Genomic DNA, 72,089 nt, shown 5'->3' with positions numbered 1-72,089 from the left:
AAATACTTTTGATACGTTGAATACATCCAGAAGTATTCTAGTGTTGTTTCCATCCATCATCAATGTCAAAATCATTATGCATCCTCTTTATCATTTCTCTCCTTTGAACATCTAGGTGGCACTTTGTACTGCTATTGAAGAAGAGGTACTTAGTGCACAAAAGAATTCAAATTAACTATAAAAAAAGAGCTACAAGTTAACTTGAATCTCTGCAATCTGGCATTTACTTTGGCCATACCTGTTTCACGAATGATCACCATAACAACCAATCTATTTATTGCAATGGAGTGTGGTGGAAGGTTCAGGAGGTATAGCACGGTGAGTGTATACTATTATAGACCTGCACCTGAAGCCCATGAACACACGTTAATTAAGGGTCCCAATTAAAAGTGACTGGAAATTAATTTGACTATTTTAAATTTCAAGCTGAATGCAATTTATATTACTGGTAAATTTGCATGCAAGACAGAATTATTTGGTTTCATTGACCATCTCTATTTGAGAGTTGACTTCTTTTTAGTTTTCTGCCTGAAAGAGTTAAAAACAGGTATGCAAGTGACCGTTTCAGACCTGGTAGAATTATAGTAAGCTTTACTGATAAGGAATTACAGTTATAAAACACTTCCCTGGCAGGAAATGGCTTCTAAGAGCAGGAAAGAGATAAAAAAAATACTCACAGATTTTAGCTCTGGCATAATTCAATGAAGATAAAACAGTAAACACTTAAAAAGTAAATTTAGATATAAAATAAAACCGTGGAATATCTGAAAAAGTTATTTGTATGAGAAGGAGGATAAATACAATTGTTTATCTAATCAGTTTATTTCCACATCGGACATCCTCTAAGGCAGAGACTGTAATCTACTTTTTATTAATGCTAATGGAGGAGGGAGGACTACAACAAGAACTGTCTTCAAGTCAGTACTGGACCAATAATAAATGCCCTTTTATACCAGGTAATGGCCATTAAGAGGTACATAAAGCTTTTGATTTTCCATTTGCAATGTATACAGTCATGTTGATTAGTCAAAACGGCTGGCAATTGGGCCAAGATTCGAATGGCCAGTACTTAACTGGCTGATCAACACTTAAAGAGAAACTCCGACCAAAAATTGAACTTTATCCCAATCAGTAGCTGATACCCCCTTTTACATGAGAAATCTATTACTTTTCACAAACAGAACATCAGGGGGCACTGTATGACTGATATTGGGGTGAAACCACTCCCACAAGAAACCCCTCCCACAAGAAAAGTTTAAACTTTTGGCAGTTTCCTGTCTGTGAACCTTGTTACATTGTGGAAAATACTGTAGCTGTTTACTGCTGTTTCCAACTGCCAAAAACCATGTAGCAGCTACATCACCTGCCAACAGTAAAATGTTCACTGGAGTTCCTCTTTAAAGAGAACCTTTACTAAAAATAAAATTATTTAAAATAATTAAATAATATATTTAAAATAAACACACGACGTAACTTCAAATGAACATTAAATAGTTACCTTGCCATCAGTTCCTCTCAGAAGCTCACCATTTTCTTCTGACAATGATCCCTTCCAATTCTGACAACATTTTGTCAGAACTGAACCATATCAGTTGCTGTCAGTTATATATCAGTTGCTGTCAGTTATAGCTGAGTGGATAACTGAAGTGCCTGGTTATGTCCATGTTTCCCTATGGCTCAACTGGGCTATGTTACAGTTTAACAGCGTGCTGACCAGAAATCTGTTATGGGGTAATGGCCATTTTCAAAATGGAGGACGGAGAATTCCCTTGATCACAGTGGACAAACAGGACGCGGAAGAGGAGAAAGAGATTGAGGAGTAGATTACACGGGAGGTAAGTGTGACTTTTGTATGTTTATTTTGACTTTTAATTTTCAGTTCAGGTTTTCTTTAAAGGGATTTTGAACGGAGTACAATTATTTAAAACAAACACATGATGTAGCTGCAAATGAATATTATATACTTGCCTCATCATCAGTTCCTCTCAGAAGCTCACCATTTTCTTCTTACAGTGATCCCTTCCAGTTCTGACAAGATTTTGTCAGAACTGAAATATACCAGTTGCTGTCAGTTATATATCAGCAGCGGAAGGTTACAACTGATTGTGCAAGGTAATGTCTATGTTTTCCTAAGGCTCAAGTGGGTGATATAACAGTTTAACAATGTGCTGACCAGGAAGCTGTTATGGGGTAATGGCCATTTTCAAAATGGAGGACAGAGAATTCCATTGATCACAGTGGACAAACAGGACGCAGGAGAGGAGAAAGAGATTGATGAGCAGTCTACATGGAAGGTAAGTATGACCTGTGTATGTTTATTTTGACTTTTTATATTCAGTTAAGGTTCTCTTTAAAGGACAGCTATCAAAAAACTGTTTTTCTGTAAACCCCACATGCCTATAGAGCTTTTAGCCACCAACACTAGAAATCTTTTCAGAGGTCTCTCAGCACAGCTTGTGTGAAAAAAATCGATGTTTACCAGCTGCTTGTAACAATTTTGTGTTGGCATCGGGGGGTGGGGGGGAGCAGAGCTGAACAGTAACCTGGCTCTAAACCAGGGATCCCCAATTTTTTTCGATGAAGGGCCGGGTCAACAAACTTTAGACTGCTGGGGGGCCGAACATACATAAAATGATGAAAAACGTTACATTGAATCTAGGTATTGATTCTCCGCAATCATGCCCGGAGGAGAACTCCCAGCAGCAGCAGCAGCAGCCATTCAGTCATGTGGCACCCAAAAAACCTCTTTATGCACTAGACAGTGAAGCATACCCAGGTGACAACCTGCTGTTCAACTGAACAGCAGTGTCACCTGATGCAGGATTGGATGCCAGTGAATGACTGCTCGTTGGCTTCTACAGTATGTGGATGGGTGGTGCCAGCACTGCTATTGTATATGCAAGCCACCAATATTTAAAGGTGCAGTGGGCCACATCTATAAGTTATACATTTTGTGGTTGGGGGTCCAGTTAAAATGCCTTGGGGGGCCGCATTCGGCCTACGGACCTTAGTTTTAGGACCACTGCTCTAAATTGTTACTCTAGACTGCGTGGCAGAGAGAGAGAGAGAGACACAGGATCACACAGACAGAGCTGCAGCTGATGATTATTTACACACATTTAAAGCTATATTTCTGCTTTGTATCATTTAGAACACATTTTACTCACAGTATTAGAGCCAGTGAAGATTGTTTCTGTATTCTGGATGTGCTGGACACAGTCATCCATAGTAATGCCCACAGTGAAAACTGTTCACTGTAAATGTCATTTTCTTCACACAAAAAAAACATGAAATGATGGGAAAAAAAAGCTTTTGTATTGCTATTTGCTAGTAATGACTGGAAATATATGTGGCATTTAGAATTTTAGTTAACTTTGATAGTTGTCCTTTAAGTTACTATTGGCAAATCAGGCCTCATTTTTTGTAACGTTTATCTCTAGGCAAAAAAATAGAAATCCTTCAGCAGACAGTATTTATGCATTTAATGTGAAGTATAGTCAGGGCCATTTCTTGCCAAAGATATTCCAGGCCATTACCTGGAGCTCCATTGGCTCTCAGGGGTGCCGCTGGAGCCTCGAGTGCAAACGGTTGCAATCACCATTCATCTTCCATTGCTGCATTCATGATTTTTTCATTTTAGTGCCCTCCTCTGCCTCTAACATACCCACAGTGCAATATGAACCAAGTAAATGGTGCTTGGCAGGGGCATAGCAATAGGGGTTGCAGAGGTTGCGACCGCATCGGGGCCCTTGGGCCGGAGGGGCCCCGAAGGGCCCTCCCTCAACTGCAGTATTAGCTCTCTATTGGTCCTGTGCTCATAATAATCACTTCTATAGATACATTGAATAGTGTTTATCCTTAACAAGCTGTTCCCATCCCCTTCTTGCACCTCTGACACAGTAGTTGCCATTGGCAGGTTTTGGTGCGCTGTATCAATTGCTATGTATAGAGTGCTTGGGGGGCCCCATTGTAAAACTTGCATCGGGGTCCACAGCTCCTTAGCTACACCACTGGTGCTTGGCCAGCCTCTAAGACCACCCCTGGAAAGCCAGTTGAAACCTCTGCTGCTCTGTTCCGCCACCTGTGACTCCACCCCCCAGGTTTAGCTCGTGCTTTGTTCACTAACACACATCACCTGCTGATGTCCAGACCAGGACAGCTTGGGGGAGAGCGTGGACACCGCATTGATCATCCTGGCAGGCGGCAGTGGCATGACCAATCCAGAGTGAGTGAGATACACTGTGACTCCACAGTGACAGTTCTGTGGTTCCAGGATCTTGTGCACTTCCTGTATATCAGTGTTCCCGTGTGCACAGCAGCCACTGCCTGAAGCCATTCTATGTCACTTCTGAAGTATGCATGACCAGAATGCTCCTGGCAGCAGCTGCTGTGAACAACCAAGCGGAAGAGCTGTCATACAAGGAGTGGAGGGGGGTGCCATAGATTTTCTTGCTTGGGGTGACAAAAAGTTCAAAAACCTTGTATGTGTTATTTGGCCACCTACTCAGTTGGGCACAGGGTGAGCGGAATGATGGCTCACCTTGCTGGTGCTGAAATACTGGACGGTGTTAAATACTATTCCCCCTCTGAGTCATAGAAACATGGAGAGAGAAGTAATTCAGGGTCTGGATATCGCTGGCACCCAAATTACTTTTAAAATTCCGCTGCACAGCCATAAACTTATTAACATTATATTTATGGCGGCGCCCAGGTCAACTACAGCGTGGGGAAGAATGCACACTGAAGTGACCTGCTTTGCCAAAAAATAGCCCTGTGTATAGTTATGGCAAAATTGGTTGCCACAAATGTGATCTGCCTTGGACAAATATTAATGAAAACAAAATATGCGTTATTGCAAGATAAAAGCAACCTTCTTTTGTATGTCACAATGTCCTTGCTTCTCAATATGTGGTAATTTTTTTTTAATCATATGTGACTTTGTATGTCACAACATCCTTGCTTCTCAGCATGTGGTAAGATTGTCTCTAATCACTGACATATGTGCTAGACTTGCTACATCCAAACAATACAGTCATCCAAGAATTGGACTTGACATTAGTCAGTACCAAGGCTGCCTAGGCTGTGGATAATTTGTTACAGATAATATAGTAACCAAAGGAGACTTGCATGCCAGAACTCACCCTTCTTGTCACATACATGCTACTGGCAGAATAGTTAAGTATAAGAAATAACTTGATTGTGGTCAGACTTTATTAAATTGTTCAATTTAACCACCCTGGCGTTCTGATTAAATCGCCAGGGTGGCTGCGGGAGGGTTTTTTTTTAATAAAAAAAAAACTATTTCATGCAGCCAACTGAAAGTTGGCTGCATGAAAGCCCACTAGAGGGCGCTCCGGAGGCGATCTTCCGATCGCCTCCGGCGCCCAGAATAAACAAGGAAGGCCGCAATGAGCGGCCTTCCTTGTTTTGCTTATATCGTCGCCATAGCGACGAGCGGAGTGACGTCATCGACGTCAGCCGACGTCCTGACGTCAGCCGCCTCCGATCCAGCCCTTAGCGCTGGCCGGAACTTTTTGTTCCGGCTACGCTGGGCTCAGGCGGCTGGGGGGACCCTCTTTCGCCGCTGCTCGCGGCGAATCGCCGCAGAGCGGCGGCGATCAGGCAGCACACGCGGCTGGCAAAGTGCCGGCTGCGTGTGCTGCTTTTTATTTCATTCAAATCGGCCCAGCAGGGCCTGAGCGGCAGCCGCTGGCGGTGTTGGACGAGCTGAGCTCGTCCAGACCGCTCAGCTGGTTAAAATACATGTTTAAGATGTACATTTGTTCCAGAGTAAAATGTACTATAAATGACTTTTTTCCTATACCCTTGTCACTTACAGTCGTGAAAATTAAATCGGATTCTCAGGGTTTTCTTTATTTTCAAAATCACTAAGGCCCAGCTTACACTTAATCAGTTGGTACGCGTTTTTTTTTCTTCTCCATAGCAGTGCATTGTGAAAAAGATTTCAGTTAAAACACGTTTAGTGTGAAAGGTGCCATAGGAAAACATGGGACTAATGGTGGCCATACACGGTACAATAAAAACGTTTGATTCTCCCGTTTATTCGATGTAAATGATCGAATCGAATGAAAGTTGAAAATCATTTTTTTCGATCAAGAAATTTGAACGATTATCCATTTTTTTCTAGAAAAATCAGATCGGACATGCTGGAAAAATCTTTATATTCAATCTAACGGAATAATCGAACTAAATTATCTAATAAAAAAAAATGAAAAATTGTACCATCTATGGCCACCTTTAATACTTTGAAAATCAGTTGACCTTTCAGTTATAAATGAGAGCAACTGATTAAGTGTAAACGGGGCCTTACCGAATGACAGTTGTTCAGTCCAACTGCCAAAATAGTGCACACAGCATAGGGTGGCTGGCCAACCTCTTTGTATTGATCCTTTCCAAGGAGTACTTTTGCAAAAAGAAAAAAGGGAATACCTGTACTGTGAAACCCCATGAAGACAATTTGTTACTGCCAACTGAAAGTGACATTGACATAGAGAAAAATTAATTTATAGTGCACAGTACTCTAGGAGAAATGTACATCTCAAAACGTATGTATGGATTTTAAAAAATGTCATGGTAATGGTCCTTTACCTCAGATTATTGCAGCAGTAGTCAGAGATTTTTATACTGTTATTGCAAGATTTTACCTAGTGTAACAGATAGCTGGTAGTTTAAAGTTAGTGTGGCTTGAAAAATAGATTGTATAATCAGGAATCATCATTTGGAATTTGGTTAATATCTAGACTTATTTTGGTGAATGTTAGATGTTCCACACTTTCTGTACACTTTTGAATTTGCTTTGCAAAAACTAAAGGTGCCCACTAATCATACAATTTTGATTGTTCAATTTTACCAAGTCTATGCAGAAGAAAGGTAACTCTATGCAGAGAGGTGCCTACACTCTATCCCCTATGCTATCAAGGCATTTTGTATTGACCTGAGGAAGCGGGTCATGACCCGTGAAACGCATGGTCAGATTGCTTTTTGAATAAAAACTTTTTTTTTTCCAGTTGAATATATGTCTATATCTTCTGGAAGGGTAAGCAATTACCTTTCTTTTTATTATATAATTTTTGATTTAAAAATACTAAAATAGAACACACATTGGGCGCCTCCATCCTACACATTACCAGTCAGACCTCCTTTGTAGGTAATAGCTTTGCAGTTTTTCTGGAAAGTCTATCGTACTCCAGGAGAGCGACCATCCAGTATCCAGCAGGACCTGGAGTACCGAGCAGGGACGGTTAATTCCCTGCAGGCCTATATGGTGGTTGCAGGAACTGTAACCCATCTTTGTGAGTATATATTTATATAAGTTTATCCTCCCTATACCTGACGATAATGCACCATTCGGTCTCTCCCTACTTCTCACCTAGGTATTCCTGGCCCTTACAAGAATCACCAGAGAAAAAAACCCTATTGAGTAAATATATATTTTGAATGGATCCTTTAGGCAGTGCCTCATATTACACAGAAGTGGTAAGATTGTACAATCAAGATTGTATCATTTTATCAAGCTTGTATCCATAGGCACGATAAGGCTGGACTTCCAATTGCGTTTGCATAATCACTCTCAAAACACTGAGGTTGATTTGGCAACTTAAAAATGAGCAATTCCAGAATGATTTAGAGCAGGGGTCTCAAACTCAATTTACCTGGGGGGCCGCAGGAGGCAAAGTCAGGATGAGGCTGGGCCGCATAAGGAATTTCACAATTGCGGCGCTTCGCCGCCTCGGCCCGCCCCTCTCACTCTTCCTTCACAGAGAAGGGCGGGGAGAGGCGGCGATTGACGTCAGGAGGGGCAGAGCTGAAGCTGAAAGCTCTGCCCCTTCCAGGAAATGCCGGAAGATTGCCCCCCGGGCGATTTGGGGGGTCTGCAGCCCTCGTTTAGCGGCAGGGATGCGGCGGATTACTTGGGAACACTGAAGCGAACTATAAGGAAGCTTTTGCCGGCGAGGGCCACAAAATATTGTATCGAGGGCCGCAAATGGCCCGCGGGCCGCGAGTTTGAGACCCCTGATTTAGAGGAAAGCTATTGTGGACCATCAGTTTCCTATATTGAATCACTCTGAAATTCATGCAGGAATCACACAGGACCCACGTTTGCGATTTTGGCCAATCACTCTGTGTGCTTTGCTTCATTGACTTTAATTAGCCTAGCGGTATTCCAAAGCATGGGTAAAAGCTTTCTAGGGGACTATAGCCCTAAAGGCTGGTTCACATGGACAGTTGTGAGACATGAAATGATAGCCTCAGTGCATGCCATTTAATGCTGTCCATTCAGATGTATGGACAGCTGTCAGTATGACGTGCCACCCTTTGAGGTTGAAAAAAGCTGCACAGCGGGAAGAGCTGCCGACAGCCGACAAATGCTTCTCTGCAAGTTTAAAAGCATTTGAAACGAGACGCCGGGCTGTCGTAGGCAGCTGGTTCAGACGGACGCCTGAACTAGCCCTAGTCCAGTTTTTCATTTTCCTGCTGTAATCTGCTGGTTCCACTCATTGTTAATACAATTCTGTATACAGTGGTTTCATGCTATTCAATCATCAGTACCAGGTAGTGGTGATTGCAATGATTAATTTCTGCTTCATGATTTTAAGCAATTACAATTCTGATTGTAATTATAATGACATGGGTAATCTTGATTTTGCGTAATTACGCTTATTTTGCTTATAAATGCATTGTAGTCTATGGGACAGAAGAAAAACATTTTTGGGTATAAGAAAATACATTTTTTCAGAAATGCATTGAGGCCTATGGGGCATAAGAAAACAAATTTTCTCATGAGTAGACACATTTTTGCATAAATGCAATGTAGTCTATGGGCAAGATAAAAATATATTTTCTCAAAACTACACATCATTGCAAAATGACTGATCATAATTACAATTACTGTACTGTACATGTGAAATACATTACAATTTAGCATGGTAATTCCAAATTTAAGTCTGAACTTACTACCATGCGAAACTTAAGTGCATCACTAGTACCAGGTATGAAAACCCGTTATTCGATAAAACAATGACCTGAACGGCGTTCTAATGGCATTTACAGTATTATTGGACTTGTGATTAGAAGTAATGCCCTGTTAAGTAGCTGTTTTAACACAGTATTGTTGTATTCTACATTGAGGTATTTTGTAACTTTCAGCCACCATCATTAAAACCTGTTCTCCTTAACCTGTCAAGTTACTCCACTTACTAGGATACAGATTCTTGAACAAGCTCACAAACAACGAAGCAACCTCTGCTCTGAGTAAAGCAGAAACCCTGAGGCGAGAACTGAAAAGCAGTTTTATAGATACAAAAATTAGTTTGGGAATCTTGTGAAAGTTATAAAAGATAAACTCTTACTTAGCACCATCAGACAATGGCAGCATCTAAACAGATCAATTACTGTATACGTTATTTTATTGCAAACTATGGCTGCACCAGAAAAGATCATGGAAATCATGGTAATCTTTGCAATAATGGACACAATATAAATTACAAAAAGTCGGACATCAGGCAGAACTAAAACTCAGAACAGCAGAAAGCAGTAAACCATCAGGAAGTATCATGCCATGGAACTCCAAACTTACCATTGGTTGGTGGGTGCCAGGCATGACCGCAGTTCACCAAAACGATCCAGCAAACCTTTAGTGACAACCCATCGGAAGCGGCCCGAGGATGATGGGACCACTAGACCACCAGGAATACTGTGGGGGAAGGGGGGAACCACTACAACACCAGGGGAAGCTACAAAGAAGGATATGGAACCAATAAGTGTGGATGGCTGAAGCCAGTACCTGTTCATTAGAGCCAACCTATGAGGTTTGCTACTGCCAATTTGGAATACTTACCTCAGGAGGGGGAAGTCTCTGGATCCTCCAGAGGATTCCCCCATCATCCTCAGCCAGACTGATCAAGCGATAAGACCACTGAAGCGTGGCTGCACTCCACTTGTGCAGTAGCACAGAGCCGCTTGGGCTCCTGTGAAAAAGCAGAGCCTGTTAACCTCAAGCATGAAGCTGAAAATATACCCAGCCAATATCTGCTAGGAATAAACCCTTAATAAGGTATATAATAACATAGGGAACAGGGCCGGGCCGAGGCATAGGCTGGAGAGGCTCCAGCCTCAGGGCGCAGTGTAGGAGGGGGCGCACAATTCATTCAGCTGTCATTCCTAATTGTGTTTGAAGCAGAAAGAAATAAGAAAAGGGGATACATGGCATTGGCTGCAAGCCAGATAACTAGATATTAAGGTGTTGGGGAGGTTGTGGGCCCTGTGGTGCCTTTTAGTCTAATAGCAATCAGTGTGTAACAGCTTGGGTGGGAGGGATGGAGGGGCGCACTTTGGTGTCTGAGCCTTGGGTGCTGAAGGACCTTGTCCCAGCTCTGATAGGGAAACTAGGGTTGCCGACCCTCTTCAAACTGATATATAAACAAAGAGACAGATACAGACACAGCCAACAAGTGTAAAGTTCCACAGATAAGTAGGAAGGTGGGGGAGACAATGCAGCAAGTAACAATGAGCGGTGCGGCACTTACCAATGTAAATAGTGACGGGGACCAGGTGGTGAATCGATCCCACTAGTTCTGCCGAAGCTGCATCTATATCTGTCTCTTGGTCTATATCAGATACTATTGACCATTGCTTCCTATACCTCACTAATTCTGAACTGAACAGTATTCTGTGTTTTTTGGACTGGTTCTTCACCTATGATGTTTTTTGTTTTATCTCATTAGTTGCAACACATTAATTTTGCATACACAGCACTAGCACTTTATGGTCCGTTTTTACAGGGCCTCTTGTTTCAGTATTGCTGCTTAGCACTGTCACTTCCATGTATGTAGATCATGTACAGATTAGATCATATATAGATTTTATGCCAGCACTGTAAATATATTAGGTAGATAGTGTAATTTTATATGCAAACCACTATATACAGGATCTTCTAAAAAAAATAGCATATTGTGATAAAGTTCATTATTTTCTGTAATGTACTGATAAACATTACACTTATATATTTTAGATTCATTACACTACAACTGAAGTACTTCAAGCTTTTTATTGTTTTAATATTGATGATTTTGGCATACAGCTCATGAAAACCCAAAATTCCTATCTCAAAAAATTAGCATATTTCATCCGACCAATAAAAGAAAAGTGTTTTTAAAGCAAAAAAAGTCAACCTTCAAATAATTATGTTCAGTTATGCACTCAATACTTGGTCAGGAATCCTTTTGCAGAAATGACTGCTTCAATGCGGCGTGGCATGAAGGCAATCAGCCTGTGGCACTGATCAGGTGTTATGGAGGCCCAGGATGCTTCGATAGCGGCCTTAAGCTCATCCAGAGTGTTAGGTGTCTTGCATCTCTCAACTTTCTCTTCACAATATCTCACAGATTCTCTATGGGGTTTAGTTCAAGAGAGTTGGCAGGCCAATTGAGCACAGTAATACCATGGTCAGTAAACCATTTACCAGTGGTTTTGGCACTGTGAGCAGGTGCCAGGTCGTGCTGAAAAATGAAATCTTCATCTCCATAAAGCTTTTCAGCAGATGGAAGCATGAAGTGCTCCAAAATCTCCTGATAGCTAGCTGCATTGACCCTGCCCTTGATAAAACACAGTGGACCAACACCAGCAGCTGACATGGCACCCCAGACCATCACTGACTGTGGGTACTTGACACTGGACTTCAGGCATTTTGGCATTTCCCTCTGCCCAGTCTTCCTCCAGAGTCCAGACTCTGGCACCTTGATTTCCGAATGACATGTAAAAGTTGCTTTCATCCGAAAAAAAAGTACTTTGGACCACTGAGCAACAGTCCAGTGCTGCTTCTCTGTAGCCCAGGTCAGGCGCTTCTGCCGCTGTTTCTGGTTCAAAAATGGGTTCATGCTTCCATCTGCTGAAAAGCTTTATGAAGATGAAGATTTCATTTTTCAGCACGACCTGGCACTTGCTCACAGTGCCAAAACGACTGGTAAATGGTTTACTGCCCATGGTATTACTGTGCTCAATTGGCCTGCCAACTCTCCTGACCTGAACCCCATAGAGAATCTGTGGGATATTGTGAAGAGAAAGTTGAGAGACGCAAGACCCAACACTCTGGATGAGCTTAAGGCCGCTATCGAAGCATCCTGGGCCTCCATAACACCTGAGCAGTGCCACAGGCTAATTGCCTCCATGCCACGCCGCATTGAAGCAGTCATTTCTGCAAAAGAATTCCCGACCAAGTATTGAGTGCATAACTGAACATAATTATTTGAAGGTTGACTTTTTTGTTTTAAAAACACTTTTCTTTTATTGGTCGGATGAAATATGCTAATTTTTTGAGATAGGAAATTTGGGTTTTTATGAGCTGTATGCCAAAATCATCAATATTAAAACAATAAAAGGCTTGAACTACTTCAGTTGTAGTGTAATGAATCTAAAATATAAGTCTAATGTTTATCAGTACATTACAGAAAATAATGAACTTTATCACAATATGCTAATTTTTTTAGAAGATCCTGTATATAGTGGTTTGCAAAAGTATTCGGCAAGCTTGAAGTTTTCCACATTTTGTCATATTACTGCCACAAACATGAAGCAATTTTATTGGAATTCCATGTGAAAAACCAATACAAAGTGGTGTACGCATGAGAAGTGGAACAAAAATCATACAGGAATCCAAACATTTAAAAAAAAACAAAAAACTGCAAAATGGGGTGTGCTTGTAGAACCACCTTTTGCTGCAATTACAGCTGCCAGTCTTTTAGGGTATGTCTCTACCAGCGTTTCACATCTAGAGACTGAAATCCTTGCCCATTCTTCTTTGCAAAACAGCTCAATTTTCAGTCAGATTAGATGGACAGTGTTTGTGAACAGCAGTTTTCAGATCTTGCCACAGATTCTTGATTGGATTTAGATCTGTAGATCTGGACTTTGACTGGGCCAATCAAACACATGTATTTGTTTTGTTTTAAACCATTCCATTGTTGCCCTGGCTTTATGTTTATGGTCGTTGTCCTGCTGGAAGGTGAACCTCTGCCCCAATCTCAAGTCTTTTGCAGTCTCCAAGAGGTTTTCTTCCAAGATTGCCCTGTATTTGGCGCCATCATCTTCCCATCAACTCTGACCAGCTTCCCTGTCCCTGCTGAAGAGAAGCACCCCCAGAGCATGATGCTGCCACCACCATATTTGACAGTGGGGATGGTGTGTTCAGAGTGATGTGCAGTGTTAGTTTTCCGCTACACATAGCGTTTTGCAATTTGGACAAAAAGTTCCATTTTGGTCTCATCTGACCAGAGCACCTTTTTCCACATGTTTGCTGTGTCTCCCACATGGCTTGTGGCAAACTGCAAACAGGACTTCCTATGCTTTTCTGTTAACAATGGCTTTCTTCATGCCACTCTTCCATATCTATCAACCAATCGTTATGTCACTCCCCTCTTTTGTTTTGGATACTGGAGATGTTCTCCGTACACTGTCGGGCTTTAAGGTGCCAGACGGATCCCTCTTGGTGAGTATTGACGTTGAATTGTTATATACGTCTATTCCTCACCGGGAGGGACTAAGGGCGCTTGAATTTTATACATATCAGCACGATCCCCAAGCATATGCCCATAATGCATTTGTGGTGGAGGCGATGCACCTTATCCTGGGTAATAATTGCTTCTCTTTCTCTGGGCATTATTATAGACAAATACAAGGGACCTCGATGGGGGCGGCATGCGCTCCGATGTATGCCTGCCTCCATCTGGGTCTCTGGGAACGGCAGGTGGTATACCTTGATCCAGCATTTCTTGATGGAGTGGCATTGTGAATAAGGTATATGGACGATGTGCTGGTGGTGTGGAGGAAAGGTGTTGAGGAACTTGACCAATTCGTGGGACGCATAAACAACGACGAGCATAATATAAAACTCACTTACAATTTCAGTCAGGAAATCTTTCTTTTCTGGATCTGTTACTGACCATTGAGGGCGATCAAATCTGTACGTCGTCATACCGTAAACCCACTGCAGGTAACAGCCTCCTCCATGCCACCAGCCATCACCCTGGTCATCTTATTAAGGGGATGCCATATGGGCAGTTCCTACGTTTAAGGAGGAACTGCTCCACTGATGCTAGTTCCCGAAGTGAGTCCAGAGAGATGTATGGGAAATTTCGTGAGTGAGGATACCCACATAAAATTCTTAGAAGAGCATTAAAAAAGGCCTGGGATAGGAATAGAGGGGATCTGCTGTTCAATGGAAGGCGAGAAATACAGTGTGAGGATACCATGCCAGAGGGAGGAAACAATAAATTGGTCGAGGATAGGGTTAGATTGATCACCACCTACGGAGCCCATTGGGACAAATTACATCAATTGTTGAGTCGATATTGGCATATACTTACAGGATCAGCTGAGATCACAGAGATGATAGATCCATGTCCAAATATAGTGGCGAGGAGGGCCAATAACTTGAAAGATATGAAAGTTAGCAGTGAGTATAGGAAAAGTCCACCCCCAACAACATGGCTTAATAAAACCCCAATTTAAAGGATGTATAGATGTGGGAAATGCAAGGCATGCCCCTATGTACATAAGGTCAAAACGTTTTGGGACAGTGGAGGTGCTAATGAATTTCAAATAAGATCTTTCATTAACTGTGATACTGAAAATGTTGTATACATGATATCTTGCCCATGTGGCCTTATGTACATAGGGATGACTGAGAGAGCCTTGAAGGCCCGTATCCTTGATCATATGTGTAGCATTGTGAATGGAGATATGGACACAACCTTGGGTAGACACTATGCCCAGAATCATGGGTGTAGGTTACAGGACACACTTTTCAAGGGTAGCTACAAATTAAACATGTCGAGGCGGAGGAGGGATGTGACCAATGAACTATTATGTAAAGAGGGAATGTGGATCTTTCGATTGCAAACCCTAAGCCCCCATGGTCTGAATAATGATTTTAGTTTAAAATCGTATTTGAAAAAGCAGATTTACACTAGAAGAAAATAGATGTGTTTTAGATACTGGGGGACTCTAGCCAACAATAGGTGAGTAAATGTGTAAGCCTCTGAATGGATGGAATAGAGGTTATGGTGGACTATGTGTACACCAGTGCTGGTCGTAATGGAGAAAGCTACGCTTACGGATCATTACGCGTAATTTTACGCTATTACGCATTACGAAATTACGCTTACGGCATAGACATTCAATTTCGGTACATGTCTGTAATTACGCATAGCACTTACGCAATTACGCGTAAGTATACCGTAATTCAGGTTATTACGTTATAGGCTTACGCGTAAAATCCTACTAGCAATTAATGCGTAAGGTCATGCTGCCAAGCGGAAAAGTTGACGCATGGATCAATGTTAGGTAGCCGCCGACTTTAAGGGTTAATAGCAAAGCCCCCTTAAGTGCTAAGAGCCTCAAATTTGGAGAATATATTAAGGAGATCAGAAGGAATAAAAGGAAAAATTTTTTTTTCAAAAAGACCTTATAGTTTTTGAGAAAATCGATGTTAAAGTTTCAAAGGAAAAATATATACATTTAAAAACCCGCCGACTTTAACGGTTAATAGCAAAGCCTGCTTAAAATTTAGGAACACCAATTCACAGGGTATATTAAGGGGATCAGTGGGAATAAGAGGAAAAATTTTTTTTTCAAAAAGACCTTATAGTTTTTGAGAAAATCGATTTTTAAGTTTCAAGGGCGAAAATGTCTTTTAAATGCGGAAAATGTCAGTTTTTTTTGCACAGGTAACAATAGTGTTTTATTTTCATAGATTCCCCCAAGTGGGAAGAGTTTTACTTACTTCGTTCTGAGTGTGGGAAATATAAAAAAAAAACGACGTGGGGTCCCCCCTCCCAGACCTCTTTAACCCCTTGTCCCCCATGCAGACTGGGATAGCCAGAATGCGGAGCACCGGGCGCGTGGGGCTCCGCACCCTGACTATACCAGCCCGCATGGTCCATGGATTGGGGGGTCTCGGAAGGGGAGGGGCAGCCAAGCTTTCCCCTCCCCCTCCGAGCCCTTGTCCAATCCAAGGACAAGGGGCTCTTCTCCACCTCCGATGGGCGGTGGAGGTGGAGGCCGCGATTTCCTGGGGAGGGGTTCATGGTGGCATCTGGGAGTCCCCTTTAAAAAGGGGTCCCCCAGATGCCCACCCTCCTCCCAGGAGAAATGAGTATAGAGGTACTTGTACCCCTTACCCATTTCCTTTAAGAGTTAAAAGTAAATAAACACACAAACACATAGAAAAAGTATTTTAATTGAACAAAAAACATAACCACGAAAAAAGTCCTTTAATATTCTTAATTAACCATTAATACTTACCTGTCCCTTTAAAAGCCAGTTCCCACGCAATATCCTCGGAAATATACTAATCAGTTACAATGTAACAAAGTTATTACAATGTAACAACTTTGTTACTTTGTAACACCACCGCACCCAACGTCACTCGCCGCTCACCCGCCGGCCGCCGCATACACGCTAGTCCCCGCCGGCTCCCGCCGTCCACTCCGCCCACACTTGTCACCCATATACATGCTGGCACCCATGGGTGCCAGCATGTATATAGGTGACATGTGGGAGAGGCGGGGAGGGCAGCGGAGCCGGCGGGGACTTAGCGTCCCTTCACCCGACAGAGCTCTGAGCTATATTAGCTCAGAGCTCTCGAAAGCATCTTTGTATTTGGGCTCCAAGGAGCCCCATTGGTCCTTAGCAGACCAATGGGGTTCCTTCAATTTTTCTATGTGTTTGTGTGTTTATTTACTTTTAACTCTTAAAGGAAATGGGTAAGGGGTACAAGTACCTCTATACTCATTTCTCCTGGGAGGGGGGTGGGCATCTGGGGGACCCCTTTTTAAAGGGGACTCCCAGATGCCACCATGAACCCCTCCCCAGGAAATCGCGGCCTCCACCTCCACCGCCCATCGGAGGTGGAGAAGAGCCCCTTGTCCTTGGATTGGACAAGGGCTCGGAGGGGGAGGGGAAAGCTTGGCTGCCCCTCCCCTTCCGAGACCCCCCAATCCATGGACCATGCGGGCTGGTATAGTCAGGGTGCGGAGCCCCACGCGGCCGGTGCTCCGCATTCTGGCTATCCCAGTCTGCATGGGGGACAAGGGGTTAAAGAGGTCTGGGAGGGGGGACCCCACGTCGTTTTTTTTTTATATTTCCCACACTCAGAACGAAGTAAGTAAAACTCTTCCCACTTGGGGGAATCTATGAAAATAAAACACTATTGTTACCTGTGCAAAAAAAACTGACATTTTCCGCATTTAAAAGACATTTTCGCCCTTGAAACTTAAAAATCGATTTTCTCAAAAACTATAAGGTCTTTTTGAAAAAATTTTTTTTCCTCTTATTCCCACTGATCCCCTTAATATACCCTGTGAATTTGGTGTTCCTAAATTTTAAGCAGGCTTTGCTATTAACCGTTAAAGTCGGCGGGTTTTTAAATGTATATAATTTTCCTTTGAAACTTTAACATCGATTTTCTCAAAAACTATAAGGTCTTTTTGAAAAAAAATTTTTTCCTCTTATTCCTTCTGATCTTCTTAATATATTCTCCAAATTTGAGGCTCTTAGCACTTAAGGGGGCTTTGCTATTAACCCTTAAAGTCGGCGGCTTTTTTATATTATACGGGAGCGTAATATTACGCGATTACGGCAGACTGTGTAATTTCAATGGGAGTTTACTGTCTTACGCGTAATTTGTTACGCGTAAAACGTAACCCCACGGTCTACGCGTAATACCGTAACCTTACACGTAACGCTTACGGTGCATTTGTAGTGAATTACGATGCGTAATTACGCTAATGCGTAATTTCGGCCCAGCACTGGTGTACACCCAATATATATAGTGGGTGTGCATATTATGATTTTCGTGTTACTTGTGAAGGACTGCCTTATTGTGCCCTACTCCCTGCACTGCAATATACTTTCTGAGGGATAGTGCTGGCATTGAAGTGAAAAAATTCAGATGAACTGGCCTGGAAAAAGTTGTAATACTAAGAGATTGGTTCTATAATGGAGAGTGAATTGTCCTCATGGTTGGAATAAATACATACTGGTCCATCGATGTGGTTGGAGTCTCCGCTGCAGTGCCTCAGAACTGTGTGTGTATTGGCAACAGTTGCCATGTGGGAGGCGGAGTGGAGATAGGGGTAGTGCATAAAAGAGAGAGAGAAAACACGCCCAGTGTTACATCCTGACGAATCGCCTGTGAGGGGCGGGAAATGCGTAGATGGGCGGAGTCCATCCTGTCATGGTCACGTCATACCCTCGTTAACTGATGGAACAGCCTCTGGAGCCCTAGACACGCTGCTCCGGTGAAGTGCCTCCATTACAGTTTAAAATCGCTGTGCTGTGAGAGACACTCTGCGCGCAACACTGAGACATCGCTCCGGCAGGACATAGTTGGCCTCACTGCCATAGTAAGCTGAGCAAGGATCGGTGGGCGCAACTCGGGCTCTATCCCGGAAGCTGAACTGTATTCCCATACACTGGGATTCCACCTGGCATAGGCATCAAAGTGGGTACCCACTCAATACGCTGCAGTGGAGGTGGTAAGAGTGACATTTCTTTTTTGGAAGCACCTTTCTATCCCTGAGGAGATAATATATTATCACAGCGTAATAACATCGCTGCTGTGCAGGTGGACTCATTGCCCCCTATGGGCAGCGTATTCTCAAGCACTATCCTACTGTAGTGGATTAAGGCAATGCTTAGGAGTGTATGGGCGCCCTTTGTGTGGATGCGTGGGTGGACGTATGATGCCGGCTTAGACTAGACAGGAATACTATCAAGCATTGAGCATTAATTATGACATTTGGACTTTCCGCAAGTTTTTACTGGTAGTTTTAATGAAGCTGATTTGTGCATGCAATCAAGCTGTAGTTGTGTCTTTTGATAATAAATTTCTACTATCTGATTTAATATATCATGTACCCTAGCCCCTTTTTCTTTTATCACTCTTCCATAAAGGCCAACTTTGTGCAGTGCCCGACTAATAGTTGTCCTATGGACAGATTCCCCCACCTGAGCTGTAGATCTCTGCAGCTCATCCAGAGTCACCATGGGCCTCTTGACTGCATTTCTGATCAGTGCTCTCCTTGTTCGGCCTGTGAGTTTAGGTGGACGGCCTTGTCTTGGTAGGTTTACAGTTGTGCCATACTCCTTCCATTTATGAATGATTGCTTGAACAGTGCTCCGTGGGATGTTCAAGGCTTTGGATATCTTTTTGTAGCCTAAGCCTGCTTTAAATTTCTCAATAACTTTATTCCTGACCTCTCTGGTGTGCTCTTTGGACTTTATGGTGTTGTTGCTCCCAATATTCTCTTAGACAACCTCTGAGACCATCACAGAGCAGCTGTATTTGTACTGACATTAGATTACACACAGGTGCACTCTATTTAGTCATTAGCACTCATCAGGCAATGTCTATGGGCAACTGACTGCACTCAGACCCAAGGGGGCTGAATAATTACGCACATCCCATTTTGCAGTTTTTTTTTTTTTTAATGTTTGGAATCATGTATGATTTTCGTTCCCCTTCTCACGTGTACACCACTTTGTATTGGTCTTTCACGTGAAATTTCAATAAAATTGATTCATGTTTGTGGCAGTAATATGACAAAATGTGGAAAACTTCAAGGGGGCCGAATACTTTTGCAAGCCACTGTACCTCCCCCCCCCCCTCCCAAGTCACTTTAGAGTAATTGTGAGATGAATGGGAGAAAAGGATTTTTAATGTCCTTCCTCCAGTCCCCTGTAATCCGTCTGCTCCCTCGGTATCTGTGCAGTAGCTGAGAGCATTCTGCACAAGCGCAGTTACAGTCCTGATGATCTGCACATGGGCAGAACACTCTTGGCTATGGGAGCATGATCAGGTGGTGCGTGTGACTAGCACCATGCATGTGCAGTAGTCTGTAACTAAGCAGAGTTGCGGGCTTTACGGGGCAGACAGCGGCACAACCGAGTGGACTGGGAGGACAGCGAGGGAGCAGATGGACAATAAGGGTCTGGAAGAAACCCCAGGTAAGTGAAAATCCTTTTATCCATTTATCTCAGGTTCACTTTAACTCCTTGTCCCACATGCTGGCAATTGCTGATATTCGCTGTGAGCACTTCCCAGGGGTGCCACGACTGCCCTCCAAGTCACATGCCCTTATTCTATTTCTTATGCTGATCGCGTCTCTCATCTGATCTAAGGGCGCCCACAGTGAGCAGCGGCTTCTCCTCTTCCTCACTCTTCGCCTAGTGCTGGCTTTTCCTGATTGCATCATTACGTGCGACACTAGGGGAAAGATTGGTGGAGAAGTCTCTTTTTGTCGTCGTCTCCCAGGATCAGGTGAGACATGCAATTAGCTTCCTCTGCTTGTAACTCTGCATGGGGAGGAGTAAAGGAGGACACAGGGGACAAACGGGGACAGAAAGGGGGATGAAGGAGGACAGAGAGGACAAAGGTAGACAAAAAGAGGGACAAAGGAGGACACAATGAACAAAGTGGGACATAGGAGGACACAAAGGGGAATCAAGTAGGACACATTGGATAAACTAGGACCCACAGGGGGATGAAGAAGGACACTGGACAAATAAAGACACGAGGGACACAAAGTGGGACAGAGGAGGACACAGGGGGACACAAAGAGAGGAGCAGGCATACACAGGGGACAAACAGGAACACAAAGGAGGTGGAGGAGGACACGGAACACAGGGGGAAACAAACAAGGACACAAAGAGGGATGGAGAAGGACATGGGACAAACAAGGACACAAAGGGGAGAAGAAAGAAGACACAGGGGACAAAGGAGGACACAGGACGACACAAGGGGAAAGAGGAGGACATGGGACAAATGAGTGCACAAAGCGATGCAAAGGATGACACAGGACAAGGACACAGGGGAACACAAAGGACACAGGGGAACACAAAGGAGGACAGAGGAGGACACGGGATAAATGGGGACAAAGGTGGACACAAAGGAGGACACAGCGGATAAAGGGGGATGAAGGAGGACACGGGACAAATGGGGACACAAAGGGGTGCTTTGAAAACATTTTCTGTGTCATCAAGGGTGCCTTGACCCGTAAAAGTCTGAGAACCACTGGATTACACCCTTTGTGCTGCAGTCTATAACCTGCTCCTCAAAGTGGACTCACTTGTTCCCTTGCCTTTGACGAGGAAAGCCCAAGGGCCATGACTTGATGTCTATTTGGAGCAAACAGTCTAGTGCCCACAAGGAGTATGAGCCAGTGATGCTCATCATAGCTAGGATATCTGAGATACTCGGATATCCTAGCTCTTTTTTCACTATTCGAGATCGAATACCGAGCTCGAATAGTATTAGCTATCCGGGCTGTGCTATCCGAGCGCACTCGGATAGCAATCAGCTATCCTGAGATATCCTAGCTATCCGAGCTCGGATAGCGTCATCCGCTCGGATAGCGTCACGTCAGACGTCACCTCGAGTCCTCACAAGCGAATCAGAGGGCTCCCAGCCCTCTGACTGCAGCCAATCACAGAGGGGGAGCCTGGCCAAGCCCCCCTCTATAAATAGTGGGCGCCATGTTGCCTCACTCGTCCTGCTTGCGACTTACTGACTGACTGTACTGAGAGATTGCTCCAGTGCTTTTTGTCTGTGCAAGTGCATTTATTGTTCAATACACCTAGCGTTTTTACACTCCAACACTTGATATTCACCTGTTTTGCTTTGTATTGTAGATAGATTGTATTTTAGGCAGTTTAGTTTGTGTGATTAGGGACTAGGGAGGGAGACTGTCACTGGTGCTGCTGCAGCTGCAGCAGCTAGGCCCTGTGCCTAGGCAAGGCAGCCTGCCCTGCTCTGTGCTCTAGTCTCTAGTTACCTGTGCTCTCACCTGCAGGGCTGTGCAGAGGATTCTCAAGGGGGGGTGCTCAAATTTGAAAAAGGGGCCCTAATCGATAAATCGTGCTAAATTGTGTATGTCATACCCCTTCTCCAGAAAGCACTAGGCAGTCTTAACCCCCCACCACACACACACACACACACACACCTTTATAGAAGTATCAGGCAGACTTTGGGCTCGATTCACAAAGCGGTGCTAACCCAGTTAGAGACTTTAGGCATGATAACCGTTGCACCACTCTGGTGAAAAGCCAGTTTAGGTGTGATAAGTTTAGGCATGATAAGTTTAGGTGTGATAAGTTTAGGCATGCTAAGTTTAGATAAGTTTAGATCGCTTGCAAAGTCCCGCACGCAAAGCAGCGCCATTAAACTTTATACAAAGTGCACCAGTCTTTGCTAGCGTAAAACTTTTGATCAGCTGTGCACTGCGGTGCTAACGCAGTTGGCGCTTAAACTTATCACACCTAAACTTATCACACCTAAACTTATCATGCCTAAACTTATCACACCTAAACTTATCACACCTAAACTTATCATGCCTAAAGTGAGTTTAGGCATGATAAAGGGCTTTTCACCAGGGTGCTAACTGTTAGCACCGCTTTGTGAATCAGGCCCTTTGTGTCTTCTTCCAACCAACTTCTTTGGTGCCACCATCCTCAAATCAGCAGTCATAGGTGCGCACTATTAGTGTGGGCACAGTGGAGCCTGATGTAGGCATGGATTCACCTTTCATTACTGGGACCTCTGTCCCTCTAGATCAGCACCCAAGCTTCTTTTCAGGCAAAGAAGCAGTGGTTGCCAATATGCAGTGGTTGCTAAGCATTAGTAGATGCAAAACTGCAGTAAGTGCCAAGGTGCAGTGGGTGCACAGATGCAGTGGGTGGTAAGACGCAAAGGTCCAGTTTGTGCTAATTTGCAGTGGGAGCCGATGTGCCAAAGTAAAGTCCGTGTCAAGCTGCTGTGGGTACCAAGGTCCAGTTTGTATTGTGTGATGCTATGCTGTATTGGGTGCTGAATGAGTAGCAGAAGGCGATAAACAATAGTGGGTGCCATGTGAGTGCTAATTGGTACAGGGAGCCATGTGAGTGTTGGACATGAGTGAGCAGGGAGTGCCATGTGTGGTCTGGATGTGTGCCATGGGAGAGAACTGAGTCTCATATGGGTTCAGACCAAGGGTGGGTACTGGTTGCTATTTGAGTGCTGGCCATGGATAGGTACTAGGTGCATATAATGGCTTTGGAACTTTGTGCTGTGTGAGTACTATGCCATGTGGGTGTTGATTATGGGGGTTATAGGGTGTCATGTGGGTCTTAGGTGCAAATACTGAGTGCCAAGTGGGTTCTGGGAGCGAGTACATGGTAACATCTGGGTAATGGGTGCTGGCTAGTGGGGTATTTGTTGTCATGTGAGTGCTAAATGCAGAAGCTGGGTGCCATGTGGGTTCTGGGTGCTGCATAGGGTGTCATGTGCATTCTGGCTGTATGGGTTGGTGTCAAGCATCATGTAGGTGTTGATTGCAGGTACTCAGTCCCTTGTGAGTTCTGGGTGCACGTACTAGATGTCATATGTGAGTGTTTGGTGTTTGTTCTGGGCACCAAGTGGAGGCTTAGTGCAACTGGAACTACTGCAGATGAAACATGTGGGTGTTGGGTGCAGGTACATTGGTGCGAATACTTGGTGCATTGCCTGCACTAGGTGCTAGCTATGGGTGGGCATTGTGTGCCATGTGGATTCTGAGTGCAGGTACTTTGGGTGCTAGTACTGGTTTATGTGAGTTCAGATAATGTGCAAGTACTGTGCCAAGTGGGTGTGAGTACTGGGTGCCAACTATAGGGTGAATGATGCAAGTACTAAGTGCCATATGGAGGTCGGATATAAGTATTAGGTGAAAGTTGCTTGGTGCAAGTACTGGGTGCTTGCTATAATGGGGGTTACTGGTTGAGTGGGTGCTGAATATTGGTGGGATTGCGGTGGGTGCAGGGAGTGGGAGGTCACTGTGGGTACTGCTATGAATGGCATAGTTGCTGCTAGGCAGAGCCGGGACAAGGTCCTCCAGCACCCAAGGCTGAGACACCAAAGTGCGCCCCTCCATCCCTGCCTCCCCAGCTGTCACACACTGATTGCTTTTAGACTAAGAGGCGCCACAGGGCCCACAACCTCCCCAACACCTTAATATCTAGTTATCTGGCTTGCAGTCACTGCCATATATCCCCTTTTCTTATTTCTTTCTGCTTTAAACACAATTAGGAATGACAGCTGAATGAATTTTGCGCCCCCTCCTACACTGCGCCCTGAGGCTGGAGCCTCTCCAGCCTATGCCTCGGCCCGGCCCTGCTGCTAGGGGAGGTAGTGGTCAGTGTGGTTGCTGGGGGAGGTAGAGGTCACTGTGGGTTCTGTGGAAGGAAGAGGTCAGTATGAGTGCTGGAGAAAGTGGAGGTCACTGTGGGTGCTGGGAGAGGTCATTGTAGTTATTGGAGGAGGGAGTAGTTGTGGATGCTGTGTGTTGGGAGAAATCACTATAGGCGCTGCTTTTGGGATGGGAGGTCCCTGTAAGTGCTGCAGGGGACAGGAGGGTAGCCTCTGGGGGAGGGAAAGATCACTGTGGGTGCTGGGGGAAGGATAGGTCAGTGTGGGTGCTGGGGTAGGCAGGATCACTGCTAGATTTGGGGAAGGAGAGGTGATTGTGAGTGGTAGGTGAAGGGAGATGTCACTGTGGGAGGGAGAGGTCACTGTGGGTGCTAGATGGAGGGAGAGGTCACTGTGGGTGCTGGGGAAGGAGATGTCACTGTGGGTGCTAGGTGGAGGGAGAGGTCACTGTGGGTGCTAGGTGGAAGGAGAGGTCACTGTGGGTGCTAGGTGGAGGGAGAGGTCACTGTGGGTGCTGAGTAAGGGAGAGCTCACTGTGGGTGCTGAGGAAGGAGATGTCACTGTGGGTGCTAGGTGCAGGGAGAGGTCACTGTGGGTGCTAGGTGGAGGGAGAGGTCACTGTGGGTGCTGGGGGAGGGAGAGGTCACTGTGGGTGCTAGGTGGAGGGAGAGGTCACTGTGGGTGCTGGGGAAGGAGATGTCACTGTGGGTGCTAGGTGCAGGGAGAGGTCACTGTGGGTGCTAGGTGGAGGGAGAGGTCACTGTGGGAGGGAGAGGTCACTGTGGGTGCTGGTGGAGGGAGAGGTCACTGTGGGTGCTAGGTGCAGGGAGAGGTCACTGTGGATGCTAGGTGGAGGGAGAGGTCACTGTGGGTGCTAGGTGGAGGGAGAGGTCACTGTGGGTGCTAGGTGGAGGGAGAGGTCACTGTGGGTGCTAGGTGCAGGGAGAGGTCACTGTGGGTGCTAGGTGGAGGGAGAGGTCACTGTGGGTGCTGGGGGAGGGAGAGGTCACTGTGGGTGCTAGGTGGAGGGAGAGGTCACTGTGGGTGCTAGGTGGAGGGAGAGGTCACTGTGGGTGCTAGGTGGAGGGAGAGGTCACTGTGGGTGCTAGGTGGAGGGAGAGGTCACTGTGGGTGCTAGGTGGAGGGAGAGGTCACTGTGGGTGCTGAGTAAGGGAGAGGTCACTGTGGGTGCTGGGTGCAGGGAGAGGTCACTGTGGGTTCTAGGTGGAGGGAGAGGTCACTGTGGGTGCTAGGTGGAGGGAGAGGTCACTGTGGGTGCTGGGGGAGGGAGAGGTCACTGTGGGTGCTGGGGAAGGAGATGTCACTGTGGGTGCTAGGTGCAGGGAGAGGTCACTGTGGGTGCTAGGTGGAGGGAGAGGTCACTGTGGGAGGGAGAGGTCACTGTGGGTGCTGGTGGAGGGAGAGGTCACTGTGGGTGCTAGGTGCAGGGAGAGGTCACTGTGGGTGCTAGGTGGAGGGAGAGGTCACTGTGGGTGCTAGGTGGAGGGAGAGGTCACTGTGGGTGCTAGGTGAAGGGAGAGGTCACTGTGGGTGCTAGGTGCAGGGAGAGGTCACTGTGGGTGCTAGGTGGAGGGAGAGGTCACTGTGGGTGCTAGGTGGAGGGAGAGGTCACTGTGGGTGCTGGGGGAGGGAGAGGTCACTGTGGGTGCTAGGTGGAGGGAGAGGTCACTGTGGGTGCTAGGTGGAGGGAGAGGTCACTGTGGGTGCTAGGTGGAGGGAGAGGTCACTGTGGGTGCTAGGTGGAGGGAGAGGTCACTGTGGGTGCTGAGTAAGGGAGAGGTCACTGTGGGTGCTGGGGAAGGAGATGTCACTGTGGGTGCTAGGTGCAGGGAGAGGTCACTGTGGGTGCTAGGTGGAGGGAGAGGTCACTGTGGGTGCTGGGGGAGGGAGAGGTCACTGTGGGTGCTGGGGGAGGGAGAGGTCACTGTGGGTGCTGGGGAAGGAGATGTCACTGTGGGTGCTAGGTGCAGGGAGAGGTCACTGTGGGTGCTAGGTGGAGGGAGAGGTCACTGTGGGAGGGAGAGGTCACTGTGGGTGCTGGTGGAGGGAGAGGTCACTGTGGGTGCTAGGTGGAGGGAGAGGTCACTGTGGGTGCTAGGTGGAGGGAGAGGTCACTGTGGGTGCTCGGGGAGGGAGAGGTCACTGTGGGTGCTAGGTGGAGGGAGAGGTCACTGTGGGTGCTAGGTGGAGGGAGAGGTCACTGTGGGTGCTAGGTGGAGGGAGAGGTCACTGTGGGTGCTAGGTGGAGGGAGAGGTCACTGTGGGTGCTGAGTAAGGGAGAGGTCACTGTGGGTGCTGGGGAAGGAGATGTCACTGTGGGTGCTAGGTGCAGGGAGAGGTCACTGTGGGTGCTAGGTGGAGGGAGAGGTCACTGTGGGTGCTGGGGGAGGGAGAGGTCACTGTGGGTGCTGGGGGAGGGAGAGGTCACTGTGGGTGCTGGGGAAGGAGATGTCACTGTGGGTGCTAGGTGCAGGGAGAGGTCACTGTGGGTGCTAGGTGGAGGGAGAGGTCACTGTGGGAGGGAGAGGTCACTGTGGGTGCTGGTGGAGGGAGAGGTCACTGTGGGTGCTAGGTGCAGGGAGAGGTCACTGTGGGTGCTAGGTGGAGGGAGAGGTCACTGTGGGTGCTAGGTGGAGGGAGAGGTCACTGTGGGTGCTAGGTGGAGGGAGAGGTCACTGTGGGTGCTAGGTGCAGGGAGAGGTCAGTGTGGGTGCTAGGTGGAGGGAGAGGTCACTGTGGGTGCTAGGTGCAGGGAGAGGTCACTGTGGGTGCTAGGTGGAGGGAGAGGTCACTGTGGGTGCTAGGTGCAGGGAGAGGTCACTGTGGGTGCTAGGTGGAGGGAGAGGTCACTGTGGGTGCTAGGTGGAGGGAGAGGTCACTGTGGGTGCTCGGGGAGGGAGAGGTCACTGTGGGTGCTAGGTGGAGGGAGAGGTCACTGTGGGTGCTAGGTGGAGGGAGAGGTCACTGTGGGTGCTAGGTGGAGGGAGAGGTCACTGTGGGTGCTAGGTGGAGGGAGAGGTCACTGTGGGTGCTGAGTAAGGGAGAGGTCACTGTGGGTGCTGGGGAAGGAGATGTCACTGTGGGTGCTAGGTGCAGGGAGAGGTCACTGTGGGTGCTAGGTGGAGGGAGAGGTCACTGTGGGTGCTGGGGGAGGGAGAGGTCACTGTGGGTGCTGGGGGAGGGAGAGGTCACTGTGGGTGCTGGGGAAGGAGATGTCACTGTGGGTGCTAGGTGCAGGGAGAGGTCACTGTGGGTGCTAGGTGGAGGGAGAGGTCACTGTGGGAGGGAGAGGTCACTGTGGGTGCTGGTGGAGGGAGAGGTCACTGTGGGTGCTAGGTGCAGGGAGAGGTCACTGTGGGTGCTAGGTGGAGGGAGAGGTCACTGTGGGTGCTAGGTGGAGGGAGAGGTCACTGTGGGTGCTAGGTGGAGGGAGAGGTCACTGTGGGTGCTAGGTGCAGGGAGAGGTCAGTGTGGGTGCTAGGTGGAGGGAGAGGTCACTGTGGGTGCTAGGTGCAGGGAGAGGTCACTGTGGGTGCTAGGTGGAGGGAGAGGTCACTGTGGGTGCTGGGGAGGGAGAAGTCACTGTGGGTGCTAGGTGGATGGAGAGGTCCCTGTGGGTGAGGGAGAAGTCACTATGGGTGCTTGGGGAGGTAGAGGTCAGTATGGGTCCTAGGTGGAGGGTGAGGTCAGTATGCCACACTAGGGTTCCTATCCAGGCCTCTTCACCTGAAAGTGCCTCAGGCTGAGGCGGGGCTTCCCGCGGGTGGGCGGGGCTTACCGCGGTAGGGGCGGGGCTTATTTTGCGCGATCAGAGGGGCCTTTTTTGCTGATTTTAAAAAGGGGGGGTGCCTGGGCACCCAGAGCACCCCCCTCTGCACGTGCCTGCTCACCTGTCCTACTCTACTGTACTACTTCTGTGTTAGATAGATTATTGTACTATTTTCTAGTTAGCAAGGCCCAGCTTTACTGCTATACCTGTCCTGTATCTGCTCTCTGTAATCTAGTCACACCTGTTCTATTGTTTATCTAGATTCTTCTATTGTTTAGTTAGTACTGTAGTGTACTCTAGTCTGTGTATAGGGACCGTCCGTCACCGCGTTACCTAGGGTCTTTGTGTGCGCAGTGCACGTCTGCGCTGTCCGCACCCTCTCGTTAGTGTTACACCCGTCCTATTGTTTATATTACTTGTATTGTGTATTCGCTGAATTGTACTATACTGTAGTCTGTGTATAGGGACACCATCAGTCAGCGTCAGCTAGGGTCTTTGTGTGCGCACTGCGCACTCTCTCGTTAGCGCTACACCGATCTCTGCTGTAGAGTACACCTGTCCGTCACCTCACACACCCACCACCACCAGTCCCACCCCATTAAAGTACCCCACTTGTCCCACCCGCCTTTACATACCTAACTTTTTTTTTTTCATTTGTATAATAAAAAATATACGATGTCTGGCACTGGCAGCCGCGGTTTGGGCAGGGGCAGCAAGGGCAGCAAGGGCATCGGCAAGAGAGGAGGTCGTGGCAGCCACGCCACCACCACCATGCGCAGTTCTGCGTCTGCACCAGTGGCTATTCCGCCATTAGCCACTGGCCGTGGACGCCTTGGCCGCCCAACAGCTGGGAGTCACGCTGCAGAGACACAGCAGCAGTGAGTGGCGCAGATGTTCCTCCCACCGCCAGGTCGTAGCCGTCCTATTGGGGAGAAGGACGCAGACTCTGTGGTGGAACTGATGGTGGATGAACAGGCCACCATTAGCTCTGGACCGAGTCCTCCACCCCCGCCACCACTCCTGTTCGCAAGAGCAGCAGCAGCCGCCCAGCACTGCCTGGGGAGGAGGAGGAGGAGTGCAGTTCTCCAGCCCCAGCGGGCAACACCAGCACCCTGTCACTCAGCAGCACCTTCTTCTTATCCCCAAGCACAGCGGGGCTGGCTATGGAGTGCTGTTGCGGCAGAATTGGAGGAGGAAGGAATGCTGATGGGCACTTTGGGGGATGATGCTTTGGACAGTCAGACAGTGGTGACTGTCCCTCAGCCCGTGCATGCAGAAGGGGAGTTTGTGGGGTCATGTTTGCGGAGGGGGAGGATGATGATGACAGGGTAAATGACAGAGACTGGGTGGCAGATCCTGGGGATGTCATCAGCTCTGAGGAGGAGGAGGATGCGTCTGTGGGCCTTGCTAGAAGGATCAGCATCGCAGGCATAGGCAGGATCAGAAGTGGGCGTGGTATGCAGGCCACACAGGGTGCTGATCCAGAGGCGGAGAGTTCTGCCAGTGCCACCAGCCGCACCAAGAACCCCCCCCCAACCACCACAGGGAGACCAGCGGCAGCAGCACTTTCCAGCCAAAGGGGCAACTTCACCTCCCCAATTTGGAGTTTTTTCACCCTGCCATATGTGGAGTGCAAGTATGCCACCTGCAACCAGTGCCGCCAGCAGCTCAGCAGAGGGAAGGAGCCCACTGCGTATGGCACCACCTCTCTGGTGAACCATCTGGCAGGGAAACACTTCCATGAGCATGAGGAGTTCATGAAGTTGAAAGAAGCTGGCAGTGGCAGACCCGCCACCACTGCGAAGCCGTCGGCAGCAGCCACCCGCCCTCCTCCACCTCCTCCAGCGCCACCAGCAGGAGTGCATCAGAAACGCACTGCTCCTCCTCCCTCTGCAACTCCTGCCGCCAACACTGAGGCCTGTTCTGGCAGCCAGTCCTCAGTGGCCTCCTCTGCTCCCTCCAGTGATTCGTGTGCCAGCAAAAGGCGTCGCCAGACCCTGCTCAGCGACACCTTCCAGGGGGTGGTCAGGGTCTGCCTCCCAGCAGCCGTTGCGTGCGTCAGCTGAACGGCTTGCTGGCACGGGCCATGTGCTCCCAACTCCTGCCTTATTCCCTTCTGCAGGAGGGGAGCGACATGCATGCGCTCCTGGTGTGTGCAGCCCCCGATTGGCCAATCCCCAGCCGACATTTTTTCGCATGCACGGCCATCCCTGCACTTTACCGATCTGTGATGGCCAATGTCGGGAGAGGGCTGGATCACGCGGTGGGTCAACGGGTCCACGTCACCATGGACTCGTGGAGCAGCTGGTTTGGGACAGGCCGCTATCTGTCCTTCACCGCGCATTGGGTCAGCTTGGTGGAAGGGGGTGAGAAGGGGGAGCAGCATCGGGCACTGTCAGAGCAGCAGCAGCAGCAACAACGCAGTGGGTGGTGCCACCATGCAGGGTCAGCGGAATTGCAGCAGGTTCCTCTGATCCGCTTCCATCCTCCGGCACACCAGCCCAAACCCCCCGCCTCAGCAGCAGCGTGAAGCCCCGCCACTGCCAAACACTGCTGGAATTGGTCAGCCTGGGGAAGACCAAACTGACGGCGAACCATGTCCTGGCCAAACTCCGAGAGCAGGAGAGGAATTGGCTAACCCCCAGAGGCCTCAGAGTCGGAGAGGTGGTGTCCGACAATGGGGCAAACCTGGTTGCTGCAATAAGCAGGGGAGACCTGACCCACATCTCCTGCCTGGCGCACGTCCTGAACCTGGTAGTCCAAAAGTTCCTGCGGACCTACCAGGGGATGGACCGACTCCTTGAGGCGGCAAGGAAGGTTGTACTCATTTCTGGCACTCGCCTGCAGCCGTAGCGAGCCTGGAAGAGGTGCAGAAGGAGCTGCACCTGCCACAGCACCGGCTCATGATCGATGTTCCAACTCGCTGGAACTTCACCCTGGCGATGTTGGAGCGTCTGGTTGAACAGAGGCAGGCTGTCAGCCAGTACGTTGCACGAGCAACAGTTGCCGCCATCACTGCAACTGGGCCTGACGCCACCAACCTCCCGTCCATCATCTCCACGGAGGACTGGGGGCACATGCAGCAGGTGTGCTCAGTGCTGGCACCCTTCCTGCAGGCCACCAACATGGTAAGCAGGGACCATGCAATGGTGTGCGAGTGGGTCCCCTTGGTGTGTGTGCTGGACAGGGCCCTGTATGCACTGCTGGAAGAGGGAGCTGTAGCCTAGGACCTGTGAATTGATCTATGCCTCGTGCGCTCACTTATTACAAAATAATAACTAATACATATACAATATTCAAAACATACAATTTGCAAAATGTTGCCTCTTAAAGTCCAAAGGCTAATTCACGTGTCCATGGGTCGCTGCACCAAACATCAAGCATCAGATGTGTGTTAACAAAGTTCCTTCCAAGATGCTGCGCTCACATGTGTTTGACCTCTTCATAAGGTTGTATCACTCAAAAAATGAAAAGAAATGAAAACATAGCGTAAAACTGTATTAGAACATTGCCACGTCCCTCACACCCAGTGCCAAGAATTGCTCATGGACTCTGCCCAAGTGTCACCACAGACCACCAGGTCACACAGGTCCTCACCATGTATTATGGCCGCCAACCACAGACAGCAGAGAAAGCACCTTGCACCTTGCAAACAGTGTAAGTTCCCTCAAAGCTTCACACCACCACCAGCAAACGTGGCCTCTCACCTTCTGTTTTGCTGCCCAAATTATAAGACAGCAACTGCACTCAGAACACCCAGCGGATCTTTCACTGCCAGTCTCAAATAGATGTTTCCATAGGAGTAGGGTTCTCACATCAGCCTAATAACTGAGAAGCTCCACATAGTGTAAAACCATTCACTTTAATAAAATAAATAAAAGTAGTGCACTCACAGATTTCCAGTAAAAACAAGCATTTCAATAAGTCATCCACGCCAGCTATGTCCGCCCGTAGCTCCGCCCTACGCGTTTCGTGCATGTGCACTCATGCAGGCAGCTTCACAGGCAACCTCTGAGGAGGAGGGCTGGGAGTTGGTGGAGGTCCCTGACCTTGCTGCTGATGAGGGGGAGCAGCAGAGCGCAGCTGGACTGGTGCGGGGGTGGAGAGAGGATGAGGTGGAGGAGGCAGAGGAGGAGGACAGCACTGTCGGCTCTGGGGCTGCCGATGATGTGCCAGCAGACGTGGCCAGACTCTTCCCAATGGCAGCGCACATGGTGAGGTGCCTGCGCAAGGACCCAAGGGTCATCCAGATGAAGCAGAGGGAGGACATCTGGATCTGCATGATGCTGGACCCACGTCTGAAGGGGAAGCTCAGCCAGTTCCTGCCTGCAGGAGGAGACCGTGTGCAACAAATGAGGGATTTGCAGCTGTCCCTTGTTGAGCGCTTGGAGGAAGCCTTCACTCAGACATCCACCCCCACTGTCCAGCCAGCACAGAGGCAGCAGCAGGTGCCTGCATCCACCAGCAGCAAGCGCACGCGCACCACAGACCTGCTGTCTCTGACCAACGAGCTCTACATGAGTGTAGAGCTGCCAGGGACTAGAGAGGAGGTGCCTGCAGCAGCATCCTTCTCCAGTCACAGACAGCGCTTGACCCGCATGGTGGCTGACTACATGGGGTCCTTCAGCGGGCTTGACAGTGTTGCCCCTGTTGATCCCATGGAGTATTGGGTCAAGCACCTGCCGATCTGGAGCGAGCTTGCGCAGTACGCCCTGGAAGTGCTCTCCTGCCCCCCTTCCAGCGTACTGTCAGAGCGTTGCTTCAGTGCAGCTGGTGGAGTCGTCACTGAGAAGCGATCTCGTCTGTCTCACAAGTCTGTGGACAGACTGACGTTTCTCAAAATGAACCAGGCTTGGGTGGAAGGCGAATTCCTGGCCCCTGTTGTCGGCGAGAGGGGAACATGAAGTGGCACACACACATTACACCTGCTGCTGCTGTATTTCTTCCTGCTGTCTGTGTCTCCACGGCCAGGGAACACATTACAAGGTGCTGCTGCCCATGTACCACCAGCTATTTACATTTACTATTTACTATTTAATAGCTGCATTTCTAAAAAAAAAAAAAAAGTAATAATTTTGTGTTATTATTTTAGAGGTGTCCGGGTTGAAAACTGTGCTGTCCCAATTGTGTATTGGACACAATGTGGGCTTCACGACCGCTGTCTGGAACCTCATGGTGTATATACGGCCCTGGTACCACCGCTAGGAACCAGGGGCTATTATGTCTCGCTGCCTGCCCTCCTGCCTGCTGCCAGTCTGCCACTGTGCCACACACTCATCCTCCTCAGGCTGCCTGCTGCTGTATTGCCTCCTGCTGTCTGTATGTTTCCACTGCTAGGGAACACATTACAAGGTGATGCTGCCCATGTGCCACCAGCTATTTACGTTCAAAAATAGCTGCATTTCTAAAAAAAAAAAAAAAAAGTAATAATTTTGTGTTATTATTTTAGAGGTGTCCGGGTTGAAAACTGTGCTGTCCCAATTGTGTATTGGACACAATGTGGGCTTCACGACCGCTGTCTGGAACCTCATGGTGTATATACGGCCCTGGTACCAACGCTAGGAACCAGGGCCTATTATGTCTCTCTGCCTGCCCTCCTGCCTGCTGCCTGCTGCCAGTCTGCCACTGTGCCACACACTCATCCTCCTCACGCTGCCTGCTGCTGTATTTCCTCCTGCTGCTGTCTGTATGTTTCCACTGCCAGGGAACACATTACAAGGTGCTGCTGCCCATGCGCCAACAGCTATTTACGGTAAAAAATAGCTGCATTTTAAAAAAAAAATTATTTTAGAGGTGTCCGGGTTGAAAGCTGTGCTGTCCCAATTGTGTATTGGACACAATGTGGGCTTCATGACCGCTGTCTGGAACCTCATGGTGTTTATTTACGTCCCTGGTACCACCGCTAGGACCCAGGGCCTATTATGTCAGTCACATCACACTGCCTGACACACACTACTCCTCCTCCTGTAGCTGCATTGAGCTTCTGCTGTCTGTGTGCTGCTACCACTGCCAGGGAGAACAGAAGAAGAACTATTTTCTGCTGCCAACCACTCTCCTACCAGCTATTACCACACTACAATAGCTGCAACTACTTCCTCCTCCTGCTGATGTCTGTGTTTTACCACCGCCAGGGTACACAGAAAAAGGCACTGTGTCTTGCAATGTGCCACTACCTATTATGCCATCAACACAAATATAAATATGGTGTTATTAAAATAAAATATTTCCACAAATAAAGTAAAAAAAGAAAAGAAAACCAAGACACATAATATAATGATAGAGAAGAAGAGGAAGAAGAAGAAGAAGAAAGAAGAAGAAGATATAGAAGAAGAAGATATAGAAGAAGAAGAAGATATAGAAGAAGAAGAAGATATAGAAGAAGAAGATATAGAAGAAGAAGATGAAGAAGATATAGAAGAAGAAGATATAGAAGAAGAAGAAGATATAGAAGAAGAAGATATAGAAGAAGAAGAAGAAGAAGAAGATGAAGAAGAAGAAGAAGAAGAAGAAGAAGAAGAAGAAGAAGAAGAAGAAGAAGAAGAAGAAGAAGAAGAAGAAGAAGATATAGAAGAAGAAGATATAGAAGAAGAAGAAGATATAGAAGAAGAAGATATAGAAGAAGAAGAAGATATAGAAGAAATAGAAGAAGAAGAAGAAGAAGAAGAAGAAGATATAGAAGAAATAGAAGAAGAAGAAGAAGAAGAAGATATAGAAGAAGAAGAAGATATAGAAGAAGAAGAAGAAGAAGATATAGAAGAAGAAGAAGAAGAAGAAGATATAGAAGAAGAAGAAGAAGAAGAAGAAGAAGAAGAAGAAGAAGAAGAAGAAGAAGATATAGAAGAAGAAGAAGATATAGAAGAAGAAGAAGAAGATATAGAAGAAGAAGAAGATATAGAAGAAGAAGAGGAAGAAGATATAGAAGAAGAAGAAGATATAGAAGAAGAAGACGAAGATATAGAAGAAGAAGACGAAGATATAGAAGAAGAAGATATAGAAGAAGAAGAAGATATAGAAGAAGAAGATATAGAAGAAGAAGAAGAAGATATAGAAGAAGAAGATATAGAAGAAGAAGAAGATATAGAAGAAAAAGAAGATATAGAAGAAGAAGAAGAAGATATAGAAGAAGAAGAAGAAGAAGATATAGAAGAAGAAGAAGAAGATATAGAAGAAGAAGACGAAGATATAGAAGAAGAAGATATAGAAGAAGAAGACGAAGATATAGAAGAAAAAAAAAGATAATTGAAGAAGATAGAAGAAGTAGAAGATGAAGAAGATTCGAGTAGAAGAAGAAGAAGAAGAAGAAGATATAGAAGAAGAAGAAGAAGAAGATATAGAAGAAATAGAAGAAGAAGAAGAAGACGATATAGAAGAAATAGAAGAAGAAGAAGAAGAAGAAGAAGAAGAAGAAGAAGAAGATATAGAAGAAGAAGAAGAAGAAGAAGATATAGAAGAAGAAGAAGAAGAAGATATAGAAGAAGAAGAAGAAGAAGAAGAAGAAGAAGATATAGAAGAAGAAGAAGATATAGAAGAAGAAGAAGAAGAAGAAGATATAGAAGAAGAAGAAGATATAGAAGAAGAAGAAGAAGAAGAAGAAGAAGATATAGAAGAAGAAGAAGAAGAAGAAGATATAGAAGAAGAAGATATAGAAGAAGAAGAAGAAGATATAGAAGAAGAAGACGAAGATATAGAAGAAGAAGAAGATATAGAAGAAGAAGAAGATATAGAAGAAGAAGACGAAGATATAGAAGAAGAAGACGAAGATATAGAAGAAGAAGATATAGAAGAAGAAGAAGATATAGAAGAAGAAGATATAGAAGAAGAAGAAGAAGATATAGAAGAAGAAGATATAGAAGAAGAAGAAGATATAGAAGAAAAAGAAGATATAGAAGAAGAAGAAGAAGATATAGAAGAAGAAGAAGAAGAAGATATAGAAGAAGAAGAAGAAGAAGATATAGAAGAAGAAGACGAAGATATAGAAGAAGAAGATATAGAAGAAGAAGACGAAGATATAGAAGAAAAAAAAAGATAATTGAAGAAGATAGAAGAAGTAGAAGATGAAGAAGATTCGAGTAGAAGAAGAAGAAGAAGAAGAAGATATAGAAGAAGAAGAAGATATAGAAGAAGAAGAAGAAGAAGATATAGAAGAAGAAGAAGATATAGAAGAAGAAGAAGAAGAAGATATAGAAGAAGAAGAAGAAGAAAAAGAAGAAGAAGATATAGAAGAAGAAGAAGAAGAAGATATAGAAGAAGAAGAAGATATAGAAGAAGAAGAAGAAGAAGAAGAAGAAGAAGAAGAAGAAGAAGATATAGAAGAAGAAGAAGAAGATATAGAAGAAGAAGAAGAAGATATAGAAGAAGAAGACGAAGATATAGAAGAAGAAGAAGATATAGAAGAAGAAGAAGATATAGAAGAAGAAGACGCAGATATAGAAGAAGAAGACGAAGATATAGAAGAAGAAGAAGATATAGAAGAAGAAGAAGATATAGAAGAAGAAGAAGAAGAAGATATAGAAGAAGAAGAAGAAGAAGATATAGAAGATGATGAAGAAGAAGATATAGAAGAAGAAGACGAAGATATAGAAGAAGAAGACGAAGATATAGAAGAAAAAAAAGATAATTGAAGAAGATAGAAGAAGTAGAAGATGAAGAAGATTCGAGTAGAAGAAGATATAGAAGAAGAAGAAAAAGAAGAAGATATAGAAGAAGAAGAAGAAGAAGATATAGAAGAAGAAGATGAAGAAGACGTAAATGAAGACTTCCAACTTACAACCATTTTGGACACACCTTCTCATGCAAACACTTTTCATGAAGTTAATTTACTATTTTTGATACCTTTTTTTTATAACTACTACATTGCCACATAATCACTTGATGTTTTTCTTCATAAAAAGGGATGTTTCATGCATCATTGACCTCCAATACAAGTTTTAAAAGCTATTTAAGGCCAGCTCAAATATTTTACTCGAATACAGACTCGGATAGTGGCGTCAGATATCCGAGGTCGAATCGGATATTCGATTAACTCGAATATCGAACTTCAAGTGAATTCGGATAGTTTACTATCCGAATTCGACCAAACTCGAATAGGATAATGAGGTATCCGATCAACACTAGTATGAGTTCATCATACTTTGCATTGTATTCTGGTAATAGTCATTTAGATTCCACACCTTGGGTAAGTTAATTTCTTCCACCAGTGTAAGATCTCATGGTTTCCCTAAGCATTGGCGGTGACCGGTGAGAGATGGTGGCCCATTCATATAAATAAACTGGAACACTTGGAAGTAAATTCAAAACTGATATACATACATACGTGCATAAGGTTCTTTATCAGTACTGCAGTTTCCATAACACTGCAAAGTTAGGTAGGCTTTGCTATCCTCTTATTTCTAGAGTACCACCTTTTGTTATAGAGCATGTAGACTGGTATTGCTCAGGTGGTGAAGCCCCACAGTCAAGACAAGACAAATAACATTTATGTTGCGCTTTTCTCCTGGCAAACTCAAAGCGCCAGAGCTGCAGCCACTAGGACGCGCTCTATAGGCAGTAGCAGTGTTAGGGAGACTTGCCTAAGGTCTCCTACTGAATAGGTGCTGGCTTACTGAACAGGCAGAGCTGAGATTCAAACCCTGGTCTCCTGTGTCAGAGACAGAGCCCTTAACCACTTCATGAGCTAGCCTGCATGTGGGGCAAGGGCTTAGCAATACATGCTGGGAGATGTAGTCCATTAGTACGACTAGATCTCCTAGCTTAGTAATGTAATCATATTAATAGACTACAACTGCGGTGGCTAGGGCCATGCGATGTTACCATGGACACATTGATCTCCAGCCACAGCTGGGACAGAGAAGATCCCATAAAAACCATGGGCGGTAGATAATTGGTAAATACTTGAGGCCTTCCCCCAATTTTTGTAAACCTCTCCAGGGGGGAAGTTTGTTTGATATTTTTTATTCACTACCATTTTCTTTTTTAACTCCACCCTGTGATTTTACATGTCTGTGTCCACGTGCTCTCTGGGCTGGTGCACACCGAGCGGCTTTTTCAGCGTTTCTGCAGCCGCTTGCGGCTGCGGATCCGCTTGGTCAATGTATCTCAATGGGGTGGTGCACACAAGAGCGGGAGGCGTTTTGCAGAAACGAAAAGTGCCGGGGTGAGGCATTTTTTGGATTGCGGGTGCGTTTCTGCCTCAATGTTAAGTATAGGAAAAACGCAAACCGCTCTGAAAAACGCCTGTTCAGAGCGGTTTGCAGGCGTTTTTGTTACAGAAGCTGTTCAGTAACAGCTTTACTGTAACAATATATGAAATCTACTATACTGAAATCCGCTGCAGCAATCCGCAAAACGCTAGCAAAATGCCATAGAAAAATAAGAAAAAGCGTTTCAAAATCTGCTAGCATTTTGCGGATCTGCTAGCGGTTTTTGGTGTGCAACGGGCCTCTGTGTACGTTGCATGTAAGTGTATGTTGCTAAGTTCACCCATCATATGCATTGGGTAGGGAAAGTTTTTGCTCGTTCTTGAGATCAAAACTGCTGTATGCCACGCGATTTCTAGATACCCCATTGCCTTTAAGCCACGGCTTAAGCGCATTTGCAAGATTTCAATCTTGAAATTGTATAAAAGGAAAATATGGAATACAAATAAATACATAAAAAAAATCTCAGCATCGCAAGTAATTCGCCTTTAAGAGGCAGGTCTTAGACGGGTGGGAGTACGCTGATGCAGCCAACTGGAAAGAGCTGCCAAGACAAGCCCCTAACTGACTCTCATAGTGACGAGGAGGTCACCTTCCTAATATTGCCATGCACTGACCTTGAAGTCATACAAGTGCACTTATGTGTATTTTCTTGTTTCAGTACATAAATAAATAAAATAAACACTGACTAGAGCTCAGACTTATGAATAGAGAACGCTTATAACCATAAACAAGCCACAGCGCTGCCGGAAGACAGCCCCGCCCTCCTCGGAATGGCGTGTGAGTCACGTGCCTGTCCTCAGTTCTGGCTGGCACTGTAGTGCAGGTTATATCGCGGATTGCTGTCTAGTGAGACCAGTTTGGCCGCCAGCTGTCGTCCATAATGGCAGGAGTCTTGGCCCGCAAGGCAGTGGATTATGTGAAGAGCAAGGATTTCCGTGACTATCTGATGAGGTGACGCGCTGCTTGGGATACGGTGGTGGTGGCGGCGCGTGCAAGTGTATTTTTCACTGAAGCCGATGTAGCTGCACGCTTTGTACCAGTCGGCCTTGTATTGTAGATGTACAACTGACATAGCTACTCCTGGGTGTTCCGCGAGGAGTGTGAGCTCCGCTAAGGTCACGCGTGCACGCGCTTTCTGTGCGGCTAGTTAGTATCTAGGGCAGCTGATGGTCAGCACTGTGGCCTTAGTTCCAGCACTAGGTATACTGGCAAGATATGAATCCCACCATCGTGGGTATTGGCATCATGAAGTGTGTGTGTTCTCTCTCCATGGGGTCTTCCCCACAGCTCAGATATACCAATGAGGATGCTTTTGACCAGATTCGCTCTGTTTGGACAAGTCAGCTTTGGAAATGGAATGTTCTGTGTAGATAATTGCTAAATATTTGACAATAGTATTTTTGGTAATGAGGTTGGAATTTGAAATGTCAAAATTACACTCAACTGTAACTATATGGGCACATAAATGGCAGATAAAATTCAATGTTGAAGAAATGTAAAGTCATGCATTTTGGTCGTACCAATGCTGTAGCACCATACAAAATAAATGGGATACAGTTGGGGACATCAAACTCATTGACAACAAGTTAAATAATCATACTCAATGCCAAGCCGCTGCAGCTAAAGCTAACAATTTTGGGATGCATTGAAAGGGAAATAAAAACTCGATGCTAGCATAATATTGCCCCTGTTTAACTCAAGTAAGGCCACATCTGGAATATGGAATTCAGTTCTGGGCACCACATTACAGGAAAGATATTGCAGTTTTAGAACAGGTGCAGAGTAGAGATGTTGCGAACTGTTCGCTCGGCGAACATCTCTGGGGCTTTTACTACTTCCGGGTCGCTCTGATCCGGAGTAGTACGCCTGCGCTGCCCGGCAACAGGAGCGCGATCTAGGACGCGCTTCGCCGGGCAGTGCAGGCGTACTACTCGGGAAGTAGTAAAAGCCCCATGTATTCAGAGATGTTCGCCGGCGAACGGTTGGGGAACCGTTCGCTACATCTCTAGTGCAGAGACGAGCAGCAAAATTGATACGTGGCATGGAAGGTCTCACCAAAAAAGGTTAGATAAACTGGGTTTATTTAGTCTAGAGAAAAGACGCCTTAGAGGGGATCTAATTAACATGTATAAATACATCAGAGGGCAATATAAAAGCTTGGCGGATGAGCTTTTTGTCCCTAGGCCTTCTCAAAGCACTAGAGGACATGATCTGCGCATGGAGGAAAACCGGTTTAGCCATTTTATTTAGGAAAGGGTTCTTTACAGTAAGATTGATTAAGATGTGGAATGCATTGCCACAGTAAGTAGTTAAGGAACATTCTATACCTGCATTTAAAGGGGGCTTAGATGCTTTCCTTGTGTTGAAAGACCTCCATGGCTACAATTGCTAGGTAATGCCCAATGATGTTGACCCAGGGATTTTATCTGATTGCCATCTGGAGTCGGGAAGGAATTTTTTTCCCTTTTGGAGCTAATTGGACCATGCCTTGTAAGGGTTTTTCGCCTTCCTCTGGATCAACAGGGATATGTGAGGGAGCAGGCTGGTATTGTACTTTGTTCTCTGGTTGAACTAGATGGACGTATGTCTTCTATGTAACGTTAATGAAATCGGGGATGCTAAGTAACTATGGTGTCTTCCAATCACAAAGATGATGATCACATCTGTGTTCCATTGGCTGTTCCTCTTGTGGGTGCTGCAGACAGTTTTTTTTTCTGCTGTGTTCTTGTCACCATGGTAAATTTCCCAGCAGTCAACTGCCATGCAAAACAGTGTCAAAATTGGATGCAAGTTGACATTGATTCAGTTTTTTTTTTTTCAATACAGTTTATGACTAGGAATGTAACTCCCAGTGGCATGGGTTCGCCATTAGGGGTTGAGCGACTCCTGTCCTGGTCTTGACACCCAGGTTCATGAATGCAACTGTCAGCTGACTTTAGGTCTAAGTTCATGCTGGGCATTGCAGGATAGAAGTTTACTAGCTTACACATCCTGTGACTCCTATTCATACTTTACCCATCACTGCTACCCCCATCTTTTTATGCCCCTTTATTTTTGTAAAACCTATATTCTGTCTATATTAGATAAATCTTGTATTGAACGTTTTATATACAGTGATAGAGCTTGATGCTTTGTCTCCGCTCTTTCTTTAAAACACCTTCCTAACTCATATGGTGGTTGTACTGGTGTGATTGTTGTCCTTTTTATATAGTATGGTTCCCCTAACTGTATGCAATACTCCACATGTAGCTTCATGAGTAATCTATACAGCAGGAGCAGTGTACTAGCATCTCACTATTTTATTTTTCAGTTTTATGCATCCCAGAATGTTATTTGCTTTAGCTGCAACAGCTTGGCATTGTATATGGTAACTTAAAGTAGACCTGAACTCTTGCACAGGACAGAAGGGAAACCTATAGACACGCACCCTGTATGTATTTAGAGAGTTTAGCCTGCCTAATTCTCTCTCATCTGTGACTAAGCACAAGTTGTAATTTGGTTTCTGAGCTGTCAGCTGACTGCCACGGCAGAGTTAATTGATAAACACATGATTTTAACAATGTCTGCTTCCATGAGAGCAGAAAGTAAACAATCTGCAGATTTATTGCAGGATTTGTATCAGCTGTAACAAATATTTTTCTTTAAAGGTTATTATGCTGTTGTGTACCTTTTTAGAGCAGAGAGGGAGTTCTGAGTTCAGTTCAGCTTTAACTTGTTATCAAAAAGGGTACTTAGCCGGGCGCATCCTCTAGGTGGCGACAAAACTCCACCAGAGTTGCATCTTTCCCTACTATCCATGTCGGCCTGGAGGGGGAATAGTAATTAGCGCCACCTGCCGGATGCACCCGGCTAACGGATAAGTACCTCAAAAAGTATTCTCAAGTCTTTGGAGTGTTTAGTCTGGGCAGTTGGATATCCATGTTGCGCGTAATCTCCCTACCACATATGTCAGGTGGCCCACAGGCTTTTGTTTGAGGAATGCGAAGGCTGCCATACTGATTTCCCTTTAAACAATGTAAATTGTCTGGCCATCCTACTGATGCTTTACCTCTAATTCTTTAACCTTCCTGGCGGTAACGGGGTAAGCCGCGCAGGAGGATTTCTCCGGCCCTGCTGTGCCGATTTGCACAATCCTTTTTTTGCGTGTGCACTCCGATCGCCGCGCCGCCCCCCCCCCCCCCCCCACAAAAGAAAAAAAAACACAAAAAAAACTGCTGCGCTGCCCCCTTGGCGGTTTTTAATAGACCGCCAGGAGGGTTAAGGGCTCAAACCCACTAGCAGCCTTTAATCGCTAGTGATTTGAAAAAGCTCTTGCTAATGCAATGCTGTAGGGGATTGTTATAAAATCACATCCCTCTAATGGGATCACACCCATAGCATCACATTAGCAAGAGCTTTTCAAATCACAAAGCGCTCAGAAAATCGCTCCTAGTGGGTTCCAGGCCTAATGCTGGGAATACACGGGTCGATTCTGGCGCGATTCTCTTATCTTCCTCATTTTTTTCTTATCTTTTTCCATTGCCCTCAATGCAGAATTGAGCGCAGAATGGATCGATCTATCAGGCGGGAGATCAGACATGTCGGAATTTATCTATCGAGCCATCTAAATCACGCAGAATCGAGCCGTGTATTCCCAGCATAAAGGACAAGGTGAAAGATATGCAGGCTGCCTTGTTTGTTTTTATTTAAGCAATACAATTTGCCTACCTGCCCGCCTGATCTTTCTGTCTTCAGTAGTGTCTGAAACACTCACTCAAAACAAGCATGCAGCTAATCTAGTCAGACTTCAATTAAAAACCTCTTATCTGCATGCTTGTTCATGATCTATGGCAGTGTTTCTCAAACCTGTCCTCGTGACTCCCCAACGGTGCGTGTTTTGCAGTCAACCTCACCTATGCACAACTGGGGTAAATAGTGTCTCAGCTAGGTGGATTTGTTGTAGCTGAGGCACTAATTACACCACCTGTGCATAGGTAAGGTTGCCTGCAAAACATGCACTGTTGGGGAGTCACGAGGACAGGTTTGAGAAACACTGGTCTATGGCTAAGGCCACTTTCTCAGTGGGATGTTGTGTTCCATATATAACAGGAAAAACAGAACTGCATTGTAGCATACAGTAAAGCATGCTTCACTGTACCTGTTAACGCATGTGCAACTCGTTACACTACCATGCTGCCACTGCACTGTGAATGGCACATATGTGGTGCATTGTAGTGGGGTAAGCCATGTTACAAAGTGGTTGTTGCAATCCACCACTGTGAACGAGGTTTAAAGAGAACCCGAGGTGGTTTCTAATAATACTAATAGCACACAGAGGCTGGGTCTGCATATAATGCCCAGCCTCTGTTGCTACATTGTTTCCCTCCAGCCCCCCCTGCTATGCCTCCAATTAGCGGGGAGGGAAGGCACGCAGGCGGGGACCGGCACTATGGAGGAGGCGGGGGAGCGGCGAGACTGACACATGGAGAGGTAAACAGCCGGCTTCGACACGCTGCATGTCGCTAGCCGGCTGTGTGATTTATGGGGGCATAGCAGAGCGCAGAGGGGGGCTGGGGGGAAACAATGTAGCAACAGAGGTTGGGCATTATATGCAGACCCAGCCTCTGTGTGCTATTAGGATTATTAGAAACCACCTCAGGTTCTCTTTAAAGGGAACCCGAGGTGAGAATAATATGGAGGCTGCCATATATATTTCCTTTTAAGCAATACCAGTTGCCTGGCTGCCTTGCTGGTCCTCTGCCTTTAACCACTTAAAGGGATACTGTAGGGGGGTCGGGCGCTATTCGGTGCTATTCGTGACCTTGAGACTGTACTGTGTACTCCTGTCTGTTTATTGCCTGAGGAAGCGGGAATATACCCGTGAAACGCGTTGTGGTTCTGTTCATGGAGTATGTGAATAAATTGTCTTTATCTTAAGCGACAGCATCGAGGCTATTTCTGAGTGGCCGGTCCACCGCCGCCACCCGAATATTTTAAACATTTTAGCATATTTTATCCTTTTGGCGCCTCTGTACATCTACTTGTCAAGATATCCACCCTTGGTGGTTGGAAGGGTGACAAACCCTCCTTTCCTTCTTCAGAGAGCGACATCTTAATCCTGAGTGGGGACAGGTCTAATCTCCCCACCTGCCTATATAGTGGTTGCCTAAACGGTAACCCATGTTTGTAAGTATAATACTTACTCCACACTAATTCTCCCTGATCCAATACATACTACACTATATTGGGCTCTCGGTTTCTCTGTTTTAGAAACCACCTCAGGTTCTCTTTAAAGGGAACCCGAGGTGAGAATAATATGGAGGCTGCCATATATATTTCCTTTTAAGCAATACCAGTTGCCTGGCTGCCTTGCTGGTCCTCTGCCTTTAACCACTTAAAGGGATACTGTAGGGGGGTCGGGGGAAAATGAGCTGAACTTACCCGGGGCTTCTAATGGTCACCCGCAGACATCCTGTGTTGGCGCAGCCACTCCCCAATGCTCCGGCCGTGCCTCCGGTTCACTTCTGGAATTTCTGACTTTAAAGTCAGAAAACCACTGCGCCTGCGTTGCCGTGTCCTTGCTCCTGCTGATGTCACCAGGAGTGTACTGCGCAGACACAGACCATACTGGGCCTGCGCTGTGCGCTCTTGATGACATCAGCGGGATCGAGGACACGGCAACGCAGGCGCAGTGGTTTTCTGACTTTAAAGTCAGAAGTTCCAGAAGTGAACCGGAGGCGGGGCCGGAGCATCGGTGAGTGGCTGCACGGGCACAGGATGTCTGCGGGGGACCATTAGAAGCCCCGGGTAAGTTCAGCTCATTTTCCCCTGACCCCCCTACAGTATCCCTTTGACTGCAGTCTTAAAACCCCTTAAGGACCAGACACTTTTTTTTTTTTTTTTTCCCATTCGGACCACTGCAGCTTTAACGGTTTATTGCTCGGTCATACAACCTACCACCTAAATGAATTTTACCTCCTTTTCTTGTCTCTAATACAGCTTTTTTTGGTGCTATTTGATTGCTACTGTGATTTTTAGTTTTTATTATATTCATCAAAAAAGACATGAATTTTGTCAAAAAAAGATTATTTTTTTTTAACTTTGTGCTGACATTTTTCAAATAAAGTAAAATTTCTATATACATTTTTGTCCAAATGTATTATGTCTTTGATTAGAAAAAAATTCAATAAGTGTATATTTATTTGTTTAGGTAAAAGTTATAGCATTTACAAATTATGGTGATAAAGTGAATTTTCCAATTTTGAAGCATCTCTGGCAGGGGTCACACTTGTCTTTCAGTTTCTACACTTTGCAGAAAACTGAAAGACAAGTGTGACCCCTGCCTAACAGCAGCTAATGTAATTTTATAGAGAAAACTGACAAATTGCGCAAGATGTCAGTTTTTTTTCTGCATACGAAATCTGCATTAAAGTGTGACCTTGCTTATTGATTAACATGAGTTCTCAGTTGAAGTCAGTTTTTCTGTGCAGAAAACGCGTACGAAAGCCGGTAAGTGTGACCCCTGCCTCTGACTTTTCTGAGCACCTGTCATGTTTCATGAGGTGCTAGAAATCCAGTTAGCGGAAAATGACACTTTGTGACAAAAAAAAACAAAAAAAAATCAGTTTCCATTTCTGCTAACTTGTGACAAAAAATAAAATAAAATCTGCCACGGACTCTCCATGCCCCTCTCTGAATACTTTGGGGTGTCTACTTTCCAAATGGGGTCATTTGTGGGGTGTGTATACTGTCCTGGCATTTTGGGGGGTGCTAAATTGCAGCCTAGGTGCGCTAAGGGGCCCAAAGTCCTATGAGTAGCTTTAGGATTTCACAGGTCATTTTGAGGCATTTGGTTTCCAGACTACTCCTCACGGTTTAGGGCCCCTAAAATGCCAAGGCAGTTTAGGAATCCCACAAGTGACTCTATTTTAGAAAGACAACACCCCAAGGTATTCCGTTAGAAGTATGGTGAGTTCATAGATTTTATTTTTGTTACAAGTTAGCGAAAATTGATTGTTTTTTGTCACAGTGTCATTTTCCACTAACTTGTGACAAAAAAAATCTTCTATGAACTCGTCATACACCTAACCGAATACCTTGGGGAGTCTTCTTTCTAAAATGGGGTCACTTGTGGGGTTCCTATACTGCCCTGGCATTTTAGGGGCCCAAAACCGTGAGGAGTAGTCTGGAAACCAAATGCCTCAAAGTGACTGTTCAGGGGTATAAGCATCTGCAAATTTTGATGACAGGTGGTCTATGAGGGGCCAAATTTTGTGGAACCGGTCATAAGCAGGGTGGCCTCTCTGATGACAGGTTGTATTGGCACTGAAGTGCAGGAAACGAAGGATGTTCTCAAATCGTGACCTGGACATGGCAGCAGAGAACATGGGCATGTGATGTATTGGGTGCGTAGACCAATAAAACCGCAACACATTCTTTTTGACTAGACCCATGTTAAGGAGAAGGCCCCAAAAAATGTTACATTTGGAAACTTGGAGTGGTTTCCACCGAAAAGGCTGGGCATGGTAGCGTATTGGATTGGCGGTTGCGTATTGTGTGGCAAAACGGTTGGTCTCAATTAAGTCGTAGAGACCAGCAGTGATCAGAAAAAAAAAATTCTGTCACTGTGGTGGGGCGGGTTTGGCCGGGTGATCAGAAGCCCGCAGGGGGCAGATTAGGGCCTGATCTGATGGATAGGAGTGCTGGGGGGGGGGGGGGGTGACAGGAGGTGACTGATGGGTGTCTCAGGGGGTGATTAGAGGGGAGAATAGATGCAATCAATGCACTGGGGAGGTGATCGGAAGGGGGTCTGAGGGGGATGTGAGGGTTTGGCTGAGTGATCAGGAGCCCACACGGAGCAAATTTGGGCCTGATCTGATGGGTAGGTGTGCCAACAGGTGACAGGAGGTGATTGATGGGTGTCTCAGGGTGTGATTAGAAGGGGGAATAGATGCAAGCAGTGCACTGGGGAGGTGATCTGAGGGTGTGGGCGGGTGATCAGGTGCCCGCAGGGGGCAGGTTACAGTCTTATCTGATGGTTGCAGTGACAGGTGGTGATTGATGGGTGATCAGTGGGTGATTACAGGGGAGAACAGACATATACAGTACATGGGGGGGGGGGGGGGGGTGATCAGGAGCCCCCAAGGGGTAGTTTAGGACCTAATCTAAAATATAGCGTTGACAGATAGTGATGGAGCGATTGATGGGTGATTGGGTGCAAACAGTGGTCTGAGGGGGTGATCGGGGGGGGGGGGGGAGGTGCTGTGGGAGCTCAGGGGGCAGGATCAGTGTGTGTGCGCTTTCACATACACAGCTGCCTCCTGTCCTGGTGGTCCCTCGATCACTGGGACCACCAGGGTAGGAGGCAGCCTGTATAATACACTTTGTATACATTTACATAGTGTATTATACACTTTCTAGTGGCAGATCGAGGGTTAACAACCTGCCGGCGCTGCTAATTGGCCGGCGGGTTTACGTCGCGGGCGGAGCCTAATGCCGGAGGATGCGCGGGATCACCGGCTACTCAGTCCCTCAGGTGCTGCCGTTGTTGATCGGCGTTATGCGGTCCTGGGGGTGCCACTTTGCCTACGCCCATAGGTAGTGGGCTGTCGGCAAGTGGTCAATACTTTCAACCATAGACCCTGAACAAGCATGCATCAGGTATTGTCAGAACTGACAAGATTGGCTGCATGCTTGTTATTGGTGTAATTCAGTTCACTACTGCAGCCAAATAGATCAGCAGGACTGTCAGGCATCTAGTATTGTTTAAAAGGAAATAAATATGCCATCCTCCATATCACTCTCACCTCGGGTTCACTTAAAAAGGACCCTGAGCAGTAAAAATAAATGGAATTTCTACTTACCTGGGGTTTTCTCCAGCCCACCGTAGGTCGGGAGGTCCTCCTGGCTCCTCTCCCGGGCCTGCTGCCGCATACAGCACCTGCAACACCCAGGCCGGGTGTCGGGCTGCCGCTTCCGTATCTTTGTTGCTTTGCATCATCATGGCGGCTGGCGTGACAGTACTGCGCATGCGCAGTACTGTCACACCGACCTGCGTGATGTCGCAAAGCGACAGAGATACGGAAGCGGCAGCCCGACACCCGGCCTGGGAGTCGCCAGTGCTGTATGCGGCAGCGGTACCGGGAGAGGAGCCAGGAGGATGCCGGGGGGACCTCCCAACCTACGGTGGGCTGGAGAAAGCCCCAGGTAAGTAGCAATTCCATTTATTTTAACTGCCCGGGGTCCCTTTAAAAGTATATTGCTGTGAATACATGGGTTGATTCTGGCGCTCGGTTCTGCGCCAGATCGGTTTGCCCGCTCAATTCTCTAATCTTCTGCTAGTTTTTTTTATCTTTTTTTTCAATTAACGTCAATGGTGAATCGAGCGGCAAAACGATGTGATCGGACATGTCGGAAATTATCTATCTAACCATCTTAATGGCTCAAAATCGAGCCGTGTGTTCCCAGCATAATGCTGGGCATACACGGGTCGATCCGGCGGCCGATTAGCCGACGGATCGACTCCTGTCGCGTCCCCGCTAATCCGCGCGGATCGATTCCCGCTCGTCCCCACCAGCGCTTCCTTTTCAGCTGCTCGATTCCCTGCCATTTTCCGCCGGCGGGGATCGAGCAGCATCATCGGACCTGCTGAATATTACCAGCTGGCCGCATCAGCTGCTCGCATCAGCTGCTCGATACACGGTACAGAAACGTACCGTGTATCACCAGCATTAAGCAGTGTCTACACGCAGCGGTCCGACGGCTCGATTAGCCGCCAGATCGACTCTGCCGCATCCCCGCGCGTACCCGCCTCGTCCCCGCTCATGACGGATTCGATCCCCCCCCCCTCCTCGTCCCCGCCGGTGCCGCTTATCTTCCGCTAGATTCCCGCTATTGTTTGCTCGCGGGGAACGAGCGGGGAATCGGCCACGGCGAGATCGGACCTGTCGGATCTTATCAATCGAGCCGCATGCGGCTCCATTGATAAGACACATCGTGCCGTGTAGACCCGGGTTTAGAGGCAGAGGATTAGCAAGACAGCCAGGCAATTTGCATTGTTTTAAAATGAAATCAGTATGACAGCCCTCCATATCTCTCTCAGTTCAGGTGTTCTTTGACTAAAGTTTGACCTCATTAGCTGTAAGCTTGTTTCAGGTGTGTGAATAAGGAACTTCTGCAGCCAGAAAGACCAGTAAGGGCTGGTGCAGACCAGAACGGTTCTGGAGCGTTTTTAAAAAACGCTAATTTTTGTATAAAAATTATCTATAATAAAAAGTTGTGGCAGAGAAAAATGTTACACTAATACTCTTGGACCTAGCAATCGGTATAAGAGTTTTCAATTACCAGTTTCATCTAGGAATGATTAATGATCTGCTAATATTTCCGAGTTCATGTACGATTATAAACTTTTGTATAGAAATTTCTGCACCTTGAGAATTGACCAATTTAAACCTTGGTGGGACTTGACTGGGCCATTTTCAAGCTGCATATATTTTCATACAAATTTACATAATCCTGCATGAACTCGGAAATATTTGACTCTTATTGATTAATTCTAGTTTCATCCCCCTTTAGGCTGCATAAGGGTAGAGTTTTCGTCTGGATTCTGCCCATGTTCTGCCTCTAGCAGATGTGCTACACGTCACTCTCATTCCACATCGCTCCCATGCTTCCTCCTTCAAACCAAGGACTGCAGAACTTGTCAAGATAGATGGAAAAATGAAGTAAGATACCATCAAGAAGCATGCTACGCGTTTACCGGATGATGTGCTTGTTTACAGTGGCAGTGAAACCTACTTTCTCTGTTCTGTACGTAGGGCCGGATTTGTACATTTTACCACGCAAGGCCCTGAGGAAAGGAGGTGCTCACCCAAGATTTGATGGTACATGACTCTGTCCTGTCGTGAAAGTTTCCTGCACTCTTAGCAGAAAAACATCCCCAAAGTTATGAGTCCACCTCCATGTTTTGGGGGTCATAGGTAGCAGAGTTGATGCTAAAGAGCTTAATTTTGGCCTCATCTGACCACAACATTTTCACCCAGTTCTCTTCTGGATCGTTCAGATGTGCATTGGCAAAATGCAGACGTGCCTCTACATTTGCTGTCTTGAGCAGGGGGCAGACTCCACAAGATTTGAGTCCTTCATGGTGTGCTGTTACTAATTGTTAGTGCCCATAGCCCCAGCTGCCCTGAGATTGAAAAGTTTGACCGTGTCGTTCTGGGCTGCTTTGCCACCATTCTTACGATCATACGTTACTCCGTTTGTGAATTACCGTGTCAATTGTTGTCCCCTTCTCCCCATGTTGCTTGGCGATAGTCTTCTAGCTAAGTCCAGCCTTGTGCAGGTCTACAATCTTGCCCCTAGGGGGGTTTAGAATGCCTTTTAAACCATTTTTTTTTCTACCGACAGTCCTTAATTATCTTTTGGAAAGGTATTTACGTAGCATTGCTTTTCAAAAAGGCTGCTGTCAAACATATCAGTCCTGTGTATAGGCTTGCATGCTAGTGCTGCTAGAGTTGTGATGATGAAAACACACATTCATGGAATTTGCTTACCTGTTGCCAGTAAAGATGAGCTTAAACTTTGTTTTTTGCTCTAGGGAACACATGTCAAACTCTGGCCTGCGGTCCAAATCTGGCCCTCAGCCATTTAATTTGGCACCCAAGTGGTTTCCCCACTTTGCATTATATTTGACCCACTATTGACCAAAAGGGAAGCTATATTCGAGGCAAAGCCCTAGAACTCAAGGGCTGCCTTATGGTGGAGGTAGGGGGGAAGCACTAAACACTAGGGAACTGTATTATAGTGGAGGTTGGGAGCCTCTAGTCACCAGGAAACTGTATAGAGGAGGGGGCAGTAGACACCAGGAAACTTTTTTATAAGGGAGGGAGGTGGCCACTAGACATTGAGATTGGCCCACGACTAGGTCCCAGTGTTCAATTTCGGCCCACTATGTATTTGAGTTTGACACCCCTGCTCTAGGGGAACTGATATTGGTGGTGTTGAAGCAGAACTTTTTATTAGTCTAATACAATTTAGAAGACTAATGATCATGTGATCACTGAAGCTGAAGTGAGAAAAATATGGAGCAGTGTTCTCCCCAGACTCTTTTAGCCGGGTGCTCCACCCGGCTAGATTTGGTGACCACCCGGCTGTCATCGGCTCACCTCTTCACTTCCTCCTATGCTGTAAGCATAGTTGCCCTGCATTTTCATTTCTTCCCACCCGGCTACTATTTCATGCCACCCGGCTGGAAAAAAATTCTGGGGAGAACACTGTGGAGGCTGCCATATTTATTTCCTTTTAAACAATATCAGTTGCCTGACAGCCCTGCTGAACTACCGTATTTGGCTGCAGTAGTTAAGTGAATTACACCAGAAACAAGCATGCAGCTAATGTTGTCGGTTCTGACAATAATGTCAGAAACCCCTGACCTGCTGCATGCTTGTTCAGGGTCTATGGTTGAAAGTATTAGAGGCAGAGGACCAGCAGGGCAGCCAGGCAACTGGTATTGTTTAAAAGGAAATAAATATGGCAGCCATATTCTCACCTCTGGTTCCCTTTAACCCTTTAGCAGCCAGATATAGCAAAGCTATAGGTGTACTGCAGGGTGGTTGTGTTTTGCTGAAGTCTGCCTGGCAGAGTATGTAGAGCGGTGCATGGAGCGTTCATATTTACCTGATCCGGATAGCACCACCTGGTGGTGGAAGAGGGGTGATGGAAGTCTATTTCATCACCCCTCTTATGCCACCGAGTGGTGCTGTATTGCTGACACCTTCCCCTGGGTTACCATCATGTGATCAGAACTCTGAAGAGGATGCCGGGAGTGCAGCGCCGTTGGTGAAGCTGATCCAGCTGCCCAGAACAGGTAAATATAAAAAAAGCTCCCTACCCCGCTCTGCATTAGGCGGCAACACAGCATATGCCATTGGAAGACACTCTGGCACGCATCATCTTGCTTGAGAAAATATGTGCAGAGCTGCTAATAGGTTATAGGGATATGCATATAGCAAGCTCCACATCCCTCTTGCTTCAGTTGTCCTGTAAAGAGATCCTGAGACAAATGGAACATAAGGATTCATATTTACCTGGGGCTTCCTCCAGGCCCCCTGTAGGCCATCTGCTTAATCGCCATCCTTACCATCCCCCTCTGCTCTCCCTCAGTGGAGTCCGCAAACCACCATGGTTACGGTTCACTGTGGGGCTCGCCCTGCACCCCCCCCCCCACCCGATCGCGGTCCCTTAGTCGGGAGCATTCTGTGCTAGTCTTTGTGAATTGTGCAAGCAATCTGGGGGTGTATGTGGCTGGAAACGCACATACGCAGTGACCTGCAAATGAAGACAGTCAGGGAATTTTTTTCCATTAACCTCCAGGACAGGTCCACCATGAGAACGACAGGCTCCTCCCAGGAACAGGAAACGTCCAGATAGAGTACTCTATAAATCTTTGTCCAACCCCTTGATCCTCAGTTGACGTTTCCTGTTCCAGGGAACAAGGAGTGCTCTGGTCGCTCGCCGGTCCGTCAGACCAGGTGTGTTTGGGACCCGGTTGGCGGCGGATGGTGGACCTGCCTAGAGAGGTGTTGGGGTCTGGTGGGGAGAAAGCGAGAGTTACCTTCTCCCATGGCTGTCCTGGCTGCCCGAGTTGCGGTGGATCCGGAGGACACGCGCGGCGTCCATGATTCCCCTGGAGCGGAGGCTAATGGCGCGCCGGAGGTGACGTGGATAGTCATGCGGGCCTCCAGAGGGTAGGCAGCTGATTGCCCACAATGGCGGTGTACGCGTGACGTACTTCCACCCTTACGCGGCGTCACTTCCGGTCGCGTGGGGGAAGAGACGCCGGAAGCCTGCATGGTTCGGCAGTTCGTGTGCTGAACGGAGCGGGATGGACGCTAAGCAGGAGCCAGGAAAGGTAAGCGTGGCGGAGGCTTGGTGACCTATATGGTATGAGCTGTACGCCCTATGCCGCGTCTGTACTGAGGTCTGTTATTAAATTGAGACTATGCAGTATAACATAACAGCCTGCTTAGCGTCTGATCTGAGGTCTGTATAACTATGCATAGAATAGAATGCTGTTACAGATTATTCGGGGAGATATACGGAGATGTGTATATATATGTTTGGATATTAAGACCTCATAGATATATGTGTAAACCATTAGGGTATGGGCAACATAACAGTTATATGATTGGCCTTTATGATATATTCCCTTGACTACTATATGCAAAGAGTATATATATTATAGATTTCAGATGGATTATATGTATATGATATCTTTATACATGTTCCTTCTTTTCCTGGTCTCAGGGTTGCTATCACTCTTGATATTTGTGCACCAGGGTGTTTTTTCCCTTTTGGTTTGAGAAAGAGGGATGACATTATTTTTGTTGTTTGATTGTTATTATAGGGCCCGGAGTCTACTGAGCCGACAAGGCCAAGAAGGCGGTGCCCGCTCTGTGATGCAAAAATGGCCCATAATTATAATAAGCAGTTTTGCCAACCTTGTTTAGTAAAACTAATACAGGAACAATCAGGGGGTTTAAAGGAAGAATTAATGTCAGCTGTTAAAAGAGAAATGGCTGACACAATTAAATCATTAAGAGAAGTATTTGCCTCTGCTATTCCCCCAGCAACAGAGGCAGTAATTACAGGTACGAGTACGTCCATGCCGACCGTGGAGATGCCAAATGCTGAGTCTCAGCCTATTAAACATAAAAGTAAAAAGATGTTAAGACTTGGGATAGATGTCCCAAGCTTGATGCAGCATTCTCACAGGTTAATAAAGACAACAAATTAGCCTTTGAGGATCTGGGGTGTCTGAAAGATCCACAAGATAAGGAAGTAGAATTGCCCTTAAAAAGGCCTGGACAGCAGCAGGTGCAAATTTTAGACCAGCAGCAGCTACAACATGTGTAGCAAGAGTTATATCTCTATGGGTTAAAAAGGTAGTGTGGAACTTCATGGTCTAGAGGTTAAGACAGTTACCTACTAGCTACTACACACTGCATACTGGGTTCAGATCCCAGCTATGGTATATAAGGCCTGCGGCCACACTAAGCCGAAAGCGCCGCTCTCGTCAGATCGTGGAGGCTAAGCGGCTTCAGGCCTGGTTAGTAGCTGCATGGGAGACCGGCTGTGAACCCCAGGTGCTGCAGGTGAGGAGCTTCTAAGGAGGAGATTCTAGAATCATTAGAAGTAGTTTCCAAGGCCACAGACTATATAATTGACGCAGCAGCCGAGAACATCAAGGTAAACGCAAAAACCTCGGCATTGATTAACACAGCAAGGTGCAGGAGGCTTTACTCCTTGAATCCAAATGAGGGAATATTCGACAAGGGTTATGCGTTTCCACCAATCCAACTGATTCCACGGATTTTACAAATCTAAACCTGTCAGCCTGGCTTCTGAGAAGTCCCCTCTAAGGATAAAGGGAGTTTAAGAGAGGGTCATCAGTACCTTGTTAGACTGTAGGAAAAAGGGACAAGGAAAATATACTTAAGATATTGGAAAACCTTCAATATGTGGCAGGAAGAGTTAGGGTTCAAGGGTGAATAAGTACCGACTGTTTTAGGGTTTCTACAGGATGGTGTAGCAAAGAATATGTCATTAAGTACCTTAAAGGTACAGGTAGTGGGAATATCTACCTTTCGGGATGTAGGGTTAGCAAAGGACCCCCTTATCATCCAATATTTTAAATCCAGTAGGAAGGAAACCTATGGTAAATAGGAAAGTTGGGATGTATCCTTAGTTTTGAAGGTATTGAAAATAGAGACCTTTGAACCCATATCATAAATTCCCTTCAGACTCCTAACAATGAAGATTGTATTTCTCATAGCTATTACCTCGGCTAGACGGGTGAATAAGTTAGAGGCCCTATGTTGCGACGAACCTTTTTGTACAATATTTAAGGATGTATTACCGTTTATTTGAAGAAGAGCCGGGGTTAGACGTCAAAGGATGTCTTATATGCTACTTAGAGAGGGTAGCGGAGTTTAGGAGTTCTAGAGCCTTGCTAGTCAACACTTCAGGTGCTACAAGAGGCGGAAAGATGTCAAAAGGATCTATAGCTAAATGGGTAAAACTATGCATAGAGGAAGCCTATAGGATTACAGGAAATACTGTGTTAAATACAGTTAGAGCCCATTCAGCCAGAGCAGCAGCCACTTCATGGGCTTACAGAGCGGGTGCTATGCCAGAAGAAATCTGCAGAGCGGCTACATGTTTAAGTCTAAGCACCTTCTCTAGACACTACAGAATGAACCTGATGTCTGCAAGGCAGCAATCATTTAGAAGGAAAATCCTGCAGGCAGTCAGCCCACCCAAAATTGGTAAGATTCTTGCTCATCTTCTCGTGGTGGACCTGTCCTGGAGGTTAATGGAAAAACCAATGTTAGTTACCTGGTAACATCCTTTTTAGTAACCTCCAGGACAGGTCCGTAACCCACCCGAGTAAAGGATTTATATGTGTATATAAGTACAAGAAAAGTATATGTATATGCAGTATGAATATTAAAACCCCTTTGTTTTTAGGAACAGTACTTGGAATTGACTGAGGATCAAGGGGTTGGACAAAGATTTATAGAGTACTCTATCTGGACGTTTCCTGTTCCTGGGAGGAGCCTGTCGTTCTCGTGGTGGACCTGTCCTGGAGGTTACTAAAAAGGATGTTACCAGGTAACTAACATTGGTTTCAGGCTGGACTGCGAGAGGATGGAGGAGAGAGAGGATGACAATTGAGCAGAATGACTACAGGGGCTGGAGGAAGCCCCAGATAAGTATATCCTTATGTTCTATTTGTCTCAGGTTGCCTTTAAGCTGTAAGGTATTTTATCTCTTTGGCTGCAGTAGTGTCTGGATCGCACACCTGTAATAAGCATGCAGCTAATCTTGTCAGACTTTTATCAAACATCTGATCTGCATGCTGTTTCATTGTCTATGACTAAATGTGTTTTGCTGGGTACACACCATACAATTTAGATTTTTTCCAACATGTCAGATCTGAATTTCGACAGTTTTTCCGATTTTCTGATCGTTTTAATCGTTTTTTTTCTATCCATTTTCATTCAGTTCTATGAAAATTGGTCAAAGATGATTAAAGATCGGAAAATTGAAAAACCGATCGAAATTCAGATGTTCAGATATGTTGGAATTAATTGATCTGGCAAGTAAATCTCACAGAAAATTGTATGGTGTGTACCTAGCATTTAAAGCAGTGGATCAGAAGGGCAACCAGGCAATGTGCATTGTTTAAAAGTAAATAACTGTGGCAGCCTCCATATTCCTCACTTCAGTTGTCTTTTAACTTCCCTGGCGGTCTATTAAAACCGCCAGGGGGCAGTGCAGCACTTAAAATTTTTTTTTAAATCCTCTAGCTAGCCTAGCGCTAATTTTCTTCTTAGTCATTGGGAACCGCTTTATAAAAAAAGAAACCAGACACTTACCTAAGGTGATGGAAGGTTCTGGGTTCTAATGAGCCTTCCCTCTCCTCTCCCGGTGCCCGCGGTGCTGTGCTGTCCCCGGGAGCAGTATTTGACTAAATTGGTCAAATACTGCTCCTTTTGCTGGCGAAGGTGACTTCGGAATGTCTTTGGGAGCCCAAGTGCTCCTGAAGACGGCCCACTGCACACGCGCGAGCGCCCTCTACCGCGCATATGTACAGTATGGAGCCGCCTGTCTTCAGGAGGACTCTGCTCACGCAGACTTCTGAAGTCCCCCGTGGCGGGGGATTTGAATGGGGGAGCCAACGCTGCACTGAGGGCACTGGCAGAGGAGAGGGAAGGCTCATTAGGACCCAGAGCCTTCCCTCTCCTTAGGGTAAGTATCTGGTTTCTTTTTTTTTTTTTTTATAAAGCTGTTCCCAATGACTTTAATAGACAATTTTAGAAAAAAAATCCGTGCTAGGTTTGCTGATACACTTGGGATGGAGTTTTCATTAAGGGCTTGTTTCCACTGTTGCGACGCGATTTCGGCCGCATTCCGACGCTTGTAAAAACGCATGCGGATGCGTTTCCACATGCGTTTTTACCCGCGATTTCGCATGCGATTTCGCATGGCAGGGTGCCATGCGAAATTAACCATGACACTGCCAGGGCTAAATAAAATTGAAAAAGGTGCGAAATCGCACGCGAAATCGCGGGTAAAAACGCATGTAACAAACGCATGCGTTTTTACTATTAAATACATTAGCGGCGATTCGCACGGATTCCCGACGCAGGCGAAATCGTTGGCTCTTTTGTGCGTTTTTTTCACGCTGAAAAAAACGCACCTCAACAACGCTACAGTGGAAACAGGCCCATCCACTTGTATTACATGTGCGGATCTGCATGCGTTGGACGCATGCAGATTCGCGATAGTGGAAACGAGCCCTCAACCTCCCTGGCGGTATGATCCTTTCTTGATTTTTAGGGTCTAAAGTAATTCAATTTTTCATGTGGTTTTAGACCTTAAGGCTGCTTTCACAGTGGGACGTTACAGGCTCACGTTAGAGCAGCCTGTAAAGCAGCCCAACTCACAGTAATGAAAAATCAATGGGCTGTTCCCAGTGCCCACGTTTCGTTAGTGTAACGCTGCACGTTCTATGAAAGTGCAGCATGCTGTGCGTTATATGCGGCTTTAGCCACGTTAGACTGTTTGCACATGCTCAGTAATGTATATTGTGAGTAGCCACATGGCTAATTAATATTCACTGCACGGACCTCACTCGCGGGGCCACGTGATGCGGAGTGTTCCGATCACGTGGTCTCCAGTCTTTTGCCGCATGCGGTGTTTTTGTCCGATAGTATGCGTCAAAAAGTCCGCATCACGGACGCATCAAGAGACGCATAACGCGGCTCTATAGAATGTCCTACTTCAAAGCTCACATGCGTTGCGATAGGGGCACGTTATGTGACCTTAATGTCGCATGAAATGCAACGTCTTAGTGGGAAAGAGCCCTAAAAGCAGGAAAAATACATACTGCAGATAGAGCTGCAGCAGCCCCCGCACAGATTCACCTCCCCGGGATTACCGTTTCCAGCTATTTTTTCCTTTTACTTCGAGCCTGACTCGGGGTTACCGCCAAGGATTAAACCAATAATCTCCTCACCCAGAGGAAGAAACCAGCTAAAGGACACCTATCATCTGTCATGTGTTTGTGTTCTGTAACCATTCTTTTATGTAAGGGATTTAATTCACATTGAAATTCATTTTTTCAAAGTTTCATTTATTCTCTGAGGATCATTACTATTCTGTGATGAAAGGGTTGGCTTTAAAATGTCCTAGCTGCAAGGAATATTGCATTCATAACTACCGTAGATCAATCCACTGGAGTTTTTCTCCTGCACTGCACACTTCTCCCAACTAACCAGCTAAACTGTGTCAGAGTGCAAAAGGTGAAATGGCAGCCTTATCTTTTCCTCTGATTTTGTTTTTTTTATTTATGACACCAGGGAATGTCATTGTGTAACATCAGTTCTGTGACATACTCCCTAGTTTATATTGTTCAGCAGCACTCCATACTGACATTCCCTAATGGGTCAAAGAGGACATAAGGCTGGCTATCAGCACTGTCAGAAAAGACGAATTAAATCATGAAGCCATCCTGCCCCCTTCTGATCACCATGAATTGCTCCAATTCCAACAGCATAGATAAAAAAAAAAAGTGTGGTGCGAATAAAATGTTTTCAGTCAGGGTAACAAATGGTAAGGTAACAATAGGCTTGTCATTATCAGCCCTTGTATGCCTGGCTTTACTAGGACCCACATGAGACAGTAAAGTGAATATAGGTGCACTGTAGCAACTGTTGATATGTGTAATGTGCAGACAGTTTCCTCCATATGGCTCCAGATTTAGTGTCCAGGACTCCCAAAATATGGGACAGTCTCATAAGACAAGCCGCAACTGTCCCTTGGCTTAGACGTGCTTAGCACAGGTTTACAAACTGTAGATGACCTGGGACCAACTAGCAGTGCTTTTCTGAGTACTGTACTTGTAACTTGAAAATCTTTCTAATGTAATAGTGTGTGTGATCCCACTTGAAGGATGTGATTTTATTTATTTTTATCACCCATGGCATCAGAAGAAACTTAGAAAATGCTGCTAGTGGGTTCCAGGCCTAAATTGAAATTCTACTTGAACTAAAACTATTTAGTTTTTTACAACTCTGGTGTGAGGATTATTGGCAAACCATATCAAGGCTTGATTATTTTGCTTCTATGCATACATTGTACAATGTTACTAACTATAACAGACAGGAGTGCCAACATTTACTGCCAGTCAGTGGATTAATCTGGGTGTTGAAAAAGCTCCTGCAGCAAGGTTGCTGTCTCCAGAGTCTTATGACAGCAGTATTCCAGAGAACAGTTGCCAAGATTGCAAAAAAGAGCAATTTAAACTTTTAGATAGCTGCACATTGAAATGGAACGGCAGATTTTGCCGTGTTCTGAGTTTACTGTGAAAGGTTTCTAAAGTGGTATGACATTTTGTTGAATGTGCTACGGAACGGTTTATCACTATAGTAAAAAACGTAGAAAATAATGTATAGAATGTTTCAGAACTATTTTAAGTATTCTTATTTCACTGGATTCATATTAGATATTTTATTTTTCCCCCTCTCCCCGTGGCACGATTTGGTTTCTGCATCGCTGCAAATGTACACAGTACGGTAAGACATTTTTCAGATTCTCTTCATTTCATGGTGTAATTTTTGTTGACAATTTGAAATTTTTTTTTGATATACCTAATATCTATCCCTCATTACAGCACTTCTGGGGACCTGTGGCTAACTGGGGACTCCCAATTGCTGCTATCAATGACATGAAGAAGTCTCCAGAGATCATTAGTGGACGTATGACATTTGGTAAGGCGTTTCTTCTGTATACATGATTGTAACAGTGTTTATTTGAAGTGTTCTAAGCCACGTAATCTAGCTCCTCTGTCTTGGCAGCTAAGCGTTTTGTGGCTCTTACAGCTGCCTGACTGCCAATAGTTTACTGTATATACTTACAATAATGCAGACTTACGACAAGATGCCTCGCTACAAGCAACACATTACCTGTCCCACCAGGTATCGCAACACCCTGGACCATTGCTACACGGTCCACAAGAGCGCCTACAAGGCCACCCAAGGAGCCGCCCTGGGGAACTCCGACCACAACATAATCCATCTGATCCCCACATACAGGAGACTCCTGGAGACTGCTAAGCCCACCATCAGATCTGTCAAAAATGGACAGCGGAGGCCAAACTGGAGCTGCAAGCCTGCTTTGACTCCACCGACTGGAGGACCTTGGAGGCACCCACTCTAGAGGAATGGGCAAAGAATGTGACCTCTTACATCCGTTTCTGCGAAGAAGCATGTGTCCCAACCAAAACCTTCAAGGTCTTCCCCAACAACAAGCCTTGGTTCAACGACAAGCTGCGCCGGCTCCGGAAACTCGAGGTGGCACACATGTCTGGCTCCCAAGAGTATTTTAGAGAATCCAGGAAAGCCCTGAAATGTGAACTTCGAACTGCATAGAGGGCATACTCTGACAAGCTGCGACTCTACCTCCAGTCCAACAACACGTGAGGTATGGAAAGGCCTAAGGGCAGCCACGAACTTCAAACCCCCTCCACAACCTGTGACCTCCAACTAGCTGAGGAGCTCAACGAGTTCTAATGTAGGTTTGAGCATCAGGTCAAACAGCTCAAGGTCCCGGCAACCACGACAGAGGTGCCCCCCCCTCCCACAGATGACACTTGGCACCTCAGCTCCAGTAGCAGTCCAGGAGGCAGAAGCTCTCCGCCACCTCCGTAAGCTGAACCCCAGAAAGGCCTCTGGCCCGGACGGCGTGTCATCGTTCTGTCTAAGAACCTGCGCAGTCCAGCTATCCCCTGTGCTCACCTCCCTATTCGAGCGATCACTATCGGCAGGCACCGTCCCCTCCTGCTTCAAGAGGTCAACAATTATACCAGTCGCCAAAAAAAACGGGCAGCACGGATCTGAACAACTTTAGGCCTGTGGCCCTAACTTCCAACATCATGAAGATACTAGAAAGACTAGTCCTTGCCCACCTCAAGAACTCCACCAATGCCCTCCTCGACCCGCACCAATTTGCATATAGGGCCAACAGGTCTGTGGAGGATGCCATTAATGTCGGCCTGGCACACATCACAGAGCACCTGGGCATACCCGACTCCTACGCTACGATCCTGTTCCTGGATTTTAGCTCAGCATTCAACACAATCTGCCCCGACATCCTGTTTGACAACCTTGCGCAGCTCGGGGCTGACTCCACTCTTCGGGCATCGGTCAAGGACTTCCTGTCAGAACGCAACAGATCAAGCTTGGCAACTGCTTCTCCAGTGTGAGAACCACCAATATTGGGGCCCCGCAAGGATGTGTACTGTCCCCACTCCTGTTCTCCTTGTACACCAACAACTGTACCTCGTCCACTGACTCGGTGAAGGTCATCAAATTTGCGGATGACACCACCATCATTGGCCTGATCGGCAAAAATGGAGAGCACGAGTACCGCAGCGAAGTTGAGCGAATCTGCAGCTGGTGCAAGGAGAACAACCTAGTACTCAATGCAGCAAAGCCTGTTGAACTGACTGTCGATTTTAGGAGGCAACAACCCCTCCTCCAATCAGTCCTCATAGGTGACACTGAAGTCTCTAGGGTATCATCTGTGCGCTTCCTTGGCACAACCCTCACCAGCGACCTGAAATGGGGGCAGAACACTAGCAAAATTCAAAAGAAATCACAGCAGAGGTTGTTCTTCCTGCGGCAGCTGAAAAAATTTGGCATACCACGGGAGCTGCTGATAAGCTTCTATACTGCAACCATTGAATCCATCCTTTCTTTCTTCAATCATTGTCTGGTATGCTGGCGCAATGGCAAGAGACCAGGTATAAGCTGCAGAGCGTCATCACTGATGCGGAGAGAATCATCGGATCTCCGCTGCCACCTCTCAATCTTCTCCACACTGCTAGGATGAAGACAAGGGCCACCAGGATCTCTCTCGATCCCTCCCACCCTGGCAGTCGCTACTTTGGTCTTCTCCCGTCGGGTCGCCGCTATAGAACGATCCCATCCAAAACCACCAGGCGCAGGAACTCCTTCTTCCATCAAGCGGTCCTGATGCTAAAGTAGGGGAGTACTCACTTTCAGGTCAAGATCCCTCTTACTGAGCCTCACTCCACCTAGGGCAATAAGGCCACGCAGCCAGCTCTCCGATACCTATTGAACTTAATGACTCTACGCAGGCCTCCCAGGCCACGCAGCCAGCTTTTTTTTGATACTTTTTATACACCCTTTGATCTTAATGACTCTACGCAGGCCTCCCAGGCCTGCTCACACTGTTGATATTGTCTATATACTTTTGTACACTTGTAATGTCTGTCACGTCTGCCTGTGTATCTTTTTGCCTGTCCTTGAACTTGCCTATGCCATGTGAACCACAAATCATTCCAAGTGCGACTCCCATCGCACTTGGCGAATAAAAACTGATTCTGATCACCAGCTTGTACACACATAAAGCTACATACACTTGCTGGATTGATCTAGACCGTGGTGACTCATAAAGACTGCTTTGGTCGATAATCTTGAGTGAATCCAGTGTTTGTACAGCGCCAGACTGACTTCTGCTAAAGACCCGGTATGCCGGATGCTGTTCCTGATGCCCAACAAGCAATAACTGCATTGTTCTCCTACATGTGGTAAATTGCTTAGTTGTGCACTGCTTATTGCCCCTCTGTCCCTGCCTCCCTCCATAGCAACAGACTCCTATCTAGTCCCTTCGTGTGTACCAGGCTTTACTGTACACCAAAACTGCTGTGAGCCCATCTACCTCTTACTCTTAATTACAGATGGCAAAGATGATATATGCCTTTACCCCCTCCACATATAGCCATGGGCAGTAGTGGGGAAACCCGAGGTGAAAGTGATATGGAGGCTGCCATATCTTTCCTGTTAGACAATACCAGTTGCCTGGAAGTCTTGATGATCGATTTGTCTGCTGTAGTGTCTGAATTACACCAGAAACAAACATGCAGCTAATCTTGTCAGTTCTGACAATATTGTCCGATACACCCGATATGCTGCATGCTTGTTCAAAATCTATGGCTAATGGTGGTAGAGGCAGAGGATCAGCAAAACAGCCAGGCAACTAGTATTGCTTAAAAGGAAAGAAATATGGCAGCCTCCATATCACTTTCACCTCGGGTTCACTTTAAAGTGTACCAGAGCTGAGTAATAAAAGTTTTGTACATACCTGGGGCTGCCATACACAAGAGAAGTCCGCTCTTTAGGTATCCGGCAGCCGCTGGAGAGATACGTAGAGGGCGCAGTTCTCTTGTGCAGACTGGCCGCGACTGGAGGAAGTTACGGGACCCGGAGCAGGAAAAGGATGAGGATGGCGGCGTGGGAGCGATCTGTGCGGATGGGGCTGGAGGTAACCCCAGGTATGTATAATTTTTTTTTTTTTTTCTTATTATTACTTGGCTCTGGTTTCCAACCACTTAAGCCTGAAGGGTTGTTTTATTTTTGCATCTGTGCATCTTTCACCTCCCATTCATTTGCCAATAACTTTATCACTACTCATCACAATGAATTGGTCTATATCTTGTTTTTTCCGCCACCAATTAGGCTTTCTTTGGGTGATACATTTTGCTAAGAATTATTTTATTCTAAATCCATTTTAAAAGGAATATTAAGAAAGAAATGTAAAAAAATTATTTCTCAGTTTTTGGCCATTATAGTTTGAAATTAATACATGCTACCGTAATTAAAACCCATGTATTTTATTTGCCCATTTGTCCCGCTTATTACACCATTTAAATGATGTCCCTATCACAATGTATGGCGCCGATTATTTTATTTGGAAATGTGCATTTTTTTTCAATTTGCGTCCATCACTATTTACAAGCCCATAATGTAAAAAATTATATGAATGTACTCTGACGTGTTTATTTAAAAAGTTCAGACCTTTAGGTAACTATTTATGTATTTTTTTTTAATTGTAATTGTTTTTGTTTTTATTAAAATTTTAATTGGGTAATTTGTGGTGTCAGAGGTAAACGGCTAATTTTAAATGTAAAATAATGCATTTGTTTAATAAAAAATAGATGGGTGTAGTTATACTATTTGGCTACAAGATGGCCAAAGTCAAAAAGTCCTGGACGCGTACGGTCAGGCTTCCAGGACGCATTAGGACGGCGGGAAACTTTTTGACAATCAGAAAAACAGAAGCCTCTGTTAAGAGGCTGCCGGTTTTTCTGCGGGGGGTTTCGATCAGTGAATGGGATCTATAATCCCATTCATTAATTGCTGGGCTAATGGTCAGCGGAGCGCCCGCGGGAGTGCGCGCAGCCCAACTGGACGAGAATGTTTGTCTAATTGGGCTTAAAGGGGCACTAATTTTTTTTTTTTTTTTTTTTTTTACACTGACACCATCCTTGTATAGGTTTAGAGTCGCGTCGGCAAATTCTCCTTACTGACGCGACTCAGGCTAATCCATTATGGTGCAGGAGGCATCTTTCCCTGCTGTTCGTGCTGCGGTTGTTGGTCTCCCCTTTGGGAAGTGCTGGTAGCATATTCCATCTTTTAACTGCACAATCGTGCAGTTACATAGCTCTCCCTATCCGCCGTAAAGTGTATCAATTTGCCGCTGTGCCGAGTGGCACGCAACATCCACCTGGGGTGGGAAGCAACCGCTGTGTGGAGAGGAACGCTGCCCAGCAAGGACCCCTGTAGCGAATCTGGCAATGAAACTGACACCTATGGTTCGTTTCTATGGTTACCAGCCTTCGCTGTTTGAAGTGCGCAGTGTAGCGGCGGCATGAGAGAGCAGACACGAGCACTGTAGCTCTTAAAACATAAACAGCAGGGACACAGCTACAGCGCTTGTGTCTGCTCTCTCATGCCGCCGCTACACTGCGCACTTCAAACAGCGAAGGCTGGTAAGCATAGAAACGGACAACAATAGGTGTCCTTTTCATTGCCAGCTTCGCTACAGGGGTCCTTGCCAGGCAGCGTCATCAGTGAGGCTGCGTCCCTCTCCACACGGCGGTTGCTTCCCACCACAGATGGAGGTTGCGTGCCACTCGCACTGCACGGCGGCAAATTGATACACTTTACGGCGGATGGGGAGAGCGATGTAACGATTGTGCAGTTAAAAGATGGAATATGCTACCAGCTTTTCCCAGAGGGGAGACCAACAACGGCAGCCCGAACAGCAGGGAAAGATGCCTCCTGCACCATAATGGATTAGCCTGAGTCGCGTCAGTAAGGTAAATCTGCCGACGCGACTCTAAACCTATACAAGGATGGTGTCAGTGTAAAAAAAAAAAAAAAAAAAAAAAAAAAATCTGCCACATTACATGTTACTACGGTAACTATTCTTCACATACAGCTATAAATATCACAGCCACAAAAAAAACAAAGAAATTAGCCATAGTGCCCCTTTAAGTGGTTAAGCCCAACATGGCCTATGAAGGTATCTTGTAAGAAAAAGGTTGAAAAGCACCGATGTATTAGGGTCCGTTTCCACTACAGAGAATCTGCATGCGTTTTCTGCATGCAGATTCGCATAACCCATTAAAAATAATGGGACTGTTTCCACTTGTGCGGGATTCTGTGCGGTTTGTTGTACAGGAAAAATCTGCACGGCAGAACCATCAGAATTCGCACGCCGCACACCCGCACGCGAATCGTCAGTAATGAAACTAAATAGGAAAACCGCAAGCGTTTTTGCTGAAAAACCCATGTCAATGCTTGCTGGTATTGACATGGTTAAAATCGCATAGCGCAAACCGCAAGCGATTCCGCGTGAAAATACGCATGCTAACGCAACTGCATGCGGATTCGTTGCCGCGATTTTTGCGTCAAAAACGCAATGCACAAGTGGAAACGTACCCTTACAGATTAAGTCCTGAGAGATACTGCAGAGCGCTTTGACTGTCAGTGCTGCGCTTTTTTAAAAAACACTCCCAAAAATCAAGGCAAAATCGCTGCAATTGTAATTTTTTTAAATTTATTTTTTTGAAAACTTTTTTTTTTATTTTTATTTATTTTTTACCCCAATTTTTATGCAGATCAATGGTATCAGTTGTTTCAGACGCAGCGCTGACTGTCAGCAAAGCACTCTGCAGTGTGTATCAGGGCTTAGATGTGCATTTTGGAATCTATATGTAATTGCCCTTTAGCAGCAAAACAAATTGATTAGCATTGTTCTTTACCATTTACAAAGCTGCTTCTGTCTTCTAGAGATGAACTTCAAGTTAAATATTTGCAGGGTTGAAAAATATCTGTGGCAGTTTATGAAGTGCATCTTTGTTTTTATAGTTATAAAGGTCACGGCTTATTTTCCTTTCTTGAAAATTGAATTTATTAAGTGCAGTTTAGGAAATGGGAAAATGTATATATTTAAAAAAAAAAAAAAAAAAAAAAAAAAAAAAATCCCCATGTACAGCCATGTTTTGTTTGGGGGTTATAATAGTTTACTATTGTTGATCCTTGTCTTTCAGCTCTCACCTGCTATTCCTTGCTATTCATGAGATTTGCTTACAAGGTGCAGCCTAGAAATTGGCTTTTGTTTGCCTGCCACTTTACAAATGAAGGTGCCCAAATCATTCAAGGAGGACGACTTATCAAATACAAGTAAATTTTGTTTAAAGTACTAAGCGGTTTTGTTTAAAGCTATTTGAACGATTTTATTTGTAAAGCACCATCATATTCAGTGGCTTTGCACAGACTATGGTGTAGCAATGTAACAATTCAGTAGTGGGTAAAATTATCAATGGTGTGCAATTAGAATGTCCAATAATGTGCATAATTTAATTGAAACAATAATTGAAGTGAACAATGCTGATGGTACACGTTGTATGAAAGACAGAAATCAGTAGGGTGAGGACCCTGGGGGCCGACAGATGTAAATATGGGTTTGGTTAATACTCAAGGAACATTATTTGTGCATATGAAGAGGTGCATTTTATTTATTTTTTTTACCTTTTACTAACCAGACATTTTCATGTCAGGAGGTGTTAACTCACCTTTGTTGCGCTATATAGTCTCTAGCTATAGCTTCTCTATATCTTGTTTTATAGTAATTTTACATGTATACACTTTAACTTTTTTTTTTTTTTGACACTTCCTAATTTTCAGTGCCGCTGCTATAATAATGTACATAAATTTCTCTTAAAGGCCAACATTAAAGGGACCCTGAGCAGTAGATAAAAATGAAATGGGTACTTACCTGGGGCTTCCTCCAGCCCACCGTAGGCCGCAAGGTCCCCCGGCGTCGTCCTGGCTCCTTTCCCGGTCCTGCTGGCAGCTTCATTACCGGCGACACCTGGGCCGAGTGTCGGCCCAACACTTCCTGAACTATGATGCTCCGCGTCATTACGGTGGCCGGAGTGCCAGTCCTGCGCATGCACGGTTTTCTAACTCTGAACTATGCATGCGCAAGACTGTCATGCCGGCCGGCGTGATGAAACTGAGCGTCATAGTTCAGGAAGTGTTGGGCTGACACTCAGCCCGGGTGTCGCTGGTAATGAAATTGACTAATGTAATTGTTTTATTGCACACATTAGCAAGATTAAAAAAATACTCATCAACAGAGGGGGTGGGTAATTAGGACAACTGCTTCAAAGAGTTTACAGAAGTCACAGTGCTATCTTCGCACTTTCCCTCTGGATAAATAATGGCAGGTGGGAGGTGGGAAACATGGTAACTCCTATAGCTGTTACAAACCAGGAGAATTTCCAGGGGAGTGGGGGGTGCTGAGTTTCCTTTGAAGGACAATTGTAGCGAGAGGTATGTGGAGGCTGCCATATTTATTTCCTTCTAAACAATAACAGTTGCCTGGCTGTCCTGCTGATCCTCTAATACTTTTAGCCACATACCCTGAACAAGCATGCAGCAGATCAGATGTTTCTGACATAAAATGTTAGAACTGACAAGATTAGCTGCATGCTTGTTTCTGGTGTAATTAAGACACCACCGCAGCCAAATAGACCTGCAGGGGAAAAAAAGGAAATATGGCAGCCTCCACATGCCTCTCACTTCAGGTTCCCTTTAAAGGAGTTGTCAGGCAAACTATAGTAAAATGAGTGGTGCTTACCGGGGGCTTCCTCCAGCTCCAAGCTCCCAGGATGTCCCTCGCCGCAGCTCTGCCCGCAGCAGTTCGCCGCAGGTCCGTCCCGGTCCCTGGCGATGACGTCAGAGCGACCACCAGGTCACTCTGTACTGCGCATGCGTGAGCGGCGCTGTCAATCACCACCATGTGGCCCGGTGCGGACTGCGCAGGCGCAGAACTACTGCACCTACGCATTCCGCTCTGGCCCACGTGGCGGTGATTGACAGTGCCGCTCACGCAGGCGCAGTACAGAGTGACCTGGAGGTCGCTCTGACGTCATCGCCGAGGACCGGGACGGACCTGCAGCAAACGGCGGCGGGCAGAGCTGCGGCGAAGGACAGCCTGGGAGCTTGGAGCTGGAGGAAGCCCCTGGTAAGTACCACTCATTTTATTATAGATTGCCTGATGACTCCATTAAGTGCTGCGGGTAAATTTGGCAGTTCTGCACACATAGCACTGACTATGCCCCTAGTCTTTCTTCACCAGGGTTTATGGTGTGTGTATGTATGTATGTATGTATGTATGTATTTATATATTCTACTCTGTATATTATACTGTACCATCACCAACCCTGTATGTGCCAAACAATTCCGGGTACAACACCCATTGTACTTGGCAAAATAAACCATTTCTGTTTCTATGTAAGCCAGGGTCCATATCCTGGCAGGAGCCAGTAACTATTCAGTAAGGAGGCCTTGTGCAAGACTCCCTAATGTTCTAGGGCAGGGGTCTCAAACTCGCGGGCCATTTGCGGCCCTCGATACAATATTTTGTGGCCCCCGCCGGCAAAAGCTTCCTTATAGTTCGCTTTAGTGCTCCCTAGTAATCCGCCACATCCCCGCCGCTAAACGAGGGCTGCAGAGCCCCCAAATCGCCCGGGGGGCAATCCGCCGGCATTTCCTGGAAGGGGCAGAGCTGTCCTGACAATCGCCGCACGGATCGCCGCCTCTCCCCTCCCCTCTCTGTGAAGGAAGTGTGAGAGGGGCGGGCAGAGGCGGCGATGCGCCGCGATTGTGAAATTCCTTATGCGGCGCAGCCTCATCCTGACTTTGCCTCCTGCGGCCCCCCAGGTAAATTGAGTTTGAGACCCCTGTTCTAGGGTGACCTACTTAGCCTGCTCTTATGTGCTTTCAGGCCGACAGTAGAAAAGCAATTTACAAGTTGTAACACTTTATTCCAGTGGTGGAACAGAAACGGATGGTTAAAAACACTGGTCTGTTTTTTATGTTACGTCTGTTATCTAATCATTCATGTCCTTTCACTTCCGTTAGACACAATGGGCTATGTTCACAATCACACATGTGGTGAGGGATTTTTTGCCGCCATGTTATCGGCAGTGATAATTTCTGCATTTTTTCTACATTCACTTTAATGTTTTTCCGAATGCGGGAACAATGCGTAAAAAAATGGGGAAACATGCGTAATCCGGTAGTAAACATGTGGAAACCATGCTTAAAAAAAATTGTCAAAAACAAAATTAGTCTAGTAAACAGTGGTCAATGCTCCAGACTCCATTTAAGTCAATGGAAAGCTAAATATATCACCAAGTACTTGTAGGTGAGAAAAAATTTGGTAGTTAACTACTTAGCGCACGCCATGCAGTATATTCATGGCCTGGAAAAGGTCACCGGGTGCACCAGGGCCGTGAATAAGTCTGCAACGGCGTGCGGCCATCGCTCGCTCCTGCACGCATGCCGCCCCCATTTATTAATCTATGTCCCCGGACTCCCCGATTCAATGCATGCTGGTGTGTATGAGACTCCTGCAATTATTGTATCTCTCTGTTAAGTGCCACGCATTATTACTGCTTCTCGTGCTTACGTACCTGAATCGGAAATGACTGAGGACATCTTGTGGCCAAATAGTAAATTACACCCAAATTAATTCTTACTTAATAAAAATCCCCACACTGAGTTTTATAATTAACTATTTCCCTCCCACACCCTCCCATAGTACCTAAACGTTTTTTGGGGGTGTATAGGAAGAAAAAAATGCTCGCACATGCGCACGCAGACACACATGCGAGCGCAGATACTATATTATAGTTTTTGACCAACACTACAATTGGCCAAAAACTGAGAAATAATGCATTTTTTCAATTTTTTTTCTTATTATTCCAATTAAAATGCATTTAGGATAAAATAATTCTTAGCATACTGTACCTCCCAAAGAAAGCCTGATTGGTGGCGAGAAAAACAAGATCTAGATCATTTCGCTGTAATTAGTAGCGATTCAGTTATTGGAGAAAGAAAGGGAGGAGCGCTGACAGGTGAAAATTGCTCTGGTCCACAGGGGTAAAAAACCCTCAGTGGTCAAGTAGTTAGAAATAATGCGCTCCTTTATTCTTTGTAAATTTTCGTTTTTTTTGTGTGTGGAAATTACCAACTTTTGCAAACATTTTTCCGCATAACTTCCGCACTTTTACCACACTTTTTACGCATGTGGGAAAACCATATGTACAATTTTACGCATGCGATAACCTGCATAAAATTTTGTGAATGTCAACATGGTCTTATTTCAGTCGGTTATTTACCACTATTGCATTTCCGCACGTGGAAAATTATTGTGAATAGAGCCCATTATGGTAGAGTAGAGAGGTTAGGAGAGAAGAGGAAATCGTGTGCCATCTATATAAGGTGATACTGAAAGCCACATACAATATCTAACTGGCGTAAAGACCTTAAAGAGAAACTCCAACCAAGAATTGAACTTTTTCCCAATCAGTAGCTGATACCCCATTTTACATGAGAAAGACAATGATTTTCACAAACACCATCAGGGGGCGCTGTGTGACTGATTTTGTGCTGAAACCCCTCCCACAAGAGGCTCTGAATACCGCGGTACTGCTGGCAAACTGCCACAATGTAACAGTGTTCAGAGACAGGAAATAGCTGTTATTAGCTGTCTGTAACAGACAGAGCAGCTAGAAACAGCTAAATAACCTGCCCACAGTAACAATGTCACCATGTAATAAATGTCAGAATGTTAATCTGGGAGAGGAAAGATTTTACAATGAGCAAACACTGACTAAATCATTTATACATAATTATGGTAAAAAATGAAGCACTTTTTTTACTACATTATTTTCACTGGAGTTCCTCTTTAAGTACAAATGCTAGTAGCAACCCTACAACTAAGCATGGCCTTTTTTTTTTTCTTTTTTTTTTTTGTTACCGTTTCATCACACTGTGCTTTATGTCAAAGTGGAAACCACACTGCATCTTATTTGAAAAAAAAAATTAGACCTTGCATTGAATTCAGTGTCTTTTTGACTCAGTTTATGCATTCTGGTAGTGTGATGGACTGCTGCATGTATTTTGTGTCCTATCACATTGCCCTCAATTCAGTGTGCAGTAACTGATTAAAGCTAGATTTAATAATGCATATGGTAGATGCATTTATTGTGCACAATGTCTTTCTGGTGAAGCCCAGCTTAATTCTTTTTTTTTTTTTTTTAAGTAAAAAACTAAAGCTCTGTAACTGTTCTAGTTTTCAGTGATGGGCTTCTGAGTAGCTACGAGTACACCAGGTGTGACCGTGGGAGACGGGGTTAACTTACCCATAAGGCCTTGGGATCATCTGCGTTCCATTTGTGTCACAGGCAAGGAGTTGGTTGCATTCCACGACTCGCTATGCCACTCCCTCCTTTAGGCTCGGAGTAAGCGCTGTAGTGATAGTGGAACGCGGCCAGCACTTCGTCTGTCATGAGAATGTAACGCAGAGGATCCCACAGACTTATGGCTGTCATTGATCTGCAAACTTGGCTCCCCAGCTGTTAAGGAACTAC

General features: G+C 45.9%; 1 protein-coding gene and 1 pseudogene across 1 annotated transcript; both read left to right on the top strand.

Moving 5' to 3' along the window:
* Positions 1-38,996: 38,996 nt before the first annotated feature.
* MPC1 (mitochondrial pyruvate carrier 1) lies at positions 38,997-66,829 on the top strand. The gene is made up of 4 exons (XM_068279530.1): positions 38,997-39,178; positions 39,402-39,405; positions 59,946-60,042; positions 66,693-66,829. Exons 1-4 carry the CDS (start codon positions 39,108-39,110, stop codon positions 66,827-66,829), a joined length of 309 nt encoding a protein of 102 aa, XP_068135631.1. The 5' UTR covers positions 38,997-39,107.
* LOC137504881 (5S ribosomal RNA) lies at positions 54,246-54,363 on the top strand (annotated as a pseudogene).
* Positions 66,830-72,089: the final 5,260 nt, after the last annotated feature.

This window comes from Hyperolius riggenbachi, chromosome 4 (genome assembly GCF_040937935.1).
Source record: "Hyperolius riggenbachi isolate aHypRig1 chromosome 4, aHypRig1.pri, whole genome shotgun sequence".
Lineage (NCBI taxonomy): Eukaryota > Metazoa > Chordata > Amphibia > Anura > Hyperoliidae > Hyperolius > Hyperolius riggenbachi.
The sequence above is the reverse complement of the archived record's forward strand: the minus strand, read 5'-3'. Positions and strand labels throughout refer to the sequence as shown.

Bases quoted from the DNA above. Each gene is read 5' to 3' on its own strand.
- MPC1 (XM_068279530.1), top strand. From the start codon at position 39,108: ATGGCAGGAGTCTTGGCCCGCAAGGCAGTGGATTATGTGAAGAGCAAG. The intron at 60,043-66,692 runs GTAAGGCGTTTC...CTTGTCTTTCAG, and splicing joins TAGTGGACGTATGACATTTG to CTCTCACCTGCTATTCCTTG.